Source organism: Cibotium barometz, chromosome 18 (genome assembly GCF_041138505.1).
Source record: "Cibotium barometz isolate CiBa-2024 chromosome 18, ASM4113850v1, whole genome shotgun sequence".
NCBI classification, from domain to species: Eukaryota; Viridiplantae; Streptophyta; class Polypodiopsida; order Cyatheales; family Cibotiaceae; genus Cibotium; species Cibotium barometz.
In genome coordinates, this window is record NC_141063.1 from 49,216,664 (window position 1) to 49,282,016 (window position 65,353).

General features: G+C 42.8%; 1 protein-coding gene across 1 annotated transcript; it reads right to left on the reverse strand.

Annotated features, from left to right (window-relative positions):
* Positions 1-13,601: 13,601 nt before the first annotated feature.
* LOC147629437 (uncharacterized) lies at positions 13,602-56,356 on the reverse strand. Its single transcript, XM_086812714.1, has 5 exons — positions 56,065-56,356; positions 28,010-28,260; positions 27,678-27,889; positions 27,319-27,580; positions 13,602-14,309 (listed from the first exon to the last, which is right to left on the reverse strand). The coding sequence occupies exons 1-5, from the start codon at positions 56,150-56,152 to the stop codon at positions 14,004-14,006; spliced, it is 1,119 nt and encodes a 372-aa protein (XP_086668840.1). The 5' UTR covers positions 56,153-56,356; the 3' UTR covers positions 13,602-14,003.
* Positions 56,357-65,353: the final 8,997 nt, after the last annotated feature.

A 65,353-nucleotide genomic window follows, 5' to 3' on the forward strand; every position in this document is an offset into this window, starting at 1 on the left:
AAAGGATGGCTACCTATTATTTTGAGTTTAAAGAGTATTATTTTGGCTAACCATATCATAAGCTTCTTATATGGCCACACCGATAGATAATGAACAAGAGTTTCTTATAGAAATCAATTTATATTTCCTTCCATTTAATGCTTCAAATCTAACATCAGCTATGATCGTGAAAAGGCTTGGGTTGGTTTGAGAATATAGAATTAGAGCTCGACGAATATATATATGTAGGCTGAATCACCTTAGTTTATATCTTCCATGGAGAAAGTTTGTAATTGTGGGGTTGTCCATATACTTTACTATATTTGGATCCAAAAACTGAGCTCTAAAATAATGTAATATTTTTTAAAAAGAATAGAAATATAATTTAGAAGAGAAATAATTCTAAAGTACGAGAGAGCTTGTCCTTCCTTAAATAATTAAAAATATCATTTGCCTTTTCAAGAGCTAAATCATGCCTCATCATCATGGAATTGAAGAAGTGCCAGACAATGACGCAAAAGAGGCATTACACAAATCTCAGCCTAAAATTTTCAAAGAGAAGGCAAAAATCTAGGCAAAGAAACTCAAGCTTGGCTAGAAGCCATGGATGAGTATTTTGATGTGGCTAGGTATAATAAAACAAGCAAATTATTCCTTGGCTGTTTGAAGATTAAGGGGAGTGCTAGAATGGCATGGAAAAAATTTTGCAATTCAAATCATTATGATCAAAATGAGGAGTTGGTGGTGGGAAGATTTGGAGGAATTCTTGTGCCCGAGGTTTTGTCATCAAGGTTCCAAGATGATAAGATGAATGAGCTTATGGAGATTTTGAAGGAAGAAGTTTAGAGGAATACCATTAAGTCTTTGTTGGACTTCTCAGATTTTTCCCTACAATGGATGAGACCATGCTAATGAACAAATTTGTTCAGAAGCTAAACCACCTTTAGAGATCTCGTGAAAAATGCAAAACCATCATCTATTTTTGAAAGCCATTACAATGGTTGAAGATTTTTCAAAAGCTTTTGCTGGCATTAATGCAAGGAAGAATTCTAAAGGATCCTTGAATAATAAGAGATCTATTGGAATAACGAATGCTTCTCTCCCACCCATGCCAAAGAAGAGTCACGCGACCAGAATCAATTTCAAAATCAAGATATGGGGAGGAATGGGCCAAGATAGAGGTCTTTTTCTAAAACACCAAAAAATGAAAGAGGAGCTTACTCACAACCTCCTTACATGACAAATCAATGTAGACAATTATATAATGAGAAAAAATGTACATCACATGAAGGATTGTCCAAATATGTCCAAGCCAACTCCTTTAGCACAAAATAGTCAGGGATCTTTTTATAAGCCTTGGAAAAATCCTAGAGCAAGAACTCCAACACAATATGTGGCTTCTAGAGCTATTACTTAACCTAAAAAGGGATGTGTTAATGCAAGAGTAGAACACCAAGGATAGAACTAGCAATTTTCAGTGATTCAAGCTCGAGTAGCTACCAAGGTAAAGATTTTAATCTTTTGGTTGATTCTAGTAACACTCATTCATTCATTTTGTTTGGATACCTACGTAAGTTAGTTATAGATCATAAGCAAGGTAAACCAATACAAGTCGAATTGGCTAGTGGGAAAGTTACCTTCACTTGTCAAGAGACATACGCTATTTAATTTTTGTCGGATGGTATCTCATAGAATCCAAATTCAAAATTTTATCTCTGGGAATCTATGATGACATACTCAAATAACATACTCGAAATGGACTATTTGTGACTCAAAATTAGGTATTCATTATCATAAAGGAACAATTTCCTTTTGTGATCTCAATGGAAACAAAGTCTAGGAGATTAGCAAGCATGGATCTCTACAGTTCAATTAGTGAAAGTTACAAAATTATTGAAGGGTCTTCAGAAGAAGCAAACCATATATGTTCTAGAACTTAATCCTGCTTGACAAGGGTTCTAATTCTAAGGAACTTGAGTGGTTGAGTGAATACAATGATGTATTTCCCAAAGAAGCAAACCATATATGTTCTAGAACTTAATCCTGCTTGACAAGGGTTCTAATTCTAAGGAACTTGAGTGGTTGAATGAATACAATGATGTATTTCCCAAAGAAGTATGGAAATACTACCACCTCGTGATGTTGATCATGATATTGAATTGGTTTTGTGAGCCCAACCTATTGCTAAGAGAGCTTATAAAATGGCAGTCCCAGAGGCCATTGAGCTTAAAGAGACATTGAGGCAATTGTTGGAGTTAATGCAAGAAATCTTTAGAGAGAAGATTTGAATGAATTTGTCCTTGTATTCTTTGATGATGTTATGATCTTTTCCAAGAATGTAGCTGAGCATGAAGTTCATGTATGAAAAGTTTTGGATATTCTTAGCAAAAAATATAGACTTTTTGCCCAAGAAAAGCAATGCACCTTCTATACTAACAACATCGAGTATTTAGGTTTCATCTTTTCTAGCAATGGAGTTTCTACAGATCTAGCTAAGGTCCAAACTGTGATAGATTGGCTTGAGTCTAAATCAGTCAGAGAAGTCAGGGGATTCTTTGGCTTAACGAGTTGGTATCGAATCTTTATACCAATAGCTTCACCACTCATTGACTTGTTGAATAAAGATATTCTTTTCAAATGGATACCAATGTGTCAAAGTACATTTAACGAATTAAAAACTACCTTGGTAAAACCAATCCAATTTTAAAGTTACCTGAGTTTGGTAAACCATTTAAAGTTGTTTCTATGCTAGTGGATTTATGATTGGAGGAATTCTTATGCAAATTCCGTAGCTTCCAAATCTCACAAACTTAGACCTTATGATGAACGATTTGGATTTACTCATCGTCGCAACATGATATGCATTAAAGTTGTGGAGACACTATCTTTGGTAATAAGTGATTTACACCAATACCTAACCATAAAAGCGTGATAGGATTTTCACTTGAGATGAGTTTAACATGCATCAAAGAAGGTGGATACAAGAGTTTGATTTTGAAATCAAGTATAGACCACGGAAGGATACAAGATTTCGATTTAGAGGATAGTCTAATGATTTGAGATACTATTGAGCAAAATTCACCAGAACCTTGATGGGAAAAGTATCAAATTAGACAAGAGAAACCACAAAAAAAAATGCCAAATGTCTTATTTGATTTGGATTGGTATCGCTTCTAGCTAAAGATTAGATACATGTTATGAAGTTACTTGAATCATGTTGCATTATTTTCTATGTTATTACTTATGATACAATGTTGTGGTGCACAAATATCCCTTGTGATAGTACCTCTTAGTAGGCAATTATGTTGTCGTGCACAGATATCCCTTGTGATAGTACCTCATAGGCGGTTATATTATCATGTGTTCTCATCATGCCTACTAGGGAGTTCACAAGAAGGTCCTTTGAGTCCTAACCGAACTTGGAAGGATGTAGATCCATGCTCTAGTTTTTATGCCCGTGTAGGGGTTAGTCGAATCCCTAGGTGATATTGAGCCAGTACAGGGGTTTATGGATTTCTTGCGCAATGCCAATGTAGAGAATTGTCTCTGTGTCTTTCTTTTTACCAGGGCGTAGAGGTTACGAGACTCGGTATTTGAAGCACATATACTGGATATACCCTTCCTAGTGATCTAAAACTAGAATTCCATGTGCTACGTGTGGTTGGGATTCCTTGATACCTTAGAAGGATTATCCATAGATGCATCTAATAGGTTTTGTGAAACTGGTTAGCCCAGAGGATTGTTTATGATTTGTGACAATTATGCTTTCATTTGTTTTGAAGTAAATGCTTAATATTATTATTCTTTTAAGAAGTTTGGTGTACTTGTCTTCTTACATGACTACCTAGTGCCAACTAGGGGGCTTGGGAAGTACGATTCCCTTGTACCCAAGAACAACCCAAACCAGAAGGTCTAATACTTAGATTTTATAATTAAGTAGTAAGTAGTTGGCTAACCCATTAGATTGGATGGGGCTTAGTCAGAGAATCTAAGGAAATGGAGATTTATGAGATGAGAGAAAAGGACTCCGCGAATTGACAACCCGTTATTAGAAAATAGGTTCATATGAGATTAGAGTAGTTATCTTCATTAATCAAGGAGTATGGTACCGCAAGTCAAGCCTTGGGGAGCCGCTTGGTGATCTTGCTTAGAGAATTAAATGGGAGTAAAATTTGTAGGAGTTTAAGTGAGTAGAACCTAAAGGAATCCCCTTATAGTATCTCATACGGAGTGATATTGAGTAGCTATTGTTGAGGCAATGTTAGGAGAGGCCCCATCCCTTGTGGATGTCTCTGCTATCAAATTTGCTCTAATTAAGTAGGGGTGGGGATCTCACATTAAATGTTTTGAAAAGAGCCACAAGGCTAGGGAGTGTGGAACATCCTTGACTTTTCCTCCCATTTCTACGACAAAATGGCATCTAGCCCGTTTAGTTAACTCTTGCCCCAACCCTCGAAACAATTAGACTAATGGGACTATAACTCATCACGCCATCACTCTTAGAAGATTAAGAAGAAGAAGAGGTCCATGTTCATCACGCCATCACTCTTAGAAGATTAAGAAGAAGAAGAGGTCCATGTTCATAGCTATAGCTCATCATGCCATCATTCTTAGAAGATTAAGAAGAAGAAGAGGTCCATGTTCATGAAACTATGGAGTCTCGAGGGCCAAATATACAAGATTCTATCATCGAGATTTTGGAAACCCTCAAAGGTGTACATTTTTGCCTTTTGATTGATTCAGGTAGCTCTCATTCATTTATGTCCCCTCAATGTATGAATATGCTTGGTATTAAGGCTAGAGAAACTAAGAAGTCATTAAAGGTAGAAATGCCAAGTGGATGTTTGGAGCTCTCCAAGTCGGATATAATTGAGATTCCATTCATCCTTGATGGCTACCATACCTCTCAAGCTTTCAAGGTTATTCCTTGGGAATCTTTTATGGCATCTTAGGCCCAAATGGTACACTACTTGTGCTCACTGCCCCTTCCAGTCCAGCATGCAGTAGGTTCAGTACCCCATCCAAGCCTTCCATAGTTTCATGCATGAACTATTCATAGTTTATATTATGTAGGAATGACATATGTGGTATTCTTTCTTCGTCCTCCAGATGCCTTCTTTGGCCGGCACACTGCTTCTGCTGCTGTCTCTAGCTCCATTCCCGCAAGTGTTTGCCATAGTAGAATCCTTGAGCGGAGACAGGTTTTTGAATATAAGCTAAGCTGGGCTCTAAGGAGGAGTCATCTACTGTGTTTGTTCTTGTGTGGCCTCATTGACAATGGCTTCTTGTCGTTCTAGTACTTTCTGTTATGATTTAATCTCTTGTGTGAGCTCAACCTCAATCTTTTGTGTTTCCTCAGCCACGTCTGGAAATGATGCCCCTCATCTTTCTTTCCATCTTCTTTTTCCTTCCTTTCTTGATTTCCTTCATTATGGCTTTGTGTTTCCATGAGGACAACTTGCCCTTCTTGCATCTTTGCAGAGCTGTCAGTGCTAGTTGCTCTGGAAGCAGTGCCAATTGCATCTGCTCTGCTGGTTCGGGTTATGGAAGGGTCCTCTTCACCACATGGTTTAGGACTTGTGTCATGAGGAATGGGTTGCATATCTTGGATTAATGGGCTTTGAGGTAGTTCTCCATTTCCCGGTGTATGTAGTATGCCTAGTCCTTCTCCTTCTCTTCATGGACTTTCACAATTCTGTTTAGCAATACCCTGGTGTAGCGGTCCACTGGCTTCACCTGCATGATTAAAGACATTGCCCTGCATGCCTTCTCTCTATGGCCTCATCTCTGATGTTCTCATATTCAGCTCCATTGGAATTATAGGAGCTCTTCTTCAGCATAGCATCCAAGGGCATATTGTCAAAGTCATGGGCATGTACCTTGACTGGTGGTGGGAGCTACAGAGCTTCACGGATTGGATCTTCCGCGATCAAGACCTGCTCTGGTGTGTCATCGGCCTTCGTTATTGTACACCGCTTGGTAGCTTTGTCATATGTTTTGATGTACTCAGCACAAAGCTCCGTGTTGATATTCTTGGGAAGAATCTGTGCCATTCTCCTCCTGAGGCCCACCTTCTCCAGTTTGTCCTTTACTTTTGCCTCTTCTAGGATTTGGAGGCACTCCGGGTTGTGGTACTGCAACGCCACCTTTCCATGTGCTATATGGATCTCCTTGTTGATAATGGCACATCCATCACAAGCCTGATATGTCATCATGACCACGAACTACTTCACCAAATGGACAGAAGCAAGAGCCTCGAAGTGAGTTAATGCACGAACAACAGCAAAATTCTTATATGAGAAAATTATCTCGAGATTCGGCTACCCATTAGAATTAGTTAGTGATCACAGTTCACATTTCATTAATGAGGTGATTCATCATTTACTTGGTGGATTCTTAGAAGTCCATCAAAAATCATCACCTTATTAACCATAGGCTAATGGTTAAGTAGAGAGTACAAACAAAATTTTGTGTACTATCTTTATGAAAACTTTGGAAGCAAGTCGAACGGACCGGGAGCATAACCTGACAGCAGCCTTATGGGCATACTGAACATCATACAAGGTAGCAACGGAATACATTCCCTTCTATCTAGCTTCTTATGGTGTTGAGGTAGTAATGCCTATATACCTAGTTCTGAGCTTAAGGATTGCAGTGCAAGAACGTCTAATGGAGAATGCATTAGCTGAAAGGCTAATCAATTTAGAGAAGCTCGATGCGACGAGACTAATTTCATCACATGGACTCATGGTCGAGAAACTACGCAAAAAGCATTGGTTCGACAAAAACTTAAAACAAAAATAACTAGAAACGGGGGACCTTGTCCTCATGTATGGTATAAGAAGCACCAGGAAAAAGAAACTCAAGTACATAGGCCTAGGGACCTCTGAGTGTCTGAGATCACACCTCACGGGTCGGTTAGAATTGAGACAATTGAAGGCGTACAGATGGAGGGTTACATCAATGGGAGCAAACTCAAAGAATATTTTGCACCACTGACCCAAGAGATGCTCTTGCAAGAACATCTCTTAAAACAACAAAAGCAGCTCGCAAAGGAAAAAATCCAGCAAGCTCAAGAAGAGGCTAAGGCAAGGAAACAATTACTCCAAAAGAGAATGTTGCACGTGAACATGGCCTCATTAACTCTTCTGGATGAAGAGGAACTGAACATTGAGCCAGCATGACTCAGGGTGAAACTCTCTACATCTAAATGCCATTGCATTAATAGATATGGGATCGTCATAACCTGATCTCATATGAGACATGGGTAGCCTTAGATAAACCGCACCTTGAACCCACCAATGCACAAGTACGCAATGTGCACTTAACTACGAAAGCTGAGGGATTTTTAAGTGTTAACATTTCCATAAGAAATAATTCCTTGGTTGGGAAGGTGTTTGTCATGCCTACAGGTTCCATGGAAGAGGAAATGATCCTAGGACGATCCTAGATTTGTGTCAGCAAATGTAATATCCAATGGGAGAAGAGGACAGCACTACTGAACAAGGGAAACAATGTCATGTCCATACCCTTATGGAGCCTGACAAACACAGGGAAACAGGCCATGATTGAGAAGATAGCAACACCAAGCACGGTGACATCAATTCATGAAGCAGAAAAGGCAGCAATTCCACAATCCCTATGCAAAAAATATCCCAAGTCCCTGTACACAGCAATGGGTGCCCAAGTCCCTGTACACAGCAATGGGTGCCCAAGGTTCAACTTAGAAACTAGCCCCACAAGGAGGAGAAGGAGGTACAACAAGAAGGGTTCAAAAGAAAGTCAAAGATCGAAATTGGCCTTCACAAGCAGGTTGGCGGTACTCCAGACAAATCAACACTCCACAAGGCATTCGTAAGCAATGGGTCTGAAAGGATTTGCTAATGTACAAAGGAAGGGTTAGTAAAAGCATGTGGAACCAACTCCCAACCAAAACCAATGTTCAAAATGCACAAACATCGGTGTGGAGGAAGAAGACAACTCAACAAGATGGGTTAAATATTCCCAAAACAATACCAGTAACCACTTCGATCAAGGAGCTAGACAAGGACCTTGAAGGGAGAAAAAAGACATGGATACAACCCCCAATCCACACGGCTTAGTAGTAAAATTGTTCAGCTGGGTGAAGGGAAGAATCAAACACTCCCACACGGAGCTAAAATGCTTGCAACAACACCTACCCAGAAGTGCCAAGGTGTCACCTTGGTTCACATGGCAATAAAAGATAAAGGTATCTATTAGTCATGAAATGGATACAAGGTAAAACTGGGTATCATTCACTCCTTTATATGCATGTGTGAATGTCTGAGCATGAAGAAAAATAGAAGGTATCAATCTTGCACACTCAGGATCCAAAAAAGTTCATGCCATGAATTGGTACAAAAAGGTTCACGGTGTGAACCAATCTTAAACAGTTCACGCCGTGAATTGGTACAAAACAGTTCACACCGTGAATTGGTACAAAACAGTTCACGCTGTGAACTAATCCAAAACAGTTTATACTGTGAACTGGTCCAAAGTGCTTCACACTGTGAAACAGTTACTTTTTCGGACCAATCGTAGGATGATACATGGCATTCTTCATTAAGAAAAAAAGAAAGAAAGAAATGGGATCTCTAAACCTAATTATTTATCTAATCTATGACCCTAACTTTTGACTTAATTTATGGGATCTCTAAACCTAATCAGATGAACTCTATTTTTTAATTTATTATCCCTTCTATAGTCCAAAATCAAACTAGGCCTTCATTTAATCTAAATCTCGCATTTTAACCTAAGGCAGCTAGTCAATTTAATGTACAGCCAACCTTAGACAAAAAATTAAAATTCAATCTTCTATAGATTATGGTAACATAGTTTTACTTAGAATAATTTCTTTCAAGGTTACAACATAGGTTAAATCAATTTAAATGAGTTTCTACACTTTAGACTATCTCTACACAATTCTAGAGCTTGAGGGACACATGTATATTTATAATAAAATATTCTACAACAATTCTAATTCTCTGGAATAATACAATAAGCTATTTAATTCAAAAGAAAATAATTGATCCACTCTATAATCAATTAATCCATATATGAATTTCTCTTAACAAAAGATATGTGCAATTCAACAAATACATTAAATTGAATCTTTGTAAATACTTACAGAGAGTTAAAATTTAAAAATAATAGTATTTATTTGAAAGTAATGGAAAACAAGAAGAAAAGATACAAATTGTACAAATATATGACAATTTAAAAACATAACTCAATTCTTACTTATAGGATGCTTTAATTTGAATTTGACTTACTATAGTAGTGGTGTAGGCTATTCCTCTTTCCTCTTCAAATCCACCCTTGGGAATAGCCAAATATGATGTAGACTAGCAATTATGCACTTACAACATGTACTTATACTATCCAAGTACTTGATTATGATAAGAACTAGGGAAAATACCATAATAAAAGCATCATAAATCCTCTTCTAGCAAACATGGGAATTTTAAAGGAGGGAGGCCCCCCTATTTATACAAAATTTTAGCTTTAACTAACTCCCACATGCTCGTAAAAATATGCAGTTGAATGGCTTTAAATTGGACCATTCCTTTACTTAAATAGTCAATGTTAGCTCATGCATGCATGGTTGACCTATTTTGAGCTTTCCACATTATCTCTTCATGCCTTCATCAAATATTTGAATAAAGTGACCTTTAGTACCTTTTTAACCATTTCAAACACTACAAACGATATCATTCTCTGAGGTGAACCTAGTAATACTCAATTAGTCCAGCCTCTTCTGCAACCCAGTAATAATCAATTAGTCCAGCCTCTAAGGTGTTCTCTATACCTGCAACCGAGTAATAGTCAATTAGTCCAGCCCTCTTAGGTGTTGTCTATATAGCAGATGGTGATGTTTTGAACAAGCATTTCTATATCCCCAAACATGGATCTTTATAATAAAAATATGATACTGGTCATCCCAAATACGGGTCCAACTAGCCCACCCATTGTCCCTGAGTATCTTCGCTTCATGCTCTAGGATTTTGTCATGAAAAACATAGTTTTCTATGGTTACTAAAAGCATGAGTTGCACAATTCTTTTAAGTCCAAACAGGAAGTGGGGGCTACTATAAAAGGCCTTGAATCTTTTTTTTTTGAAATTATTTTGGACATGGAAAACCATAATTTGTTTCACACGGTCGTTAGAAACCCAATATTTCATAGTGATATTTGAGAAGGGCTAGTTAACATTAATATAGGTTAATGAAGAGCATTGTTAGAGAATGAAAATCAAATTAACTCTGCCATGAAAATACTCAATTTTTTTATAGCATAAAAAACCTTAGTTTTTTTAGTAAACTTGGGAGTCTATTTTTGACTTTCTACATGTATAGTGGGTTAGCATGTGTAGTAAAGACAAGAAAATATGGACTCTAGTTACTTTCCTTTAGATTTGTGATGGCGTGAAAAACCAATTTTTGAATTTGGCATGAAAAACTCATTTGGTTTTTCATGGTGACACATTATACATTGGGCTTGCTAATTAAGATGGCCAATTAGAGTTTGTGCTATCAAACTTGAGTTTTGAACTTGCCAAGAATTTACCATGACGTGAAAGCCATCTAGTTTTTCACAACTGCATGTAGTTGATATTTTTTCCTATTTTCTAAAGCCTGTTATGTTGTGTTTCTTAATGATTTACATGATGGATAACAAAATGATGATGCGGTCATGTGAGTTAGGGTCTTCAAAAAAATAGGGTTTTTCCATGTTGGTATTATCTTGTTTTTGGAGTATGCATTGATAGTACTAGGTCGTATGTATTATTCAAAGAAGAGCATATAAGGATAGAGAAGACTTCAAGAAAAAGAAAAAACAAGGATTCAAGTGAAATCTTGTCCCTGCTTTGTTCAAAATGGGTTCTTGTGTTTTCGCTACCTTTTCCTTTTCCTTGGAGTAGGTATTTAAAGGTATTACCTATTTTAGTCCAACCTTTGATTTAGGATTAGTGATAAGTTTGCAAGAAGGTTCTTGTGGTCTTTGTCTTTCTATATTTTTAGGTCCTTGTAGTTCCTTTTTGCTAGCACTCTTCTTTTCTTTAGGTCTTTCTTCCATTGTTAAACATTGACTAGCCAAAATGTGTGGCAAAAGAGAGAGAGAGAGAGAGAGAGAGAGAGAGAGAATGCAACATGCCCGCTACCATTTTAGGTAGGATTGAATACGATTAAGAATGCATGAAAATACCTTAAGTTATCTTGCTTGCATGCAAATCATTTGACTTGGATGAATTTTGTTCTTGGGACCACATATATTCACAAGATGGCAGTATATTACGAACCAAACAAATATAGTTAAGAGAGCCTTTTTGTAGTTCCATAATTCTCGTAAGTCTTATTTCATTCCCTCGATGGTCTCCGCCGCAAAGCCTGTCAAACCATCAAAAGAATTCAAACCTTCTTTGCTTCGCCAAATGTGGCAACTGCAATGGGAAGGTTAAAATAGAAAAGAAAATAAGATATTCTTTTCATTAAGAGGATAGCCATGAGAGTTATGTCTTCTGAGACGAGAGAGAGAGAGAGAGAGAGAGATTTTCAACCATATAAATAAAGTGTCTAAAGCATGTAAAAAGCTATGACTTTGCTTTCAATTGATACACCTAAGTGCACCTATTGTAGTCATCAATAAAAGTCACACAGTAGAGATATCCCCCGATTGATGGTATCTTCATAGGACCACATACAACACTATGTATAAGCTGTAATTTTTAGACAGACCTAACTGATCCATCTTTCGAGAATGATGTCCATTGCATCTTGCCCAAAATACACCCCTCACATACATATTCAAAAGGGGACCTCAAGCTTTGGCAATTCATTTCCGTCATTAGGGATTTTGATAGTGGATTGATGTTTCCCGATGTGGGTGACTTTCCCACATATTCACCACAAGCATAATCTATCATGGTTACGAGATGGATGAACAACACATGGTTATGATTTTGGTATTGTTGATACATATGACCACATGGGAGATGATGATCATGATGGTCGTTCATTGGAAGCATTCCGTGAGTCATGGCGTAAGAAGATTGGATCCTTCGAGGACACGTGTCGATCATGCTTATACATATGCTGCTATCATAGTCATGTTCGCATGAATCTCGATAGCTTCTATGTCTCATCTATGATATCTACTAGCCATCATCCTATTGATTTCCATTCATCTAGATCGATTCATTCATTGTATTATGTATATGATGTCAATGATGATAATGAATCACACACATGATATTGATCCACGTGCACATGATGATACACATGCACATGATAATAGTGATACACTTGTATATGATGTTATTACTACACATGCACATGGTGATGATATTGACACATGCACATAATACACATGATGATAATGTATGTGACATTTATATAAGCTAGATCATACGGACATGATCTCGAGGACAAGCATGGCATCAAGCATGTGAGTGATGATACAGTGGCATCGAGCATTGTGAATGATTATACATTGGCATCACGCATTATGCCTACCTACATTCCTAAAGATCATTGGGTGCATTAGACGTTCATGACGGTTTATTCAAGGATCAAGAAGTAATGCATCCATTGCTACACATGGGATTGATGATACTTCACATAATGGATCATGGGATACCTTTGAGCATACGATAGAGTATGAACATAGGTCGGAGTTTCTTGTGTTAGATGTGTTAGGATACTCTTCTAGAGTTTTCACATGTGGAGGTATTCCTGATTCGATCATTATTCCTAGTTCTCATAGATTTCTTGGCAACACTCGTGTAAATATAGTTCATATATTTGAGCAGCCAAGCATACAAGGGTAGTGATGACTTTGTTGAGGCGAGGCCTCGTGGGAGTGATTATGCAATGGATAATATTCTTATTAGATCATATGATATTGATCTTGACAACTTTGTATTTTAGCTAGGCATCTTCTTAGATTTAGTATTAATGAAGATTGATTTATCATAGAATACAGGTCATATGGAGGCACCCTTGATGGAGATAGACTATGACTATGGGGACGACCTTAGAGACCAATTATGGGCAATACCGTGAATAGGCATGGCTTCTTCTACCATAACAAGGTCCATGTTGGGTGTCTTACCTGAAGAGCATGAGTGTGAATCAGCCCACCCCCTTCTCCCAAGACTGGTTTAAACTCAAACCACTGTGAATGGAACTATCAAAAGCCCAAGGAGTGTATGCACACAATGTTGTTACACGAGTACATGCACAATTATACCATTCGTTACAAACACAAAGTGCTTCACCAAGTTTTTTCATTCAGCTCTTGTTGCAAAATGACCTGCTAAGGAGTTGAATAACAACAGCTTTGGTCAATTGAAACCGTCCACGCCATTTGGGATTTGTAGCCATTTCTATGAATTCACTTTTCTACATATGTTACTTTGCACACAATGAAGCCATGTGCTTCCACAAGGAATAATTCACATCAATGATACCTTACCTCAATGACCAAGACCATAGAACCTCCGAAACATCAAGCATCACAATCAACTGGGCTAAATTTAGGCTTCAACTTGAATTTATAGATAAAAGACAGTTAACCTGGCATTCAAAGGAGGACACTTTTAATAACACTTAAAAAAACTCAATGTGAAAATTACTAGAAAATGAGTGCTGCAAGGAAAAAATTAACTTAGGTCCATGGCCATTGGCGTGACACATTCCAAAAATCTCCAAAGTCAAAATGCCCTACGTGCCAACTTGACTGAACTCCCTAGAGCTTTCTTTAGTCAATCTCCGCCCGCTAAGTGGCATAGTGATTAGAGCATTGAATCACAAGGGAGTGGGGGGAAACCCGCTCATGGCTGTGTAAATAAAAATAGGTAGAAGTACCCATAAATCTCCCACAAACAAGAAATTTGTCTATTTGACTTACAACGATGCAATATAAATACAAGTACAAAGACCCACCTACCTTTAAAGATGAATGTATTTGACCAACCTACAAAGGCCATACAGACGTCCACATCTCTATTCTTCAAGCAATAAAGCCTTCAATATCTGGTCAGGCAAGCCTTCCACTCCAGCCAGAAGGTGGCCTGCCCCAGGAACCTCATGAAAGTGAACCCAAGGAAGGCGTCGATGGACATATCGTTGCAGAATCAATGGCACCAAATAATCTTCTTCACCATGCCAGATATGAACGGAGGCTTCATTATTGGGAAAAGGATTTCCCAAATCACCAGGGTCGAAATCCCATCGCCCGAACATGTTCATCATGTCACGAAGCAAAGATTCATACACTCCCTGCTGAGACACTTCAGCTTCAGCTTGTAGCTGAAAGATCAAAATAACAATTCGTTAGACACAGCACTAACAGGATAGAGTAACTTGATTGATATCAGTAATGATAAATTCCTGTTCTTTGAGGTGACACTAAGTAATCGGAAAGCAAGCCAGAAAGAAGACAGAGAACCCTACAGCTACACATTCTCTCTCTCTCACACCCACACCCACACCCACACCCACAGGTTGTCAGCTGGATTGACATGCATGGCCTTCCCATGGACCGCCTCCCCCCTTTTTTAATATAGCCCATTCTTGGGAGAGATTAGAGATCAACCACATTATCCACTTAAACATGACCCGGCTTCACACGAGTTGGACATGCTTGACCCCACTACAGCTTCCCACGACACTCCATTCTACAGAGAGCAGTTTCTAAGCAAGGCTTCATTGAGGCACCAGAATATCTCCACAAACATGTCCCATGCCACAAGGATCGCCACTGGCCAGCCAAAAATATCATCACACTGCCTTTGGATTGAGTATGGGAGAGCTGAGGGCAGGCACTGATATGCAGGTTATACATAGCTGAGGAGATTAAGATGCAGCAGCATGCTCTAGAGTTCGAATACTTACCAACTTGCCTAAGAAGCCACAGACTCGTCTGTGATGGTCTTGTTCCCCTTTCATGGGTGATGCAGTAAAGAGATTAGAGGTGCTTAAACTTGTACCTACTGGCGCTTCGCCGTCATCCAGAGACCCAAATGACGCAGCACCCCTCACACCTCCAATATAGACTTTTTTGGGCCCCACAAGACGACCATGGCGCCTACCATCAGGGGGCATGTAGGTCATGGACCATACAGCCGAGACCTGCAATTGTCATGTGCAAGACATGTGCATGCTCATTCCAAGAGCTTATCTCTGATAGGCAGCAGGAAAAGACAGGTTTTGGGCATGAGCCAAGCTCAGTGGTGTGCAGGTCCCAGGAGAACCCCAGAATGGAACAGGAGACTGTCGACTGCAGCTATAACGCTAGCCAACACAGTGCTCAGGTCGGGTAGAGTATTCTGCTGGCCAACGGAAGGTCGGCCAGATCTCTTGCACGTCCAAGCTATATGTCCAAGTTCCATGTTCATGTCCAAGTTCCATGCCCAAGCTTCAAGTCCAAGCTCCATATCCAAGTTCCATGTCTAAATATTCCAAGCTCGTACATGAGGTACACAAAAGAGGTGTGTAGATGATGAAGTATATGGCGACCAATAGTAAACTCAATGCCCAATCCAAAGGTAGAAAGCGTTCCCCAACAAGGTCAAAAGAAAGCCGGCCGACATTATCAAATAACAGATGGCGCTGGCAGTTTTGTCTGGTGGCAGATGACGGAGCTGAGTGGCACACAAGCAAGAGGCAGCGCTTGTTATGGCGCAGCCAGGTTCAGGCAGTTCTGTCCAACAATATGGTGGTGTTGGAAGCACACGGCAGCTCGCAGCAACAGTTGGTGGCACAGCTTTTGTAGATGGCAACCAAACAGGGAGCAGCAGGTAGACGATGTCACTAGCAACCGGCTGTAGACAACGTTGGTTGCTGCTGTAGGGGGTTTGGAACAGCAGTACAACGGTGCTGGCTGCAGATGACAGAAAGGCAGTGCACAGTACAGCAACAGGTGGCGGCCAGGTGGCTGGTGACAGCAAGTGCAACAGGCTGGCTGGGCCATGATTCAAATGGTGCTAGTAGACACAGCCAGGCAGGGAAGGGGCGCCGACAGCAGCTATAGGAGCAGCGCTGGCTGCTGTAGAAGCAATGCTGGTACCAGTATTGGCAACGCAGCCAACACAAGGCAACTGTGGGCAGCAGGTGGAAAACAGATGGCACAAACAATCGTTCTTCAAGTGACGAACAGCAGCTGCACGATGGCTGCACAGATGGGCAGCAGAGCAGGTGTTGGTGGTCCTGATGGATTGAAGGCGGGTGGCACACACACCCAAGAGCTGGTGGTATTTGATAGATGAGGATGTCAAGTTCCATCCTTCAATGAAGATGACCACCCTTAAAGATGATGGAGAGCTTCACACCCCCGCTTCATCCATGATGATGTTAATGAAGGTGAGGATAAACTCCAAGCTTCCATGGATGATGAGAAGGGAGGGGTTCATGCTTCTTTTACACCTTGGGGAAGCCTTGCTTTTTACCAAAAGCTTGTCCATGCTTTTGCTTTGCTTTTCCCTTTTTGCCTTTGCTTTTGCTCTTTTAACTTTTATTAATAAAATATTACTCAACTTTTGGTGCTTTGCTTTTCTGGCTTTAAGGCCTTGCTTTTTGGCCTTTGAGCTGCTTTTTGAGAAAGCGTCTTTTAGTTTTTTGGTCCGGATCAGTCTCCTCTTTCCAATGATGCCCTTGGCTTGCGGTCAACCTTGTTTGACTTTTTGCTTTTTCTTGCTTTTTGACCAAGAATAGTGCTTTTCTTAATCAAACCTCATGGACCCTGTGCCCATGTCTGCTTCCACTTGTCAGGGTCCGGGCATGGGTTTCATCATTTGAAATAGAGCTAGGAGGGCCAAATAGTTACACGCAGAAAGGGAGAGAAAACACCTTTGGTGCCTACTGGACAGAAGCTCTGAAGTGCACAAAAGCTATGCTTTTTTTCCCTTGTGCTGTTCATGCAGGCTTGCAAGATATGCGGAGAGTGGTTTGTAGTCCTGGAATTCACCATGAACAACATGTCTATAGCTGGGAACCTCTCTGCAGAGGACCAGCAAGGCATAGATGGGCTCACATGAGATGGGGGCAGCCACAAGGGGCGAACAGCAGAGGGAGAAGCAGGGCTGATATACGCACAGCAGAAGCGGGTTTGCGTGCATGATAGGCAGCCAGCCATGAGGGAGGCTCGCCAAGCCCTAAGGCGGCCATGATAGGCTAGCCAACAGGAGGGCTGAGACAACCAGCCTCGGTGGCCAGCCATGTGAACGACCAGACCAGCTAGAGGAACCAATAGTGCACGGCATTGATCAAAGGTGGCCAGACGCATTTCAGGGGAAGCAAGGGGGCAGCCAAGGTCTTAGACATGGTGCCCATATGCAGTCAGCCCAGAACGGCCTGTCTACAGCGCGGCCAGAACAGCAGCAGGGCTCGTGCATGGCTGAATCACAGCTGGGTAGAGCTTGCGGGCATGCACACAGTGAGCAGCTCGCAGGTGATTGAGAGAAGTAAAAGCGTGGCTGAAAAAAGAGCAAGCAAGCTTTTTTTAGGTCGCCAGCTTTTTGCTATAAAAAAGAGCAAGCAAGCTTTTTGTAGAAAAAGTGGGGCAAGCTTGTTTTTTTTAATAAGAGAAGGCCACTTTAGGAGTTTACAGGGGCAGAACGGCCTGTCTACAGCGCAGCCAGAACAGCAGCAGGGCTTGTGCATGGCTGAATCACAGCTGGGTAGAGAGAGGGCAGAGCTTGCGGGTATGCACAGAGAGAGCAGCTCACAGGTGCTTGAGAGAAGTAAAAGTGTGGCTTAAAAAAAGAGCAAGCAAGCTTTTTTTAGGTCGCCAGCTTTTTGCTATAAAAAAGTGCAAGCCAGCTTTTTGTAGAAAAAGTGGGGCAAGCTTGCTTTTTTTTAATAAGAGAAGGCTACATTGGGAGTTTACAATAAAAGCTTTGCTTTTTTTTTAACACCAAAAGAGGGACAGCTTTTTCCCTGCTTTTTATTCCTATAGTTCTCTTATAAAGGAGCTTGGCCTCATATTTATGGGGACACACAAGTGCTTCTCACTCACATGCGAGGCCGATTTGTACCTGCTGCTCCTTAGTAACTTTTTTCTGGTCACCCCCTTCTCATCTACCCTCTAAGGCTTTTCCTAATCTTTCACTTCTTTCCCGCCCGTAACCCGTCGCCTTTCTGTTAGCACGCATAATTTCATGTGCACCCGATCTATATGGAGTCAGTAGGCAGTAATTCCATGAAGCCATCAGGCCGTAACGATGAGGACTCAGTCGCCGATGATGACTTTGGAAAGTGAAGCCACCAGGATGGCTAGGATTTTACCCGCCACTAGCGGCAAGGCTAGGAGATAGACACGAGCGCGTTATCCAAGATCCCCTAAGGAAGGATAGTGTCGGGGCCAAGGATGAAGAGATCATATCAAGTTTTACAATGAATCCTTCATGTTGTTTGGATAGCCACTAGTTGGCAAGTGTCTATCCAGCATTCTTGTAGGAAATTGGCAAAACCCAAGACAGGGTGCCACCTTAGGCAATCTTGTGGTGATGGTCATAATCCAAGATCGAGATTTTTGGATGGCTTACAGATAGCCGATTGCGGTGACTAGGGAAGCCAAGGAGTGTCAACATAGTTGTATCTTTCATCCTTGACTTTGCATGGATTAGATTGACCCTAAAGTTAAAACCTAAGGTTTGACCTTGGTGTTCAGAGAGGAATTCGATTGCTTCAAGGGTGGGTTGCAGGGGGAAAAGTTGACCATTCCACCTATGACCATGCTTAGCAAGGGTTTTATGTGGGGTGTGCTCTAGTGGTATGGGATGCCAGAGTATCCCATAAAGGATCTTCTGAGATTTCGCGGGTTTCTTGTCTGAGACACTCTATGCTTTGGAACAGTTAACCTTAGGTAATTGTGAGGAGCAATGCTAGACTGTGAGTAACAACAAGATAAGGGACTTCCTTGGTCTGAGCATTGACATATCACTCGTACGGTGACAAGCTTTATGATTCACAACCCACTCTGTCATGATGGCCAAATGATATTGATGCATGATGCACCCTCAGAATTGTAGATAAGAGAGATGAGAAGTTTGGAACTTCTTGAACTTAGACTAAGTGTCTAGACCAATTTACGGTTGGACAATTTGATAGTCTTGGGTGGACGCAATTCAACACGGTTATTTTGATTCCAGGCTTTTGGAGTCATGTGGATTGTGGATTTTCCACATGTTCGATGGAGAGGCACCTATGGACATGTTAGAGGTGAAATATTGTAACATGTGGAAGCTTCGGAGAAGATCGGTGACTTCAATGCTCAGAAAATTAGCACACTTTTCACGCCGGAATTAACGCACAAAACTGAATGAAGATGTGCAGAAAATAGAGAGAGAGAGAGAGAGAGAGAGAGGACACAGTATTGGGTCCCAAATACCCTTTGTAGGGCCCCCACCACGGCTGGTGTATTTGCTTTTTATTAGAATGATGTGAATCTAAAAAGAAAATACAGAAATCTTGACCTTTCTTGGCTGAGAAATCTCTGCCCTTGACCTGCAGTCCTTCACCCCTTTGCTTTAGCAACTCCTTGGCTTGTCTAGCCCTTGTTTGCCTTGGCTCTTGGTGAAATATGAGATAACGAGAGTGATGCTGAGTCAACCGAGGACGCTTCTGATGAGGACATCAAGGATGTTGAGGATTGAGTGCCCAGACTCCGAATTGAGGACTCTAGGCTATCATGCTCCTCTAGTTTGTCATGCATGATTGCATCTATCAGCATGCTTTACTTCATGTATTTCAGACTTTAGTTTTCTTTTTTTGTATCAGCTCAAGATTCAAACTTTTTGTGATCACTTTGAGTGCTCATTGGACTATGTCACTCTTGCCTGCAAACTGCTTTATATATTATTTCTTGAGTTTTGAGCAGTAGCCATTATTGATGATGGAATCCAAATCTTGATTCTTGATGTTACCAGTTTATTTATGCCAATTCGTCAGTTGCCCACTTTAACTAGGTCACCCAGATTCTTTCGTTTTAACTTGTAAATACGTTTTAATGTGTAAATGATGCATGTTTACTATTGTTTTGCAGGGAAGGCAACATATTTTTTACATATTATAAACTTATATATAAATTTTGGGGCCTGTACTCCCCCCTTTATATGAAACGTTTTTAAAACGTCTGGAATTTGAAAGAATCGTTTATGAAACGTGTTTCATGAAACGCCTGGCAACTATGGGTCACACTATGCATACATCATTTTGGTCTCTTAGACCCTTTGGCTCTTTTGAAGAGGTTAATATAACTCTCTCTCTCTCTCTCTCTCTCTCTCTCTCTCTCAGTTTTCTTTTAGTTTTACTTTCAATACCATGATGATGTATTCCATGGACATGTTGTAACATTTTGGTCTCATATGTCATTTTGGCCTTTTGCAAACGTTAATACAACTTTCTTTCTTCCAGCCACTCAATGGTGGGACATCCTCCACAGCTCCTTCGGTCCAAACCCGCGTCACTCAGAGACGCACTATATCCACATCTACTACCAGAGGAGTGACATCAGCCCGAGCGAGAGAGCTACGATCCAGGAGACACCCTCGCCCATTTGGCCCTCACCCCCCAAGTCTCCACCGAACACAGATTGATGAGATCTTGAGGAGACATAGCAGAGAGGACAGACCCCAGATTGATCTAGCACAGATTGGGAGATATCTTGCCCGTAACCTGATGTATGACATCCTACACCCAGTCATTGGCACCCGTTGGAGCTAGATGCTTTATTGAATGTATTTACCCCCCTCCCTCCCACCCATCCCACAGTATTTAACCAAAGCCTTGTATGAGATTTACCTCCACATTATGGAGTACTTTGTACTTTTTTTCCTTTTGTATCCATTTGATGTCCATTGAGACATGATGATGATGTACACAGGTTTTGTCTCATAGGCCGTTTTTTGACCTAAAGAAGATGTTAATAAAATCTCTCTCTCTCTCTCTCTCTCTCTCTCTCTCTCTCTCATATTCCAATAGTGAAAACCAAGAGCAACATATGCCCTAGCAATTTAACACTTTTCAGCAGCAATTTCAGCTTGTTTTCCTTTACATTTGTCTGCCCAAGATGGTGATTTTTTACCAAACAATCAACTGCACCACTCTTGTTAAAATTGAAGCTTCTTGGCCCAAGCACCATATCTTAAGGGTATGCTTTATAGGGGTGCAGGAGACACCTTTGTTGGGTTTTATGCTGTGTATGCACCCAGAGGAGTGCTAGTGATCATCAGTAGATTACTGGGGCACTTTTTACTTCAGTTAGTGGAGGTTTTTTCCCCCAGTTTAGCTCAGTTTCACTTATATGCAGTTTATAAGTGTTTTGGTCCACCCGGCACATTTATGGCCGGACATGTGAACACTTATCTTTAGGGTCACTATTATGTGGCTATTGTACTTCACTTTTTATCAATCAAGCATACTGAAGTCGTGTTCTCTCTGTGTGTTGGTTTTCCACGCCTGCTTGAGCTTGTGTAAACCCTAACCCTAACCCTTCATTGCCTTCAATTGGTATCAGAGCATTGAAGCTTGCTCTGCCCTACCCGTACACTGCCAGTGTTGCATTGAAGCTCTGCCCTGCTCTGCCCGTTATCTTTGATATCGCAGAGCTCCGTACAGTGTACCTGCACCAGTCCGTACACACCTGCGCAGGGCAGTACTGCTCCGTACATCTCTGCTTCAGTACAAGACTGCGCCGCCTTCAGCTACACCTCTGCGCCTGCTGCCCGTACATCCAGTCTGCGCCGCCTGCAAATCGTCACTTTCAGTTCTGTACCTGGTCGCCTTCAGTCGGGTACTGCAACAGGCGTCGCCTACAACTACTGTACCTGCCCGTACAGTCAAGCGCCGCCTTCAAGAGTTCTGTACCTGGTCGCCTTCAGTCGGGTACTGCAAAACAACAGGCGTCGCCTACAACTACTGTACCTGCCCGTACAGTAAGCGCCGCCTTCAAGAGTTCTGTACCTGGTCGCCTCAACGCTGCAGCAACCTGTACAGCTTCCGTACCTGTCAGAGCCGACCACAGTACTGTGTAGTACAAGTCGACTGTACCTGCACACCTGCAAAAGTACCACAAGCTACTCAGACAATCTGTGGTAAGCATCAAAAATTCAGTTTTTGGGCAATATTATTTTTTCTGTGAAAATATACAGGCACAACAGGCAGACTTTCTAGCAAAGAAGTCTACAGGTTTTTTGCACAGTTTGGGTGCAGCAAATTTGGGCATTTTTGGGGCATTTTGGCATTGTGTACGCCATTTGCTGCTCTACTCAGTCATTGGTGCATTGACCTGCACATTCAGAGGATTGAGAGTGCAGGCATATTTGGGTGAACTGTATTCAGTGGAGTACAGTTATTATCAGGGTTTCTGCTATTGGGTTTTTTGGTAAACAGGTACAACATTGTGCGTAAGCATAATGGCAAATCAACAGCAAAGTGATGTATTCACATATTTGTCTAAGGAAGACAAATTGGATGGCACGAACTACTCCTTGTGGAGTTTTATGCTGAAAAATGTGCTTGTGGCAAAAGGTCTTTGGGATTTTGTTAGTGGTGATGAACCACGTCCAGGTCCATTGGCTCCAGAGACTCCTCCCCAAGGGGGTGCTCGTGGACGAGAACAACAGGTACAGGCTCCAGGACAGCCATTGCCTGTTCAAAGAACAAATGCTCAAAAGACATGGGATGCCAGGGATGCACAAGCTTTGTCACTCATTGCATTGTCAGTACAGAGGTCCATTATACCTCATATTCGTTCAGCTGGCTCTTCACAGAATGCATGGGTGACTTTGGAGCAGATGTATGCTACTCGTAATGAGGCTAGGATCTCATTTTTTAAAAGAGAGCTGGAAAATCAGAAAATGAATGAAGGAGATGATATGTCTAGCCACTTAAACAAGCTGCAGGATTTGAGAGAACAACTCATCAATGTGGATGAGATTATTCCTGAGACACAGCTTGTGTCCACCATCTTGCACTCTTTGCCAAGATCTTACTTGGCTTTTCATACCTCTTTGAACCTCAGCATGAGGAATGCTGTTGAACCCCTCAAATATTAGGAACTTGTTGCTCTCTTACTACAAGAGGAGCAAATGAGGAAGAATATGAATATGAACACAAATGCTGAACAAGCATTTACTACAGGTCAAAAGGGGAAAGGAAAAACTCAGCCAAAGAGTGCAAATCAAAATTCAGGTGATGGTGGTTCTTCACAGGATACCAAGAAAAGTGATGGACAGCCCAAGAAGAAGGGCAAATGTCATTACTGTAAGAAGCCAGGTCACTACATCACGGAATGTAGGAAGAGGATTGCCAAAGAGAAGGCAAAGGAAGCTGGGATGTCTGTTAATGATGCTTCTAAAGCTCCTCCAGAGACTGCTTCTTTTGTTGAGGACAGGGATTACTGTTTTTATACATGCAGCTATGATGCCTCTTGGTCTTCACAGGCACTCGGTTTGACAGAGCATGCATGTACTTGGTATTTTGATAGTGGTGCCTCAAAGCATATCACATCTCATAGGGATTTGTTTAGTCATGTTGGCCCTGCCCCTGTTGGCAAAACTGTTCAGTGTGCCAACAATGCTTCATATCCAGTTCGTGGCATTGGGGAGATTCAGCTCACAGCCATTGATGGCTCCATTCTCCGCCTTACAGATGCCTTATATGTACCAGGGATAAAGAAGAATTTGTTGTCCATTTCTTCTTTAGCACATTGTGGTATGCAAGTCCACTTTGATGATGATAAATGCATGGTCAGAGACAAAGCTAATGCCTTGACCTTGATGCTTACTGGTACATTATGTTATGGACTTTATCAGTTGGATGCATTTCAGCCAGTGGATCAGTCTGCTTATCATGCATTCACTCTTACTCCAACTATGGTTGATGCGGAGTTATGGCATGCTCGCATGGGGCATGTAAATTTTGGTAGTCTTATGCTTATGCAGCGACATAACATGTTTACAGATCTACCTCTCATGGAGAAGCCTCCAGATCACATTTGTGAAGGATGTATTTTGGGAAAAATGCACAGGTTTTCCTTCCCACGTGATCAGGCTCTAAGAGCAACTGCAAAGTTGCAACTTATACACAGTGATCTTTGTGGTCCCATGCAAACGAAGTCATTAGGTGGTTGCTTCTATTTTGCAACATTTATTGATGACTTCTCTCGTATATGCTGGGTCTATCCTTTGACACAGAAATCACAGGTATATGATGCATTTTTGGCCTTTGTAGCACTTGCTGAGACAGAGTCAGGATGCAAGGTGAAGACTAAGTTCTGACCGAGGGGGGGAATATATGTCACATATGCTGAATTCCTTTCTTGGGAGTAGAGGTATAAAACATCAATATACTACTCCTTACACTCCACAGCAGAATGGGGTTGCAGAAAGGAAGAATCGGTCACTCATGGAGATGGCCAGATGTATGCTAAAGGCAAAAAGGCTACCACATATCTTTTGGGTGGAAGCAGTCATGTGTGCTTGTCATATTTTGAATTGATGTCCCACAAAGGCATTGGTATAGCCCTTTGCAACTAGACGGGCTTTGTACCTGTCAATGGATCCATCTGCATGTCTTTTCAACTTATAGACCCATTTAGTACCAATTGCTTTCTTGCCTTTGGGCAGATCAACCAAATCCCATGTTTGATTCTTTTTAATAGAATCAAACTCATCCTGCATGGCTTTGTTCCAATGCACATTATCTCGTGCATCCACAAATGAATAGAAAAAGGGCATTGATTATGAGGAGACATTTGCTCCTACATCCCGTATGTCGACACTTAGGTGTGTCATTGCATTGGCTGCACATCGTGGTTGGGTTGTTCACCAGTTGGACATAAAGACTTGCATTTCTACATGGGGACCTCGAGGAGGAAGTTTATGTATTTCAGCCCATGGGATTTGCAGAACATGGTCATGAGGGGAAAGTTTGCAGGCTGAAAAAGGCCTTGTATGGTTTGAAACAAGCTCCACGAGCTTGGTATGCAAAAATAGATGCTTTTCTACTCACTCAGGGATTTGTGAACAGTCCATCAGAAGCCACTCTGTATGTAAAGAAAGAAGAGACAGATCTGCTGGTCATCAGTCTTTATGTGGATGATCTCTTGCTCATGGGATCAAATGATGACAAAATTGCAGCTTTTAAGGAGATACTGCAACAGACATTTGACACGTCTGACTTGGGCCTTGTACATTACTATTTGGGCATACAGTTTGTGCAGGATAACAGAGGCATTGGGTTGTTGCAATCACGCTATGTTGCTAAACTTCTGGAGAAGTTTAAATTTCAGGATTGCAAGCCTATTAGTACTCCTATGGAGCCTGGGATGAAACTGTCACTACAAGATGACAGTGTTTCCTTTGATGCCACTACATATGCTCAGGTTGTTGGGTGCCTCATTTACTTGTGTAATACAAGGCCAGATATTCAGTATGCAGTCTCTCAGTTGAGCAGATTCATGCACAGCCCACGGTTGTCACATTGGCAAGCTGTGAAGCGTGTATTCCGTTATTTGCAGGGTACCTTGTCTCTTGGATTGCTTTATCCTGAGGGGGGTGACATGCAGTTACACGCTTACAGTGATTCAGATTGGGCTGGTGATTTTGATACCAGACATTCCACTAGTGGAAATTGTTTCTTCCTTGGCTCTTCATGCATTTCTTGGCTAAGCAAGAAACAGACCACAGTGGCCACTTCGTCTTGTGAGGCAGAGTACAGAGCAGCCTACACTACTACTGTTGAGTGTGTTTGGCTGCGTCGTCTCATGACTGATATGGATATTTCAATGGAGGAGCCTACACCTATCTATACTGATAGTCAGAGTGCCATTGCTGTGGCCAGGAATCCTGTGTTTCATGCTCGCACGAAACACATTGAGATTCACTATCATTTTGTTCGGGAGAGACTCCAGGCAGGAGATATCAGTCTGATCTACTGTCCTACAGATCAGAATGTGGCAGACATCTTCACCAAGGCATTACCACGTCCGAAATTTGAAGCATTCCGCAGTGCTTTGAATTTGTTTCCTTTTGGTGGATGATGTACAGTGATCACATATCACTCCAAGGGGGTTTGTTGGGTTTTATGCTATGTATGCACCCAGAGGAGTGCTAGTGATCATCAGTAGATTACTGGGGCACTTTTTACTTCAGTTAGTGGAGGTTTTTTCCCCCAGTTTAGCTCAGTTTCACTTATATGCAGTTTATAAGTGTTTTGGTCCACCCGGCACATTTATGGCCGGACATGTGAATACTTATCTTTAGGGTCACTATTATGTGGCTATTGTACTTCACTTTTTATCAATCAAGCATACTGAAGTCGTGTTCTCTCTGTGTGTTGGTTTTCCACGCCTGCTTGAGCTTGTGTAAACCCTAACCCTAACCCTTCATTGCCTTCACTTTTCAGAATGCCCATCTTAGGCTACTATTCGCTTACATCTTCCTCACGTCCTTAATGGATGTGTTGACATCCACACTTTTCTTTAACAAGAGGGGAAGAGTCAAGACTCTTTCCATCGCTATGTTTATCATGAGGGTGTTGCATCAGCAAGAAGTACTGACGGACCAGACATCCACACAGTATTTTTCTTTCATTCACTCTTTTACACAGTCAAATGCTTGCATGATTGGGTCTCATAGGCCATAATTGGCAGACAGCTGAGCATTTGTTGTCCCCTCTACTTTTAAAGTGAATTTTCCATCACCCTTCCCATGTAGATATTTTTTTCCACGATTCCCTTCAAAATAGACCACCAAAATTGCAAACCATCAAAACGGGCATGCATTGCGAATGTGCATGCACCCCTTTTTCAGTGGCTGCACGTATCATGGGCATAGGTGCATCAAAACGTGTTTTGTACTGTACAAAATGTTTTCGAAATGTTTCCTGAACAAAACACGTTTTTTTTCATGCTCAAGCTTTTGGCTATAGAATAAAAATTTACCTTTGTTCATTTTATTTTTGTGACTCATTTATCTTTTCACTCTATAAGATTGAAAACCAGCTTTGCTCACTTGCTAGTTGTGTTAGAATTGTAATGGTGATTGCTCTATCTTGCAACAACGAAGCATAATTAATAAATGGTTTGCTATTTATGGCCTATTTTTGACACATCTCCTATCTGTTGTAAGGATAGAAAAGGGCACGTTTTTGCATGTCCCAAGGTTAGAATTGACTTTTTACTCCCCCACCTGTACAAAACTTTTACAGAACATTGTTTAAAAGTTTGAAATATATGAAATGTCTTTGAAACGCATTTACAAATCTCCTGGCAAATATGATCGTAGGTGTGCCTGCATGAGTGAAAGAGGAATACCTGAGATGGAGTTCTTTGTAGTTTGCCAATAATTTCTCTGTCCGATGCACTGAGAAAATCAAGCTTCGCCTCTATAACAGTTGATTTGGGGAACAATTTCTGTGTATTCCACCAATATGTAAGCCAAGGTGCATAATGTACAATGCTGATGGCTACTTGGTCCTGCATAGGCTGCAGGCGGAAGGCCTTAATCGCTTCTGAAATCGGAATACCAGACCACCAATAATTTGTGACAGGAGCCAACATTGCCATGCCAGCCAACCTACATCGCAAAGACAACTCAGTGTGTTCCCGTTAGCAGCCATTTTGCCAACAAATCTAGAGAGCATCTTCAACTACCTGGTTCACTGTATACCTACCTATGAGGAATATACTTTAAGCATGCCCATGCAGAATACCCTCCGATAGACGTTGCTATGACATAGAATTTGGGCCCAAGTTCCAAAATGTCAGCCAGTTCTTGTATGTCAAAAGCTTCACTTTTAACTGTTCTACCGGGATTAGGGTCACTTTGTCCATATCCTGCTCTATCAAACCCAACAAAGTAGACACCAAGCTCCTCAACAAGGCTCTGCAACATCAATAAACAGATACTTACAGACTTTAAGAAGCGCCAACTGATTGCAATACACAGAATGCTACCATGCCAAACCTAAAGAATACACACTAGGCCAGATGAGAACTCATTCACCTTGGATGCAGGAAGAATATCACGGCGTGATCGCCCAAATCCATGTACAGTAACAATCTTGTAAGTTGCTCTCTCTTTCGGTACCCCCCCTTCTTCATAAGCCAAGTATCGCCCATCATGTAGCCGAATGCGTGGTGCAGTTACTGGTGGTCCAAGAAATGTGCCACAAGGTGTGGGGGGTGGAGGCTGAAGCGCTTTGTAAAACCCTGCTAGGGAGATTGTAGCTGCTAGCAGGAAAAATTTTCCAATCCCTATTTCAAAAAAAAAAACATCATAAAATCTTAGTTTGACCTTTGAGAAAATGGAAAAAATGAAGCAACTTCTAGAGAGCTTTAAAGCATGCCTTTGTGACATGCACACAACACCTTCCTCATGACTTCAGCTAACTCAATGTCCAACACTGGCCAGTTCGGAGAGGGGGAGGATGCCCCAAACCTCCTCATTTGTCGTTTATTTTCTCTCTAGCCCCACCAGTCCACTTTGAGCATCAGACCAAAAAACCAGCCAGAAATCAACAAGAAGCATAGAGGATCTTTAAGGATTCCAAAGGGAATGCAGGAAAAGGAGGAAACAGGGAGTGGCGTGGTGGTGTCAGGACCAGTGCAAGTGTTTGTAGCTGATGAATCTTCGAGAGTTTAAGTATCTGTTTGCTGTCTAAAAGGACTCAGAGCATCAAAAACTTATTTTCAAATAATTGCATTCACAAACTGCCTCAATGACACGTGCACCCTACACTAGGGTACACAATGACACACTTGCATGATCATCAGTGCAACAATTGTACACAAGTAATACCTTTTCTAGGAATATTTGTCGTATGCCGTGACCCCATTGTGAGCCCTCAGTCAAAGGAGGTCAGTCTCCAAGCCATAGAGGTCAATCTCCGAGCCATAGAGGTCAGTCTGGAGTCAATCCTCTTAACCCACTTGGAGAATTCATCAGATAGAGCATGTAGCAGTCAGCCATATCATGCAGTGTCATTAGCAAGTTTGTAGAGCATTGTAGGTTTGCCTATGGGTCAGCCCATGGTGTCATCAGCCTGTCCAAGGGCTGTTCACAGCCCTGGACAGCAAACAAGGCCAGCCAACAAGCATTTGGGGCCACTAGGCTCAGTCGGCCAGCACTCACAGCAGGCAGATAGCATATGTCAACATGTGCAGCAGTTGGCCAGCACAGCAGGCAGCAGGTCGGGTAAAAGGAGTTCAGTCGGCCAGCATCAAATGTGATGCCCAACAGTTTATGTTAACGCTAGCATTTAATGCTAGTTTGGGCATTATTTGTCCAATATGAACTGGCCGACCAGCAGTCTAAAGCCATATAAAAGCAGGCACATCAAATCCTCATTTATCATTCAGTTTTCAGCAGTTCAAGCAGCAGTAAGCCATCCTATCATCCTCATGCAATCATTGAAGCTCCTCTTCAGCATTCTGCCAGCATATGTGCAGTCCTACAGCTATCTGGAGTTGCATGAGTGGCCCAAAGAGTCTTCTGCAGTGCCTTGGATTGGTGGATACTCAGCCAATGTACAGCCTTCCTCATCCTTGCGTTGGGCAGTCATATCGCTTGTTTTCAAGCATTGTAAGGCAGTTCTCCAAAGAATTAATATAAGCAAATACTCTTGCTTGCAAGGGGTGGCCCTTCAATGAGTTAATTGGGACCCAATTCCTTTGTCGTCTACTTCACTTCTATTCTCTTCTCTCTCTCTCTACTCTGTGAATTGGATGCTAAAGATCTCACCACATAAAGGTATAAAGAAGGCACAGTTGTGCGTTACCACGATCAACCTCAGTGCATGTAACATTGGTATCAGAGCATCAGGTTGGTGGCCCGACTAAAAAAGTGAGAGCATCCGGTGGATGGTAACATTGTGGTCCGGAAAAAACACCAAGGCCTCCACCATGTCGGGAGAGACATCGCATCAAGAAGAAAGCCAGCAAGAAGATGGAGGCACAAAGCTTCCAAAGCGACACACCAAAAGAAAGTATGCTTCTACCAAGCACAAAAGGGCTCTTGAGAATAATGATGGAGCAAATAAATTCATTAAAGATGCAGCTTGCCGTAGAAAAAGAGAAGCCCAAAGAGGGCCTCTCAAATCTGGCACAAATGTTCTTCGGTCTTGAGAAACAAAGAAGAAAAGACAACGAAAGACGTGAAGAAGCAAGAAGAAAAGCTGAAGAAGAAAAGAATAAAGCAGAACAAAGACATGCGGAGGAACAAAAGGACAAGGAAGCCACACGCAAGTATGAGGAAGACCAACGCCATCGAGAAGCCCCGCTGACCGGCAAAGACTCAACTAGGAGGCTCTGCAAATCCAGCATCAGCAAACGATGGCAGAGATTCTAGCATCCCTCCCCAAGAGGGCTCCAAATACCTCGTCCTCCACCACCCCTACCACCACCGTCATACGAACCTCTCCAAATTTTAGTAAGTATGATGGTAAGTGTGATCATGATGTTGTTACTCAGTTCATTCATCAATTTGAAGCACATTTTCCATTAGCTAAAATTACATATCCACAAGACAGAGTCCATGTGGCAGCACCCCAACTCACTCAGGAGGTTGTTACTTGGTGGCAGCATGGGTCTCGACTTCACACAGATCGCCTCATCACAGGCCAATTCCAATTTGATTGGGCTACTTCCGTGGCTGACCTCAAAGCCCGTTTTCTTCCACCACAGTATATGACCAATCTTGAGGACGAGTTTTACAAGCTCACTCAGGGTGGTTCCCTGTTTTGACCTATTCCAACAAGGTCATTACCATGGCCCAGCAGTTGGGCATATCGGAAGAAGATAAGCTAAAGCAATTCATTAGAGGTTTAGACACAAACATTAGGTACCTAGTTAGGAATTTTGAGCCTCAGACTTATGCATGCATGGGCACTAATCTTTGCTCAAAATCAAGAACTGATGCTAAACGGAGGTAGGCCCAAGCGGGTACAATCTAATCCTAAGCCCCAACAGCAATCATCTACATAGGGTAAGGGGGCTCAGAACAGCAAAGACCAAAAGGATCACAAGAAAAATTCTCACGGTCAATCGGGTAATAAGAAAGATTCCATGCCCAAGAAGACTCCAAAGGAAAAAGCTAAGGAGAGCATCACTAGAAGTTACCTCCAACTGATGAACAGACATGGTACAGGACAGTTCTGCCACACTGTGGGACACGGGAAGAAAGATTGCACTAAGTTTCAAGTTGAAAAGTCTGCAAACGCATCCGCGTCCACAATAGCGATTGCAGCATCCCCATCCACACCTCCACCATCAACCTCTAACGCCATTCACCTATTGTTCACTTTGAATTTGGTGACACCGGTGGTATTTGATGATAAGAAAGAGGGTGAGACCGAGGAATAGACAAAGGCTCTCATATGTGCCTATGACACTACAAGGGGACAGCACTTCTTTGTCGTCTTCAACATGGACAGTTCTAAGGATGCCTTCTCTCCACAGTTGGCAAACAAAATGAGTTCTATCTTGATTCCTTATCATTTAGATGTGGACAGGTTTACACCTGGTCTACGTACACACATCTCTCACAAAGCTCAGCAGTTTGAGTTTCAAATTCAAAGGGTAACATTCCATCAGGAATTCATTGCACCCATTCCTGATTGGAGGCAAGACACTTTTACTATCGTTGAAGGTTTTCTCGAGCCCATCATCATTCGCGAGGATCGGAGCATTCCTGGAATACCACTCATTTCCCATATTCAAGCCCGATGAGCCATAAGAAAAGGAGCAGAGTGTGCATTGCTATATGTCCGCTCTCAGTCTAATGTAGTTCAAACAGCACCCATAGTGGAGCAGAGAATGGCTGGTCTTTTGTCTCAATACAGCAACATTATGCTACGAGATGACCTCCCACCCAATCTCCCACAAAGTAGACCTAAGAACCATCAAATAGAGTTGATTCTTGGTTCAGAGCCTCCCAGCAAGTTCCCCTACTGCCTTTCTAAGGCATTGGAGAGCGAGCTAGAACAACAATTATCCTAGCTACTCCGGTCTAGATTTAACCGACCTTCCTTCTCTCCATTTTCCACTCCCATCCTGTTTGTCCAAAAGAAGGGTAAGACCGCACGCTTATGTGTGGGTTACAAGGCGCTAAATAAGCTAACAATTGAGAATAGATTCCCCATGCCCAGAATAGAGTACATCCTAGAACGACTCAATGCTGCAAAGATTTTTTCCAAGATAGATCTTAAGAGTGGCTACCATCAAGTTCGGATCATTGAGGCCGACATTCCAACCGCCTTTCTAAGGCATTGGAGAGCAAGCTAGAACAATAGTTATCCCAACTACTCCGGTTTGCGTTTAACCGACCTTCCTTCTCTCCATTTTTCACTCCCATCCTATTTGTCCAAAAGAAGGATAAGACCGCACGCTTATGTGTGGGTTACAAGGCGCTAAATAAGCTAACAGTTGAGAATAGATTCCCCATGCCCAGAATAGAATACATCCTAGAACGACTCAATGGTGCAAAGATTTTCTCCAAGATAAATATTAAGAGTGGCTACCATCAGGTTCGGATCATTGAGACCGACATTCCAAAAAACGCCTTCAAGACCGAGTACAACCACTACGAATTTGTGGTGATGCCTTTTGGACTCACCAATGCACTGGCAACGTTCAACAAGATAATGTCTCACGTTTTTCGGGATCTCATTGGCAAATGCGTCTTCTTCTTCTAGATGACATCCTTATCTTCTCAGAACTGTAGAGCAACATGAGCGAGATGTGGCAAAGGTTTAGCAACTCTTGCAGGACGATGAGTTTTTTATCAAGTGTAGGAAATACATTACTTGGGATACATCATTAGTTAATCAAGTATTAGCTCGCCCCTGAAAAGGTACAAGCCATTCTTAATTGGGATATTCCCAAGACACCCAAGGAAATCCGCTCATTGGTGCGTCTTTGCCAGGCGTATAGCACGCATATGGATAAGTTTTTTGACCTTGCAATTGTAACGGAAGGGCAATTGTAATACGGAAATCTTATCTATCATCAATATTGATCAAACACATAAACATGCCAAAGAAGAGAGAAGGAAACAGTTATGCACAGTACACCACACTAGGAGCCAGAAGATGGGCTGACCCCCCCCTCCCTTTATGGTTAGATTACCAAAAAGAAGTCTACTTCAAATACAACCTTGCGATTGCCAAGGGATTCTCCACTGGCATGCACCGGAATCTTGGAGTACAATATAAAAACAGTAACAAATCATATGCTAAATTCAGTGTTTTCCTCAACGAAACTAGAGAGCTTTCCGGCTTAAAGCACATGTAAAACAGCATGGACAGCCCACAGCATTCCCACATCAACCCGAGACAGCCCCGTATGGTTGTTTCCAACCCTCTGCCGAGCCCACAGAGCAAAACGACCAGCCTCCAGAGGGCTGAACCAGCAATCGACCAGCCTCAAGAGTGTTGTACCAACAGTCGACCAACGTGTCTCAAGAGGAGTCGGCCAGCAGAAAATTGCATGCCTAAAGCAATCGGCCAGCAGAAAGAATCTACCCTTCAAGTCAACCAGCCCTCTGCTCCTAAAGGATGAGTCAGCCACCAGATTTCCACATCTAGAACAGTCAACCAGCACTCAAAGAGATTCAGATCTTGTTGACCAGCAGTAATCAGCTCCAAAACAAGTCGGCCAGCTACGCCATCCACCTGGAAAGCATGCAACCACGACTTGCTCTCCTCAAATAATAGGGTTTTCGCGCCAAAAATACCACGCGTGTGCTTTTTAGGTCTAGAAAGGGACGCCTACAAGCAAATAGCCCATAATATGTCCAATGCCCGTCCTTTGGCCGCCACGTGTATTAAAATAGTCATGCCCAGTGTGTACAACTCATAAGTTTGCCCGGTCACTTATAAGTGAGTGTGGACCTACATCAATAAATCTTAGCATGTGAAAACATAAAGCTATAAACTGAGTTTTCATGAGCACTTACCACCTATTAAACACATGTAGACCACATGTCAGTCGAAAACAAGTGTGCACATGCTCGTCCACAGGGTGCCCGGGGGTCCTTGGCCCCATGGACAACACAAGCAGTAATCTCAAGCATTGTCCAAGCAAACAAAACAAGTCATCCAAATATAAAATTAAGGTCATGCACACACGAGTGCAACTAAACCGGAAGAAACACCCATTTGTTCAATTGTATCAATCAGGTGTTCACAAATCCAAAATCCTTCTGCAATCTTCCCAACACATAGATAAGTACAAGTGAACACCAAGATAGCTTGTCTCGGGAAAACACACCATGTCAAGCTCCACAAGCCATACATGTACTGTCATGTCAAGCTCCATATGCCACACATGTACAGTATAAACGTAACTCCTCGAGAAGCGCAGGAGTGGGTGTGCATCACTTGACCATGGGCACAATTAAACATTTCGGCATTTAATCACAACCATTAAACAATCCACAAAGCTGAAATAAAAGTTGCACATATAACACCGCATAGAGGCCGCAATGGGCCGAAACCCCCCCCCCCCCCCCCCCCCCCCCCCCCCCGCGCACGCCTTCCCTTGGAGTATTTCATTATCCAAGGAGAAATATAACATGTATAAGCTATAAAGGCCTTACTCTCCCCATGGGAGATGCCGGATTATCCATATACAACCATAAACCTGTCTTTCATCCAATATGGGTCCTTCCATAGGCGCACAAACATGTATAACAGCCCACATGGCTCTTCCAAATGTCCATAAACTTGTATGACAACCCATATGGCTCTTCCACGAGAACATAAACCAGCCCATATGGCCCATTCATGAGCTTATAAACCTATAAACCGGCACATGTGGCTCATCCATGAGCGCATAAACCAATATAACAGCCTATATGTCGCATCCATGAGCGCCAAAACCTATAAACAGTCTGTATATTTCATAAAACCAAAAATTTCAACAAGCTTTAGGACTATTTTTATGAAAAATAGCCATCCGGGGTGTGCAAGATGGTGTAAAGTAGTGAAAATCATCTTCCCCAAGCTGGATACGGCTATGGTGGGCTTAGAAATGAAGAGAAATGGTGAAAAATCAGAGTTTTCAACCTCCAAAAACCTACTTGAAGCTCAAACTCGCCCAAGAGATAACCCTCTCATGTTCAAATAAGCAATAAAATGCTACAATGCCATGTGTAGAGCTGAATTGACAAGTGTCGGGACAATTGTCTCACTTTTATCCTCTTATCTGCCACATGTCCCAAATCTAAAGGCCAAAAATTCCACAATCTTCAGCTCTAAAAATATCCCAAATGATAGCTAATTTCACAATGGCGCTTTGGCAATCCTCGATCTCTATCGAATTCCGGAGGTAATGACGCAAACAAAAATTCCATCGGAGATTGCCAAAAATAGCAACTTTCCCTAAAATTCAAGAGATGATCTCTTTGTGTTCCACCACATGACAAATACATGTAAGCACCATGTAGAAAGCTATTTCATTGCTCGATCTCTCCCAAATCCTCAAGAGTTCGCCATACATACTTTCCACTTGACACTTGAGTTGCAAAGTCCATTTCTGTATCCAAGAAACTGTCTCGAGTGCTTGGACCATGCTACAAACACTTGGTCCTCTATACTGGACAATCCCCCATTCCCAAAGCTTGTACATTCTTGATCTTTTGGGCATCTAAAGCCCATCCACACACATGAATTCTGGAGATGTCCAAAATGGTGACAATAAAACAAAAGCAATGAGAAATTTTGTGACAGCAACACCTCTCATGGACTTTCTCAAGGGCATGAAGACTCGTCGCTAGAGAGTGACCGTCACGGACAATGCTTACAGGCATTCTAGGCAATGAAGAAAGTCACCTCTGAGTCACTAGTTTCGAAGTTGGCATTTTGGGATATTCCTTTCGAGGTGATCACCGATGCCAGTAACCTAGCCATTGGAGCTTTTCTTCAGCAAGATGGTAGACCCATGCCTTATTATAGCCACAAGTTGAATAATGCCGAGAAGAATTATTCAGTTTATGACAAAGAGCTTTTGAGGGTGATGACAGGAAGAAGCACTTCCTTTACAGGAGAGATTTCACAATCAAAACAAACCACCAGGCACTTAAATGGTTGCAAACCATGCCCACTGCCCAATGGAGTGGCAAGTAGTCCAGATGGAGTAAATTATTCCAACAATTTGGGAGAATGTTTGAATATATCCCTAGTAAGAACAACCTCGTTGTCGATGCTCTCAGTCAAAAAGGCACAATCCAAACATTACAAGAGTCCACTGTGCTAGAAATTCAAGGCAAACACTTCGGCAACATGAAGACACGGTATACAAATTTGAATGAATTCGAGACTCAATATCAGTTGGCACTCAGTTCAAAACCAAGCCACTACAATATAAAGGATGGTTGGTTGTTTTTTAAGAACCATCTCTGTGTACTCAAAGAAAAGCACCAAGTCCTTCTCCATGATTCTCTTGCTGGAGGTCATAGAGGTATTAACACTACCCTAGAGAAGTTAGAGAGATCATTCTATTGACCCAAAATGCCACGGGATGTCTACCAACATGTCCAATCATGTCAGACATGTGAGGCACAAGAAGCTGAGCATTGCCTTTGGATGAACGAGGCAAGGTGGTGATAAAACCCATACTGATACTTTCCCATCTCTCATTGGGAACTGGCAACGGTTGAAGTAACCCTTGAGGAAGTTGTCGAGAGTCTTTCATTATCTGACATGAATGACAAGCTTTGACAAATTTGATAACATCTTGCTGCATTTGAGGCCAGAAGTATGTAGCAGACAAAAGCCGATATGTCTTGTTGATACCAGGGTGAGCAGCATAAGGGACTTCATGATGCTCTTGAATAAGAATCTTCCGCAATGAAGTATTGTGAGGCACACAAATGCGATCAGAAAAGAACAGCAACTCATCCATGATAATGAAGGCTGCAAACATGTTCATTTCTGCAGGACTCAGATTAGAAGATTTGAGAGCACGGAACGCATCTCCAAAATCTCTATCCGTCAAATATTCATTTTTGAAACAAGCAGGGATTTCCATTTGCACATCTGTGATGGCAAAATTAATGGCTCGAGGCATGCGGCTTAAAGCATCTGCAACCACATTCTGAAGACCAGGAACATATTGAATAATCATGTGAAAATTAGCCAAGAATTCAACCCATCTGCCTTGTCGAGAGTTCATAACAGGCTGAGTGAAAATGTACGTCAGAGATTGATGATCGGTACGTACAACTGAATCTGCTCCAAGAAGATAATGTCTCCAAGTTCGATAAGCATGCACGATTGCCAAAAACTCCTTATCATACACAGGATACCGGCTTTGAATGGCTGAAAACTTCCTGCTGTTAAAAGCAATGACACGATCATTCTGCATCAAAACTCCACCAGAAGCACGATCTGAGGCATCTGTCATTACATCAAAGGGCTGAGTGGGATCTGCAATGGCCAAGACCGGGGTTGTCGTCAAGGCATGCTTGGGATCATTGAAGGATTGCTCAGCTTCCGAAGACCACTGAAGTTTGTCCAACTTTGTCAATTCTATCAAAGGGGCAGCAATCTCTGAAAATCTATGCACCTTGTTGTGATAAAAGTTAGCAAGTCCTAGGAAAGATCGAACATCTGAAATGGTGAGAGGCAAAGGCCAATCCACAATCACCTGAATCTTCTTAGGATCTACTGCAATCCCATTAGCAGAAATGATGTGACCAAGATATTCCACATGGTTCTTGAAAAATTCGCTCTTCTTTTTGTTGATGTACAGCACATTGGTGCGTAGTACTTCAAAGACAATCTGTAAATGTTCTTTGTGATCGACCATAGATCGGCTAAAAACTAGAATATCATCGAGATAAACGATCACAAACTTGTCCAAGTACGGTCCAAAAATTTCATTCATCAGGGTCATGAAAGTGGCTGGGGCATTGGTTAACCCAAAAGGTATGACCAAGAATTCATAATGGCCATATTTTGTCCGACAGGCTGTCTTGTATTCATCACCATTACGGATGATAGCCGGACTTCAAATCAATCTTGGAAAACACCTTAGCACCAAGCAGTTGATCGAACAACTCATCGATGCGAGGCAAAGGGAATTTGTTCTTGATTGTCAGCTTGTTGAGAGCACAGTAATCAATGCAAAGCCGCATTGATCCATCCTTCTTTTTGACAAGCAAAACCGGGGCTCCGAAGGGACTTTTGCTGGGACGGATGTGACCTTTGTCCAGCAATTCCTGTAATTGCTTTTGTATCTCCTGAGATTCAGAGTAAGAAACACGGTATGGAGCTTGGGTTGGAGGAGGTTGACCTGGGATAAGATCAATCGGGTGATCCACAAGACGACGAGGAGGCAATGTCGTCGGAAGATCATTCGGAAACAAATCCTGAAAAGGCCTGAAGAAGGGTTGCTCCAAGTGAAAGTTTCACATACGAAACAGGCAGGCTGGCTTCAACCTTTGCCTATTAAGTCCAGATAGATAGCTGTAGGATTGCACATATGCTAGCTCAATGGGAAGAGGAGCTTCTTGAATAGCCTAGAGTTGAGTTGGAATACTGAACTACTCTTTGTATCCTGCTGAATACCTGAATGTTTGATGTGGGACCATAGTTACCAAGAGTTTCAGAAACGCCTGATTTGAAACGGGTTTCAAAAAGGTTTCAGAAGTTTTATATTTTTTGAAACGTCCAAAAAAAGTTTCATACAAAAAATGCAAAAATATATAGATTTTTCAATATAGAATATACATAAAAATATGTATTTAGGCCATGGCCAAGGCTCAAGCGTCCTTGTTGAGATGGTCAACTAGTCACTACCAAGCAAAACAGGAATGTCAAAAAAAAGTTTCATACAAAAAATGCAAAAAATATAAGTTTAGAATATACATGAAAATATGTATTTAGGCCATGGCCAAGGCTGAAGCGTCCTTCTCAAGATGGTCGATCAATCATCCGGCAGGCAGGAAAGGACGTGCGTGTGTAAGTCGAGTAGCAAGCAACAAGAAAAAAATGCACTTTGGAAAATGCGTATGTAAATTAGCATGTAAGGTTTTTGGGCCTTAAAATTTTTAGGTCAATAAAAAACGAGTTTCATATTCTGAAACGTTTCGTAAAAGTTTCAGTCAATTTCATATGATTTGAAACGGGTTTCGTTGCTACTATGTGTGGGACTAAGGCCATGCTTTTATATGATCTCCTACTATTGGTCAGCTGCTGCAAATGATCAGTCGGCTGCTTGTAAGACCCTGTCAGCTACTGAAATGCCCACGACGACTGGCATAATGCCCAGTCAGTTGCTTGTAGGGCTGGTCGGGTGCTAGCCGACTGGAGGCCTAGCCGACTCAATCACCTATGTAAGGTTAGGGGTTTCGCTACCCCTTGCAAGGCTAGCCCATGTTGGGCTGCCTTGGGGCTGGCCCCTTCTATGCAATGTCCTAAACATGCCTACACATGCAGCCATGGCTATGGCAGACACCTACATGCTCCTATATGATGATTTCTCCAAGTGGGTTAAGAGGACTGACAATTGACTGACCTCTAAGGCTCAGAGACTAACCCACGTAGCTCGTGTCTGACTATCCCTGGACTGAGGTCTCACAATGGGGTCACGGCGTATGACAAATATTCCTAAAAAAGGTGCTACTTCTGTACTAATGCTACACTAATGATCATGCCAGTGTGTCACTGTGTACCCCAGTGCAAGGTGACACGTGACAAAGGTTGGCCTACCTCAGTGGGTTCAACAACTCTTTAGAGATTATGGTCTCATTGATGCATAGCTCTATAACCAGACCCCTACCAACACCCCTGGACCTTGCCGTTCATCTCAAGCTTCCACATGTCAACACACAATGAATTATGCCCTCATGAGTTCTCTCCAGGAGATCGTTGAGCCTCAGAGTCCAGAGGAGGCTCTTTCACAACCGCAGTGGCGGCAAGCCATGGACGCAAAGATGTCCTCTATTGAGAGGAATCACACTTGGTCTTTGGTGCCACAACCTTTAGATTGTCGTGTGGTTGGTGTCAAATGGATTTTCAAAGTCAAGTTTCATGCAGATGGTACTTTGGATAAGTACAAAGCCCGCCTTGTTGCTCGAGGGTATGCTCAGAAGGCGGGTGAAGACTTTGATGAGACATTTGCTCCTACAGCCAGGTATACCACCGTCAGGATTGCTTTGGCTCTAGTTGCACACTTCAGATGGCCCGTGTTCTAGATGGATGTCAAATCCACTTTTCTGAATGGAGATTTAGAGGAGGAAGTTTATGTCGAGCAGCCTCCTAGTTTTGTGATTCAGGGACAGAATATCCATGTGTATCTTTTGCAGAAGGCTCTTTATGGTCTCAAATAGGCACCCTGTCCCTGGTATTAGAAGATCGATGCCTTCTTGTTATCTCTTGGCTTTGAGAGGGCATATGCTGATAGCAATCTGTATGTGCTTCTTTCTGATGGAACTATTTGTGTCATTGTTTTGTATGTTGATGACCTCATCCTTTCTAGCTCAGATAATACTGAGTTGGTCACACAGGTTAAATCCAAGCTTGCATCGACATTTGAGATTACTATTCTTGGTCTTCTTTGTTATTTTCTTGGGCTGGAGGTTTGGCAGAAAGATGATTGTACGTTCGTTTCTCAGTAGAAGTATGTGAAGAAGCTGCTCTCACTTTATGGGTTGTCAGATTGTACCTCTCTCTCTTGTCCCATGGATCCCAATGCCAAGTTATCCAAGGAGGATAATACACCCTTGATGGATTCCATAGAATACTGGCAGATTGTTGGCTCATTGCTTTACCTAGCCAACATTTGTCCAGAATCCAGATACCTCCTATGCTATGAGTGTTCTCAACTAGTTCTCATCAGCCGCTCGAAGGTCTCATTGGTAGGCAGTCTTGAGCGTTCTTCGTTACCTTCGAGGTACTTCAGATTATGGCATCACCTATTCCAGTGGTGTTGATTTGGTTGGTTTCACAGATTCTGATCGGGCAAGCTGCATTGATACTCAGAGGTCTACATCTGGATATTGCTTCATGCTTGGTACTGGATTGGTTTCTTGGAAGTCTCAAAAGCAGTTTCTTGGAAGTCTCAAAAGCAGAGGACTGTTTCTGCTTCTTCCACCGAGGTTGAGTGTAAAACCTACCTTCTCTCTTCCACTGAGACACTTTGGATTCATCAAATTCTGGAGCATTTGTGTTATGCTGACACTTACCCGGTTACCATCTTCTTGGATTCTCAGAGTGCCATTGCTCTAGCTGAGAATCCTGCAATACGGGGACGATCCAAGCATATTGAGATGCATTATCGTTTTGTACGTAACTGGATAGAGTTGGGACTTCTTCGGCTAGCCTACTGTCCTACCAAGGACAATGTGGCTGATCTCTTCACCAAACCACTTCCGAGAGCTACTTTGGAGGTGTTACTTCAACGTGCTGATATTTGACCGCCCCTCTAGCACTAAAGAGGAGGTGTTGGAATATATATATCATCTCCAACGGGTCTACATACACCTTTTCATGCTTAAACTAGTCATTTAATGAGACCCTGCATTAGCATATTTTAGCAGATATTATTTAGGATTTTTCTACCATTTTTAGGCATTTTATAGCATTTTTATGCTACTGGACAGCTGGCCGACCAGCTCTCAAGAGGGATATATAAGGGTGCTCACCCTTCCCCTCAGTTTTCATCTCATTCTTGCATATCTATTGGAGGTCATTGGCTATAGAGACAATCTCTTATGCTTGTAAGCACCTATGGGCTTCCCTCGTGCTCATTTTCAGCAATAATCAACTGTTTCCAGCCTTCTATAATTTGTGCTTTGGGCCTACAACCTGTGTTTGCTCTTTCTTTCATAAGTATTATCCAAAGAAGACTACCACTCCACAGACAACCACCCCAACCTCCACGGCTTCCGTTGTGAGCCCATCTCCCACACAGACCCTAGGAACTGTCCCTAGTTTTTCGGTTGGTGCAATCGTTAACTGGAAGCTCGAAGATAAGCAAAAGAACGCCCAAGACTAGGAGTATGAGCGCAATGAATTTCTCAAGACCTTTGGCTACATAGGTAGCCAGGGAGTCGTCTTTTTGTTTGACAATGGAAGCACAAGGGATGTGGTCACGAAACAGGCCGCTCGGCGAGCCTGTTTCTTGCTGACTTCGATAGACAAGAAGGTTAAGGGATTTAGCACAAGATTGACGACAAGCATCAAGTTTGAAGTTCAATGTGCTAAATTAGTGGTTCGGGGCATATAGAGTTTGTGTGAGATTTTATGGTTGCCCCTCTTGTAAGAGCAGACATATTTCTAGGAATTCAATGGTTTCACGAGTTCTAGCCAGACAAAGAATTGGGACATGCACACGTTTCAGATTATCCGGAATGTGTCCAAAGCCCCAGTGACCATTAAATGTGAGCCAGGAATCCCGAACTTTCTTCTCATAAGCCACTTGCAGGCTAAACGAGAAATCAGGAAAGGCGCACAATGTGCGATGATTTATATCTGGACTACCCAAACAGTGGCCCGTGCTTCCGGGAAGTACCAGACTCTCCATGAAAAGTTTCATAAGATTTTTCTTCGAACAATCTCTCTCCCCAGCGCCCCCCGTCTAGACCAGAGGACCACAAGATAGACCTCCTTCCACGTTGAAATCCCCCGAGCAAGATTCCATCCCACCTATCCAGGGCAACGGAATTGGAGCTCGACCAACAACTCCAAGAACTATTGTAATCTAGCTTCATACGCCCAAGTGTGTCGCCATTTGCAGCACCCATCTTGTTTGTCAAGAAGAAAGATGGGTCTTTCCGATTGTGTGTCGATTATCGTGCACTCAATAAGCTGACTATCAAGAGTAAGTTCCCGATGCCTCGAATAGATCACATTCTCGAGAGGGTGAATAGACCAAGGTGTTCTCGAAACTGGATTTGAAGAGTGGATACCACTAGGTTGATTATTAAGGGAGACATCCCCAAGACAACCTTTTGTACGGAACGAGCTCACTATGAATTCGCGGTCATGCCTTTTGGCTTGACGAACTGTCACCAATTGACCGACCATTTGGTCCATCTCCAGTTTGTGTGTCTCGTTCACTCGAGGCTAGGCCGGTGTCTCATGTGAAGAGGCCAGTATTTTTGCTTGACATGGACGGGAGCCAGACTAGTGCCACCCGTGTGTTAGCAGGAAGGTGTCGTATGGACGGGAGCCATACTGGTGCCACCCGTCTATGACCTGGACTGTGTTCGACCCATGGGATTGTTACGCCATGGAAGAGCCAGTATTTGTGCCGTGTCCTGCCTATGGGACTATCACCCCATAGGTAGGCTCGTGCCTGGAACTGTGTCTTACCTATGGGACTGTCACTCCATAGGAAGACCAAGATTTATGTTTTACGTCGTGCCATTTTTGTGCCCGACAGATATTATGTACTTGTTCCATGAACGAGAGATATGTCCATGATACTATTTGCACATGCACTCATGTTCTGCATGTTTGAAACTGTTTTCGCATGACTTGTATTTTTGTGTTTGCCTGCTTGACGTGTCACTTACTAAGCGGGGACACCTGCCACTGAGTCGTGAAGTTTGCTTTGTCTTCTGACAAGTTTTGTTGCATGTGAACAGGTGGTAAGTATATTGCACATGTTGGTTTGATATCTTATTTCTAACCTTTTGTTTTATAAGGTTGTATGTTCACATACACTTAAAAGTGGGCACCCACTTAGGGGCCAAGGTGGGGAGCCACACTTGACTTGTGTGTGTGTGGGGGGGTCGGTGCATGGTCACCTACCCACACCACAATGGAACTGGCCGCCCACATGCAAACATGGGGAGCCAGCCAACTCTAGTCGTGCAACTCCCTCTCCAACACCTTAAAAATAGTGGCGACTACCCTTCGTGAAGAGAGCAAATTGGCGATCGTTTCTACCATCTCTCAAGCGGCTTGCATCACTTCAGGCTGCGCTTCTACTCCATCTCAGGCTGCTACGTATCTGTATAACCTGGCGGCGACTGTACAAGAACTGCTGCGCTGCTTTTTCATACAGCCGACTGTATGCTGCGCAGACTACCTATTCTGCAGGCAGCTGTGTATACTTCTCCAGCCAGGCGACCACATAGGCTGTGTGCGCACCTCCAGAACAGGCAACCAAACAGACTGCACTGCCCACCACAGCAGGCGGCTGTGTGCGCGCCTCCAGTCAGGCAGCCAACCAACCACAGCAGGCGGCTGTGTATTCATTCTCCAGCTGTTGTGTTCCTATAGCTAGGCGGCCGGCGGCTGTACTCTGCAAACAAGCGGCCACATCTCCACCTTCTGCAAGTTGCTCATCCTCCCATAGGCGGCTACACCTTCTCTTCCTCCACAGTAGGCGGCCGTGTCTTGTCCTGCACAGCAGATGGTTATCTTCTTTGCAGGCGGCGTCTCTTCAGAGTGGCGGTTACTACTCCTCTTCCTTCCCCACAAGAAGGTGGCTGTGCTCTGCACAGCGGGTGGTTGTTTCCCTTTGTAGGCGGTTGTGCCTCCTTTCCATAGGCGGCGTCTTCCTTCTTCAAGTGGCTACATCTGCACACAGACAGACACATCCGGGTATTGGTCTTCCAACTACAAGCTACAAGTAAATGAATTTCAGATTTAAGTAGAGTACTTTGTGATAAATCTGATAAGGGACTCCCGACTCCCTCTACGGCCAACACCCGTTCGGTGCCGGGTAGTCCAAGCTCTTGGAGAACCACGGTCCAAAGGTGCTGAGATCGGGAGAGCCAGGTGTTAGTACGGGAGCACCTGTTTGTGCGTGGTCCTGGAACACCACTGGGGCGCTCTCCGCGGAGTCCAGTGAAGGCACAGGACCGTAGAGACTGGACCACTCAAGTGGTCGCTCTACTTCGAACATCTACTTCGAGCCTTTTTGTTTGGTACTATATTCATTTGTACATGGACATCATATGGTTCTTTGAACCCATGGAGCATTGTATTTGTTAAATACTCCCAATAAATATATCATATATTGAGGGGGGGGTCGGCCCGTTCCGGCCCCAGTGCTTGTGTCCATCTTTTTCATTCCATTTCATTTCAATTTCAAGTTGTTATTAAGTTGTCCATTTCTAATTGTGATATTAAGTTGTGCTATTACGCGTGTGGGTGTCCAACGGAGTCTATTCCCACTTGACGGGATCGGTTTCATTGGTATCAGAGCACGGTTGTTTCCCCCTTCTTGGTGGGGAAACGAACCTGTGTTTTGGAGACCCCGCTTCTAGCACACTTAACACAATGGATAGCCAAGGCAACCCTTTGGAAGTGCCTAATTCGAGGGGTCCATCTAGTGCCTCTCGTGGTTCTAATGCTCTGCGAGGAAGGCACAAGCCCCTTGAAAGGATTAATGATAGTGAATCAAAGGGTCAACTGTCTCGAGGAAAGACAGTCATGCTAGAAGAAGAGCCTGATGCAATGAGGACTGAATTGGAGCATATGAGAAAGCTTTTGCAGGCACAAGAGCAAGAGTTAAAATTTTTGCATGAAGATCCCCATGTGCAAAGTGCCATTGAAGCTAGGAAAGCTGATGCAATGGTAGATGTAACTTTTGAGTCCATGGCACGGGAAGTGGGCAAGAAGCCAAGGGAGTTGGCACTTGCCTACCTCCTCCGCAAAAGGTGACATCAAAGAGGGGGACGACGGAGAGCTGAAATTCAGAAATCCACCTCGCCTGAAGCATGGAGATCTTGCATCTCAAAGGTTGAGGTCTTTTATGCAAAAGGAAGAGGTGACAGTCACCTCTCGACATGCATCTTCTCCACAAGACACAAAGCCTGACAGGTATATGTATGCTAGTGCTCATGGAGGGCATGAAAGTCACATGCATTCAAGACATGTATCCCATGGTAGGGATGACAGATCTGCAACTAGAAGAGCTTTGCCCACTGAATTGTCTCATGGAGAGACATTGCCTTATGCAGGAAAGTCACATGTATCTGACTCTCAAGTTCGTGGAGCACATGCCACTGTGCCTCATGAAACTTCTATGATGGCCCATGGAGCCCATGCAGATAGGACTGCCCCGTTGGATAAGGGGAAAAGAAAAAGAGAAGACCATGAGCCTCATGCCAGAAAGCTCAAGGAATTTAAAGCAGGTGACAAATCTGTTAAGTTTGATGTTTTTCATGGAGAGCATGATGCTTCCAAAGTGTTAACATTTGTGGCACGATTTGATATTGCTTTTAGTCTAAAGTACGCCATGCTAGCATGTTTTTGAAAGGGACCGCTGCTCATTGGTGGATCACTGAAAAGATCACCAAGGACCCCATTTGCACCTGGAAGGAATTTAAGGATAGATTCTATGCTCAGTTTTTGCCACCAAATGCAGAGCAAACTCTCACCCAAAAGTGGGACAGACTTGAGCAAAGAGATAATGAAAGCGTGCAACAGTATGTCAACAAGTTCTGGAAAGTGTTGCTGGAAGTAACTCCTTTTATGCAAATCACTGAGGATGAAAGAAAGAGTAAGTTTCGCTCTGGACTGCAACCAGCATATCATTCGGGCATTGAATTGCACCCGAAACATACTTTGCAACAACTCACGGCTTCTGCTCTTGCTACGGAGCAATTGGTGCTCAAAATTAAGCAGGATCAAGGCGGTTCAAAGGGGAAAGACAAGGCTGTCCCAAATCTGCAAAAAGGTGGACAGCCACTTAAAAAGAACTTCCAGGAGACCCACAAGGGAGGTAGAGCTGAAAATACCTCATCTAAAGATCAGGGCCCAAAGAAGAACAAATTCGGCTTGACCCCGGAGCAAAGAGAGCAATATGCCAAGGAGGGAAAATGTTTTTCTTGTGGTAGCAAAGAGCACATGTTTAGACAATGCCCTGACCGCAAACCTAAGCACGAGGACAAGCAGACCAAGGCTAATGTACATGCAGTTCCTGATGTGCAACGAAATACAAGTCATGATGCAAAAGAGCGAATGGTATGCAAGGCTTGGGGACAAATCAAGGATAAGGCGGTTGCATAGTCATCAAACATGAATAAGGCGGGCTGATCCTTGATTTGTCCCCAAGCCTTGCATACCATTCGCTCTTTTGCATCATGACTTGTATTTCCTTGCACATCAGGAACTGCATGTACATTAGCCTTGGTCTGCTTGTCCTCGTGCTTAGGTTTGCGGTCAGGGCACTGTCTAAACATGTGCTGTTTGCTACCACAAGAAAAACATTTTCCCTCCTTGGCATATTGCTCTCTTTGTTCCTCGGTCAAGCCGAATTTGTTCTTCTTTAAGCCCTGATCTTTAGATGAGGTATTTTCAACTCTACCTCCCTTGTGGGTCTCTCGGAAGTTCTTTTTAGGTGGTTGTTCACCTTTTTGCAGATTTGGGACAGCCTTGTCTTTCCCCTTTGAACCGCCTTGATCCTGCTTAATTTTGAGCACCAATTGCTCCGTAGCAAGAGCAAAAGCTGTGAGCTGTTGCAAAGTATATTTCGGGTGCAATTCAATGCCCGAACAATATGCTGGTTGCAGTCCAGAGCGAAACTTCCTCTTTCTTTCATTCTCAATGATTTGCATAAAAGGAGTTACTTCCAGCAACACTTTCCAGAACTTGTTGACATACTGTTGCACGCTTTCATTATCTCTTTGCTCAAGTCTGTCCCACTTTTGGGTGAGAGTTTGCTCTGCATTTGGTGGCAAAAATTGAGCATAGAATCTATCCTTAAATTCCTTCCAGGTGCAAATGGGGTCCTTGGTGATCTTTTCAGTGATCCACCAATGAGCAGCGGTCCCTTTCAAAAACATAGCATGGCGTACTTTAGACTTCTCAGTGAAGTCCTCATCGCTAAAAGCAATATCAAATTGTGCCACAAATGTTAACACTTTGGAAGCATCATGCTCTACATGAAAAACATCAAACTTAACAGATTTGTCACCTGCTTTAAATTCCTTGAGCTTTCTGGCATGAGGCTCATGGTCTTCTCTTTTTCTTTTCCCCTTATCCAACGGGGCAGTCCTATCTGCATGGGCTCCATGGGCCATCATAGAAGTTTCATGAGGCACGGTGGCATGTGCTCCACGAACTTGAGAGTCAGATACATGTGACTTTCCTGCATAAGGCAATGTCTCTCCATGAGACAATTCAGTGGGCAAAGCTCTTCTAGTTGCAGACCTGTCATCCCTACCAGAGGATACATGTCTTGAATGCATGTGACTTTCATGCCCTCCATGAGCACTAGCATACATATACCTGTCAGGCTTTGTGTCTTGTGGAGAAGATGCATGTCGAGAGGTGACTGTCACCTCTTCCTTTTGCATAAAAGACCTCAACCTTTGAGATGCAAGATCTCCATGCTTCAGGCGAGGTGGATTTCTGAATTTCAGCTCTCCGTCGTCCCCCTCTTTGATGTCACCTTTGCGGAGGAGGTAGGCAAGTGCCAACTCCCTTGGCTTCTTGCCCACTTCCCGTGCCATGGACTCAAAAGTTACATCTACCATTGCGTCAGCTTTCCTAGCTTCAATGGCACTTTGCACATGGGGATCTTCATGCAAAAATTTTAACTCTTGCTCTTGTGCCTGCAAAAGCTTTCTCATATGCTCCAATTCAGCCCTCATTGCATCAGGCTCTTCTTCTAGCATGACTGTCTTTCCTCGAGACAGTTGACCCTTTGATTCACTATCATTAACCCTTTCAAGGGGCTTGTGCCTTCCTCGCAAGCATCAGAACCACGAGAGGCACTAGATGGACCCCTCGAATTAGGCACTTCCAAAGGGTTGCCTTGGCTATCCATTGTGTTAAGTGTGCTAGAAGCGGGGTCTCCAAAACACAGGTTCGTTTTCCCACCAAGAAGGGGGAAACAACCGTGCTCTGATACCAATGAAACCGATCCCGTCAAGTGGGAATAGACTCTGTTGGACACCCACACGCGTAATAGCACAACTTAATATCACAATTAGAAATGGACAACTTAATAACAACTTGAAATTGAAATGAAATGGAATGAAAAAGATGGACACAAGCACTGGGGCCGGAACGGGCCGACCCCCCCCTCAATATATGATATATTTATTGGGAGTATTTAACAAATACAATGCTCCATGGGTTCAAAGAACCATATGATGTCCATGTACAAATGAATATAGTACCAAACAAAAAGGCTCGAAGTAGATGTTCGAAGTAGAGCGACCACTTGAGTGGTCCAGTCTCTACGGTCGCCAGTCTCTACGGTCCTGTGCCTTCACTGGACTCCGCGGAGAGCGCCCCACTGGTGTTCCAGGACCACGCACAAACAGGTGCTCCCGTACTAACACCTGGCTCTCCCGATCTCAGCACCTTTGGACCGTGGTTCTCCAAGAGCTTGGACTACCCGGCACCGAACGGGTGTTGGCCATAGAGGGAGTCGGGAGTCCCTTATCAGATTTATCACAAAGTACTCTACTTAAATCTGAAATTCACTTACTTGTAGCTTGCAGATGGAAGACCAATACCCGGATGTGTCTGTGTGTGTGCAGATGTAGCATAGTCACAGGGAACGGAGGGGACGGCAGCTTGGAACGCGGGGACGCCGATTCGGGACGGACCAGCAACGGGGACGGACGGACGTCCCCCATGGCACGTTTCTCACAGGGGACGGCGACGGGGACGGCGCAGGGACGGGGACGCCAGTGAGGGACGGACCTGTGAGGGGACGACAGAGAGACGCCTGCCGTTTTTGGCCGTTGCGCTTCCCATTTCCAGCCGTTTATGGCTGTTGGCTCTTTGAGGCTTGTTTGGCCCTCTCTCTCTCTCTTGCCCTTGAGGCTTAAGTTTGAGGCTTGGGCCTTGGGCCTTGGGCCTTGGCCCTTGAGGCTTGGCCCTTGCCTCTCTCTCTCTCTCACTTGCCCTTGCCTCTCTCTTGCCTATCTAATATCTATATATCTACAAGGCTACAAACATGGAGTTTAGCGTAAACGGCCCTTCGGGCCGGGGGGGAGTCATCTCCCCCCCCGGACCCCCTGCAGAGAGGGGCTCACGCCCCCCTCCGCACCTTCCCCCAAGTAGGCTGGTGTGAAACTGCGCGCCGCAACGGACTCAAAATTTACAGCCCATATGCAGTAGGTGTATAATAACTCACCGCATATGCATGTAGCCTGGTTGGCAGTGTGCCAACCTTCTCCAGAATCGTCTCATGCTATCTGGCCACAATCGGCCACCATCCGGTGTTTAAACCGGGACCTATCAGGTGACCCGTGCTACTCATAAATGCCTTCTCCTCATATAGGGGGGACTCACAAAGTAGAGTTAGCCGGTGCCTGCGTAGTTACCTGAGGGTGGAAAAACTTTTAAAAAAAAGTATTTTTTGAGTGCCGTTCCCTCCCCCGTCCCCGTTCCCTACTTATGGCCGTCCCCCGTCCCGTCCCCGTCCCCCGTTACCGTCCCCCGTTCCTTGTGACAATGAGATGTAGCCACTTGAAGAAGGAAGACACCGCCTATGGAAAGGAGGCACAACCGCCTACAAAGGGAAACAACCACCCGCTATGCAGAACACAGCCACCTTCTTGTGGGGAGTAACCGCCACTCTGAAGAGATGCCACCTGCAAAGGAGATGACCATCTGCTGTGCAGGACAAGACACGGCCGCCTACTGTGGAGGAAGAGAAGGTGTAGCCGCCTATGGAGAGGATGAGCAGCCTGCAGAAGGTGGAGATGTGGCTGCTTGTTTTTGCACAGTAGAGCCGCCCGCCGCCTAGCTGTAGGAACACAACAGCTGGAGAATGAATACACAGCCGCCTGCTGTGGTTGGCAGTACAGCCTGTATGGTTGCTTGACTGGAGGCGCACACACAGCCGCCTGCTGTGGTGGGCAGCGCAGTCTGTTTGGCTGCTTGTTCTGGAGGCGCACACACAGCCTATGTGGTCGCCTGGCTGGAGAAGTATACACAGCTGCCTGCAGAATAGGCAGCCTGCGCAGCATACAGTCGACTGTATGAAAAAGCAGCGCAGCAGTTCTTGTACAGTCGCCGCTTGGTTATACAATACGTAGCAGCCTGAGATGGAGCAGAAGCGCAGCCTGAAGTGATGCAGCCGCCTGAGAGATGGTGGAAACGATTGCCGGTTTGCTCTCTTCACGAAGGGTGGTCGCCACTATTTTTAAGGTGTTGGAGAGGGAGTTGCACGACTAGAGTTGGCTGGCTCCCCATGTTTGCATGTGGGCGGCCAGTTCCATGGTGGTGTGGATAGGTGACCATGCACCCACCCCCACACACACACACAAGTCAAGTGTGGCTCCCCACCTTGGCCCCTAAGTGGGTGCCCACTTTTAAGTGTATGTGAACATACAACCTTATAAAACAAAAGGTTAGAAATAAGATATCAAACCAACATGTGCAATATACTTACACCTATTCACATGCAACAAAACTCGTCAGAAGACAAAGCAAACTTCACGACTCACTGGCAGGCGTCCTTGCTCAGTAAGTGACACGTCAAGCAGGCAAACACAAAAATACAAGTCATGCGAAAACAGTTTCAAACATGCAGAACATGAGTGCATGTGCAAATAGTATCATGGGCATATCTCTCGTTCATGGAACAAGTACATAATATCTGTCGGGCACAAAAATGGCACGACGTAAAACATAAATCCTAGTCTTCCTATGGTGTGACAGTCCCATAGGTAGACACAGTTCCAGGCACGAGCCTCCCTATGGAGTGACAGTCCCATAGGCAAGACACGGCACAAATACTGGCTCTTCCATGGCGTGACAATCCCATGGGTCGAACACAGTCCCATCATACACGGGTGGCACCAGTCTGGCTCCCGTCCATGTCAAGCAAAAATACTAGCCTCTTCACATGAGACACCGGCCTGGTCTCAAGTGAACGAGACACAAAAACTGGAGATGGACCAAATGGTCGGTCAATTGGTGACACGAACACCCCAATCACATTCAACCGTATGATGATGCGAATTGTCATGGACTGAATTGGAAAGTGTGTGTTCATATTTTTGGACGACATACTGGTATTTTCAGCTATGGTTGAGCAGCATGACATTGATGTGAAGAAAGTCTTGAAGTTGCTTGAAAGCAACGAGCTCTATGTCAATGAGAAGAAGTCGGAATTTTATCTATTGGAGGTTCACTACCTTGGATACATAATCAGTGCTCAAGGCATCTGACTTGATCCAGCCAAGGTGGCCGAGATTGTCAAGTGGGAGATACCACATATGACATCAGATCCTTTGTGGACATATGCCAAGCATATTCCACCCAGGTAGACAGATTCTCTGATCTCTCCGACGAATCTCACCGATCTGCTTTAAGGGTGTCAAGACTAGAAGGCAACGGATCCGAATGACTCCATGAGCGTTAGAGGTATTCAAGAACCTCAAAGTGGCTTTGTTTAAAGCACCTTGTCTAGCACTTGCCTCGTGGGAGTAACATCGCGATTGGAGTTGTATTACAACAAAATGGCCATCTAGTAGCTTACATGTCTCGTAAGTTATTGCCCACATAAAAGAATTACTCGGTCTACAATCGAGAACTCCTAGCAATAATTCAGGCCCTAAAACATTGGAAACATTTCGTTTATGACTAAGAAATTGAGGTTCACACTAACCGTCACGCATTACGCTACAATGCCAAGTGCACAGTGGAGTGACTGACAACACCGTTGGAGCCAGATATTTCAGCAATTTGGTGGTATGATTGAGTACCTTCCAGGAAAGGCCAACCCAATGGCCGATGCTTTGAGTAGATAGAGAACACGGACATTGATTCAGACCACTAGACTTGACCTTGTTGGTACAAGACTAGATGACACGAAGCACACGTACGCGAATTCCGAGGAATTCAGGACACAATAGGAGCAAGCATTGGATGCCATAGGACCATGCCATTTTTTGATACGCGATGGTTGGCTTTTCTACAAAGACCGACTTTGTGTCATAAAGTCATTCAAGGCAGCTCTTCTCCATCTCCCTCCACCAACGACCACCTATAGACGTGGTCCTGTAATCTTAATGTATATAACTCACTTTTTTCCTAGTAATGGAAGGGTAGCTTTATTGGGGAGAGCAAAAACAATGGGAAATGAGAGAAATGTAAAAATTGATTCATCATACAGATCCCTTGCAGCACTATAGTATCTCTCAGAATTCAATTCAAGAAAAGTTATATGGTGCTTGTTGCATGCGCGGAAGCCTTGCTATAATGATCCACAGCCCTAAGCCTGATTAAGAACATTGATGGTGATTAACACATGATCAAGACTGAGGAGAGAGAAGAAGAGAGAGATTGGTTGTCAAGGTTTTCTTTATTTATATGTTACAAAAAGGTTGCATGAATGCTTCTACATGATTTAGGCCTTTGGTCAACCCTATAGGGGTAACCCTGGCCTCTTCTACATGACTTATATTGAGGCTAATGATGAAAGAATCACTAAAAATGACTTGATGAATGATGAATTATTTCTAGTGTTTATATATGCTTCTGGAGTGCTGGTCGGTCAGTTATACTGCTGGTCTCGTTGGCCAATTGTACTACTGTCGTCTAGTTTCGTGCGACAAATAATCTGGCTTAGTGCTATTAAATGTTGCACTTTGCTTCTACCTTGTCCACACTTGCTGCCCTGCACTATGGTACCCAGCCACCTACTGTCTAATTCACCTACGGGTTGCCGACCGTGGGTTGAAACTTGAAAGCCCCTGATGGTTGCCAACAGGTTCCCTAGACCTCCAAACTGCTCTTGATGCTGGTTCATGATGTTGATGCAAACAGCAATGGTGCTTCTGGTGATGATGATGACACTGTTGTCTTCCATCTTGTCTAATTGATGCTAACTGCTGACTAATCAAGGATTAAGACTGTTCATGCACAAGATTAGCCATGGCACGGACGTACGCATGGCATTCCCTTTTGCTAAACTTGATGACGGGGTGGACACCCTGTCATCCTTCCTCCCTGGACTGCGACCGACTGACTTTAAATTGCTACTGACTTTGACTTCTACTTAACTGACTTTGACTAATCTTTTTGTCTAAACACCTTCACTTCTAATCTCCACTTCCAAGTCTTGCTAAAGAACTGAGCATCTGTTCAACTGATGTCCCCATGCTTGCTTTCCCTTACCCTTAACACAACATCAAGTCGCTTGCCAAAACTGATCACGCACGTTGCTAGGTCTTTGGACTGATCTGAGAGCTTAATGATGTATTGATTATGCGTACATACCCTCATGAAACGCTTCCTCTGGCTCTACCTGTTGCAAACCACTCCATCTGCTACCCTATTGCATTCTTTCTGCTAGAAACTATGCACCTTTCTTGAGACGTTGCTTAGTGGGCAGAGCCTGAATGCTCTGATACCAATCTTGAAGCCTTGCTGTACTGATCCACAGCCCTAAGCTTGATTAAGAACATTGATGCTGATTAACACATGATCAAGATAGAAGAGAGAGATTGGGTGTCAGGGTTTTCTTTATTTATATGGTGCAAAAAGGTTGCATGAGTGCTTGTACATGGGTTAGGCCTTTGGTCAACCCCATTCGGGTGACACTGGCCCCTTCTACATGACCCATACTAAGGCTAATGATGAAAGAATGACTGAAAATGACTTGATGAATGATGTACATACCCAGATGAATCCAGGAACATGCCCAAATTTCTGATGTTTATATATGCTTCTGTAGTGCTGGTCGGCCAGTTGTACTGCTGTCGGCCAGCTTTTGGGTCATAATCTGACTTTGTGATATTAAATGTTGCACTTTGCTTCTGCCTTGTCCACACATGCTGCCCTGCACTGTGGTACCCAACCACCTGCTGTCTAGTTCACCTAGGGGCTGCCCACTGTGGGCTGAAAGCCCCTGATTACTGCCGACAGGTCCCCTAGACCTCCAAACTGCTCTTGATGCTGGTTGATGTTGTTGATGTTAGATGATGATGATGCAAACACCACTGGTGCTTCTGTTGATGATGATGACATGGCTGTCCCACATGCCATCTAACTTATGCTAATTGCGGATTAATCAAGGATTAAGACTGTTCATGTACAGGATTAGCCATGGCACGGGCGTGCACGTGACAATGCACTATGGATTCTCAGCCATCTCTCCTTGCCAATAACCTTTGTGCAAAGTCTAATGTGCCCACATCAGCATTAGCCTTAGCTTTCTACAAGCAGATCATTTGCTTCATAATTATGTGCACTGTACTTTCTCAATTTTATGGTACCCAGACCCAATCCCAAGGAGGGATTGAATGACCTAAACAATGAGCAAACCTGCCTTATATAGCCCCTTGACTACCCTATGGACTGGCCAACCTGCTGTTGGCCAAATCCTGGACAAATATTCCACAAATTGCTGCAGCCGACAGAGATATCCTCGTGCATAAACTGGCCAACAGCCTCTTGTGCCCCTCCACAAGGTACTCCTGCTTATATTAACAGTATATGTTCCAAAATCTGGTTCTGATCTCGTTCTTTATCTTGTTGCCCCTTCAGGATCAGTCCTGGGATTAGCCTGCACATGACATGGTGTAAAGCAACCACTATAGTAGCCACCACCCTTGCCTCGTATGAGATCCGTTTGGTTTCACTCAGGGAACGCTGCTATGGGTGTGTACAGGATCTAAAACTGTCCTCTGTAGAAAAAGCTGACCGCTCAGTGCTAAGCTGGGTAAAATGCAATGAAAAATATGAGCCTAACCACCAACCTCACCACCTCTGAAGCACAGCTAACTTTGTGCTGCTGATGTCCTGAGAACAAACCTGAACGGGCATTGATTTCCCACTGATAAATGGTACAATGGTGTGAAGCATGTATGCCGAAATTGGCACGGTCCTCAGGTGGAGATAGTTAATTGCTAAGATGACTAAAATGCAAGAAAAAACTACAGAATGCGCCACAAGCAATGTTCACAGAAAACCTGCAATCTATACACAATGGACTTGCACCATTCCCATTGTTATATGCACAATGTTTTCCTAAAATCGAGACATTTTAGTTAAATTCCAGCTTTTAAATCTGCAACTGTTTTCAGTGAACACTGCCCCTGCCCCCAACGACACCACTACTGAGAAAAAAGCAAATTTTCACACACGCCTGAAGCCAGCAAAGAAAGAATGAAATCAAGTATACCTCCGCTGCAGCAGCCACAGCAGCATCCTTTCTTGCTGGTGGCTTTGCGAGTGTGGGATCGGGCTGAGGCTGCAGAAACTCGGGCCATTGATGCTTTGTTTTCTTCTTATTTCTTCAACTCAGCCTCTCACCAAGCCAATGAGGAGCAGGCTTTTCGGACTCTCATCCAATCTGGAGACAAAGAAGAAAAAGATTGCTAGCCTGGCGGAAAGCAAGCTAAAGTAAGCCCTCCATTGTTTTTAGAATGCAAGCCACAAAGTTGTGAATGGTACCTACCTACACAACAATAATAAGTTTCCAAAAGTCCTAAGCCCACTTGGTTAGGGTGTTTAGGTTTTTTCTCGCACACGAGGTGTGAGGTTCACACCAATGCTTACAAAAACCGGCTTTTAGTGTATTTTTCATGCCTGAATTTTAAAAATCTTGGCTATCCAGAGAAAAATGGAGAAATTTTAATGTTTTTAGTTATTAAACTCTAGCATTCATTGGATTTTGGTTCAGCTGATCACACTCTAACCTTGCTCTTCTTCTCACTCGCTAGTAAAAAAGTTTTTCGTAGTAGCCACATCCTTGTAAATTGTTTCGAAGTGCACTTGCACTTCAAATTTCCTCTTAAAATTAGCTACCATACAAAAGGGCAATCTAGATTCTGGTGTATTTTTACCCATCAAAATTAAAGAAAACTAGGTATAATTTTTGTAACCCTTATTTATTTAAAGGGGTAAATTTTCGTACATCTTACCTTTAAAACCGGCATTTAGTGTACATTTTCCCAGTGGAAATCGATTGAAGTGAGAAATTGTCTTTAAGGGGCTCTCGTGCCATAGCAAAATCACTACATGATCAAAAAGTTGCAAAGTTTGACGTAATTACAATTGCAGCACACTTGGAAGTGTTTGTTCAAATATGTGATACATGTTGTTGACTAATGACATATTATGTATATATGTATTGGTATACCAAGACATACATACATTGACCTAATATGTATGTTGTTGACTAATGACCTAATATGTATGTATATATGTCTTGGTATACCAAGACATACATACACCTTTAACATTTTATATCACTCTTGAGAGCATATGTTGTCATGTGAGTTGGTTAATCATAAAGTTTTATGCCCATTATTCTTTTGATCTAATTTACACATAAATCCTAGTGGTCTTGATTCAGGGTGGTTGTTTTGAAGATTCTTAAGCCTTCACATAAATCTTACATTTACTTGGCACCACGAGAACACTTGGTTGTAACAATCAAGGTGGAAATATAAAACACCACATGAGTAAATAATGATTGAATGGCAATAACGCAAAATGCATCACACAAGGTTATATCGACAAATTGATTAAGCATGGGTAGTTATGAATGAGTGGTCTAGGCATAGTATATTAAGGTGCACCATGCTTCCTAAAAAGAAACACTTTTAGATTAAGTGCTCATCGAATGAATCATCAAAAGAGATAAAAAGCTTACATGTAGAACAGTCTCTTTTCACTCTTGTTGTATATACTCATTTGTGCATATATACATTTTTTTTAAGTAGCCCAAAATGACACAAGTATCTCTTTTCACGCTTGTTAAACCCTTTTGGGGTTAACACATTTTGTATATAGTTGTTTGTATGTATATACATTTGTTTTTATAGCCACAAATGACACAAGAATCTCCATTTAGGTAATTGTGGAATCAATTTCTCAAGCATATGAACTAATCAACCATTCAACATAAAGCAATTGCAACATCTTCCCCCCCATGTATGTGGCCTATCTCCACATATGAGTATTTTTATACTTTTTGTTCCAATAATAGGCTATAGCCTCCAAATATATAAAAAGTGTGCTTTACTTCGCATGACACATTCCAATGATAAGCTATATCCTCCAAATATACAAAAAGTGTGCTTTGCTGTGTACGACACATTCCAATGATAGGCTATAGCCTCAAAATATACAAAAAGTGTGCTTCACACGACACTCTCTTTTACCCAAAAATGGGATTTTATCAATCTCAATTACTTGAGGCTAGGGTAAAAGCTTTTCACGCTTTATATAATATCAAAGTTTAAATATTTTCCAAGGCCTATGCTTTCAAGTCTAAGCTTGAAAAAAAAAGAGGTGTGCACAAGCTTGCACACATTTAGAAAGCTTGTCCAAGATTGTGATATGTGTAAATGGGCATGCCATAATAAACCCAAATAGATGCTTGACTAGCAGATCCTATGTTAAGGAATATAACGCCAAAGAGTCCTATACATTAACCTATGAACTCTAAGATCTTATCAAAGCGGTCCATAGAGAACTATCCCTCTCATAACATCTAGTTAAATAAGGATCATTGTTGCAAGGGCAATGTTCTCTGCCAATTGCTCATCTTGGTGGCTACAAGGTGTCGTGATCCACTGCCATGAGTACCACCTATATCTTCAATCAATAGTGGTTAAAAAGTAGATGCTCTCAAAGTGTCGGGCCAAGGTAACTCGATTTACATAACAAGCCAAGGAAAGAAGGTGCTTGAAGTCAAAGGCTCTCATGTTGTCCTTTGAAGATAAACATAAGGACTCTTGATAGATAAGATCTCACCATCTATTACTCGATCAGAAAGAGAAAACCGACAAATACTGTAAGTTTCAGCTTTAGGTTGTGCACCATATGATAAAATCATGTCTAATATCGTAAGCGCATATCTAAACAACGTTGCTCAACTATGGTGACAGCTATGAGATCCCTACCTCTCTATCTATGGTGGCAAAAAAATTACACTAAGGGTAGAGCAACTCACTCAGGGCCTCATATCGTAGTGTTCTAATGCTTGGCTCTTTCGTTAGCTCCTCTTAATCTCACTACAACAATCCTTACACGGGAAAGGTGAATGATTCATCTAGGTGTTTTCCCTTCAAAATTCTCACAAGCATGTCACATCGAGCAGCTCCTCATGCTCAACAAGATATCACGAATCCTCAATTATAAAGATAAATCTTATATCCCTATTTATGATTACCAATCTAAACTTACTCGTTTGTAGGTTTTTCTCATTCTAACAACACAAGTTTGTTTCATTTTTTTATAAAGTACTCGTAATTCAGGTCCACCTGACCACCCACTTTCTAGTGTTTGATCTTTTTTCTACTTAAACTAGATCTATAGGCTCAATTGAGCCCCGTTTAATCCCATGAATCTAGCATTATGTCCTATGCTAGAGCTACAAAGCTGGTGCGAACTCACGCACTACTCCTTGACTAGACCTACACAGACGGTGTGAACTCACGCACCTACTCCTTGACTACACCTACACAGACGGTGTGAACTCACGCATCTATAATTGAAAGTTTTTACTTTACTCTCACACACGCCACTTAAGATAAGTTCATACATGCACTCCTTTGAAAAGCAGTCCTTTAATTAAAGAAAAACATACAATTCTTCTTATCCATGCATATATCATACGTCCATTTCACATATCACAACAAGTAACACATCAGTGTCACATCATCATCATAAATATCCTCACACCATGGACATGATCCTTAGACTAGGAAAAGCAGTCCTTTCATAAAAGAAAAACATACAATTCTTCTTATACATGCACATATCATATGTTCATTTTCCATATCATCAATGTCACATCATCATAAATATCCTCACACCATGGACATGATTCTTAGATTAGGATGATATATGATTAGCATGAACACTCCTAGACCATTGTGATGATGACCAGAGGAGCCCTACGTGTCTCACATCCACCTCAACACAAGTGCCAAATGATCCTAGGAATCGCTTCTACTATTTGTCACATATCCTAGAAGCACAAACATTCTAAGTAGGACTGGCATCAGGAGCCAAGTATGTCTAGTACCAGCACACATACTTAGCCACCATCGAGCACTACCGTGGTTGTTTGACTTCGAAACTGCTTCATGTCCATAACACCAATTATACTAGGAGCACACGTGATCGAATCCAATTAATTATGTTTCATATAGCAGTGAATAATTGAGAGTGAATCTATATAATGTTTACCACTTGTTGTTATTATTTTTATAAGTGAAACCAAAGTAATTGTAATCTAACACTGTGGATTGAGAGTGAATCTATATAATGTTTACCACTTGTTGTTATTATTTTTATGAGTGAATCCAAAGTAATTGTAATCTAACACTGTGGATTGTCTTTGAGTATAGATCATAAGTTTGGGACAACAAAGGTGGACATTAGACGGAATTATCTAGCCGTGCACATGTGTGCAAAATAATTAATTATGTATGGTTTAGCCCATTATGTTGGGCAAGGTTTATGGAATGGATCTAGAGTTAAACATGAAATCAAACACATGAAAGATGAATTCTAGCATCCATTACACATGAAATTAGCATTTCCAAGCATCATAGCCAAAGATGAACAAGAGAGAGAATCCATATGTGTATGTAGCAAAGAGAAAGATACACAATGTCCTGAGTGTGTTAACCTCTCACCAAGAGGATGGCTTGAAAGCTAGCCATGAGCCTTGACCATAGATGGCCATCTCCATAGTAGGAGCCAAAGGTACAATGGAATGTCCAAGATTAGTAAAATGACAAAAGGTCCTATCCATGTGCCCAAGGCCCTATTTATAGTGTTTTACCCATGGGCCCATTTACATGTATGCTATAGGTTCATGATCACCAACCATCCCTTCCCAAAGATTTTGTCCTCAAAATCATACAAGATATTTACACTTCAAGTATGGCCGCAATTTGAATCTTTGAGACGTAAAAAGGTTCCCCAAAAATGCTCTTGAAGTACATTTGGAAGAAGAAACCCAAATGTAGTGAAACCCGCAAACTCCTTCTCCAATGCAATCATGTGAGACTGTTATGGCAGCCTTGTTGTCGGTGAAGATCCTTGAAAATACTTCATGAAATCTCCATAAAATGGGCTGTAATTTATGCATAACCTCAACCAAATGAGTCCCACATCTTTGCCTTGTATCATAATGATCTTCCAAGTGTGTTGGAGTAGAATGATGGCCCCAACAATGGATCCAATCCAAGCTGTCTAGAAATTATAGCAAATATGTCCAGAAATTACAGCATATGTAATCCTCATGTAATGCCCATTATCCACATGCTGAACATGCCACTTGGTATCTCAATCCCAAACTATATTGAGTGGAAAACCATGTATCTTGAATACAAGCTGTCTAGAAATTATAGCAAATATGTCCAGAAATTACAGCATATGTAATCCTCATGTAATGCCCATTATCCACATGCTAAACATGCCACTTGGTATCTCAATCCCAAACTATATTGAGTGGAAAACCATGTATCTTGAATACATGCTCCATAAATTGCTTGGCAATGTGAGAGGCTCCATATATAGTCTTGGAAACAATGAAATGGCTGATTTGGTGAGTCTATCCACCACCACAAAGACTCGATCCCATCCATGCTTTGTCTTTGGTAGACCCATGAGGAAGTCCATAGAAATGTGAGTCCATTTTCCATCCGGAATAGGCAAAAGATGGAGTAAACCACTTGGAAATTGGTGACTATCCTTATTCCTTTGGCATGACACACATTTCAAAACAAACTTCTTTACATCTCTCCACTGCCTTTCCAATAAAAGCTTTTGCTCACTTTGTCAAATGTCTTGAGTACACCAAGATGACCGAAAGTGGTGAAGAATGCATCTCGTGAAGCACCTTGGGAATGTAAGATGAGGTAGGAACCAAATACACTTTATCCTTGTGCCATAAGAGACCATTCTGAAGCTTATAATGAGGAAATTCTTCACCATCTCCTTGCTATAATTTTATGTAAGTATGACAAGATACTCCTCTTGAATCCCTTTGATCCATTCACTATACACTTCCATAATTGATGTCATAGTGTAAACCCACATTCTAGACAATGCATCCGCTACTACATTGTCTTTCCCCGGAGTGTAGGGCAAACTCTTTGGCACTTGGAAAATGTCATCATAATCCTTGAGAAGAGCTGCCATTTGTTTGTCTATGTGCTGTCCATTACCATCCATCCCCTCTTGAGTGACATGCAACACATAGTCATGCCAAACTCCTTGAGTTCCATCTTGAGCCGCTTTGGATTGATTAAAGAAAGCCCTTTTGGTGCATTTCCAGCCAATACCACTTGTTGTCCATCATGTGAAAAGCTCATAACACCTTGTTAGAGGTTCATGTGGAAATCACCAAGAGAAGCTAACCAAACACATCCCATAATCACATCAATGGGCCCCATGTCCAAGACCACTAACAAATCACCTTCCCAAGCTAACCAAACACATCCCATAATCACATCAATGGGCCCCATGTCCAAGACCACTAACAAATCACCTTCCCAAGTGTATGAAGATAAAATCACTCTTGTTGAAGGGCAAACCAAACTAGCTTTCTCATTGTCTCCATTTGCCACTTGCACTTGAAAGGTTATGGGTAGCTCCTTTGGAGATAGTTTGAGAGAGTTGATGGATTTAGAGTTGATGGAGCTATGAGTACTCCCGAAATCCACCAAAATGTGTACAACTCTCCCATCAATGTACCCATCAATCTCAACTTATTTGGGCTCTTGCAACCCGCCAAAAGCTCTTGTGAAATGGAACATACATGAGCTGCATCTTTTTGTATAGTTTGCACTTTTGGGCATATCATCACCCACAATGCATGCATGATTCCTTCCAGCGGGGTCAAAAGGAAACTTATCCTCTTCTTTAACAAAAGAATGATCCTCCAAATCCTCCCCATGTGTCTCTTCATTGCAATCTTGAAACTCTTCCATGTCATGAGATGGTTTGGAGTCATCATCCTCATCCATGATAATCATAGTAGCCACCACTTTCTTTGACTTGCAAATATGCCCAGGTGACCACTTCTCTTTGCATTTGAAACAAAGGCCCTTTGCTCCTCAATTCCTCAATCTTAGGATCATCCATCCTTTGAGTTCTCTTGAAGGGTTGAGGAGACTTCTTGATGAACCCACTGCTCTTCTTTAGCATCATTTATGAACTTCATTCATGGTATGCCCACTTCCAAAAGATGATGAAAGTTTGTGAGTGTAAATGGATGTGGTAGAAGACATACCCTTCCCAAAATTAGAAGAAGCATTGAATGGCTTATGAGTGGTTGCATTGGGCTGAAATGTCCTATACTTTGGCTCATATAGCTCCGCCAACCTCATAGCCTCCTTTGATAGTGGTAGGTCTTTGTGTCGAAACATCCGCCTTGATGTATGAATCTAGACCATGCACAAACTTCTTCAATCTCATGCCTTCATTGAGCCCATCCACGAATATAAAGAGCTTCATAAACTTCTTGATGTACTCTCTAACCGATATACCCTTTTGTGTGAGTTCATACCATTGCTCATGGTATCGATCAAGAACCAAAGGCGAAACAAATGACATATTCATTTCCCTCTTCAATTCTTCCCAAGTGTGTGGCATAGTACCTTCCTTGATCATATGTCTCCACCATTGATGTGCATAATCTTCCAAATGTAAGGATGCAAACTGCACTTTATCCCTTTCACTCTCTGGGTAGAGCTGAAAGTATGTATTCAACTTGTTCATCCACTCCTCCAACTCATTTGGGGCTGATCCATTACCCTTGAACTTGGAGAGAGAGATCTTGTCTTTTATATCCTTAGATGCAGTAGATGATGCATTCTATCTCATGATGGTGTGAATGCTTGTACTTTCGCATTTGCACATATGACCCAAAGAATTGTGCAAAATCTTTGTACTCCCTCTTGACAAAGTGTGGCATTTCCATCCACCTATCATGAGCTTCTCTTTGCTTCTCGATGAATGGCATATGTTCCCAATCATGTACATCCACATCATCCACATCATACACCTCTTCTTCAATCGTGGAGTATTGATTTGATTTGGGCTGCTGCTGCTGCGAAGGTACTCTTCTAGTATCCCCAACATTAGACTCCACATGTTTGAATGTAGGTACTCTTCTAAGATCCCCAACATTGGACTCCACATGTTTGAATGTAGGTGTATGTTGCCTTTCATTCATTTGAGAAGAACCCGCTTGAAATGAACTAGGCTTTGTCTCCCTCATCATAGAAGGTCTTCAAGCATCCACCATGAACCCAAAAGAAACATTCTTGGTTGAATGCTCATGTGTCAACTTAGGAGAAGCCTCTTGCATCATTGGTTGTTTCCTTCGGCCTTCAAAAGCTGTCTCAAAATGTTGCTTGTCTTCATGTTGACCACCATGACCACTATCATATGGATGTTGACTCATTGGTCGAATGACATTCTCTTCCAAAGCTTCCATCCTTGTAGCCATAGTGTCAAGTTTATCATTGACCTCCATCTTTGTAGCCATAGAATCTATCTTTGCATTGATTTCCATTAGCATTTGTAGGAGGGCGTCATTGGAGACGGAATGTGAGGATTGTGGGGTATACTTGGGGACACTCCCAACATTCATTTCTTCCTCCACTTCTCTTGAAGCTTGCCCAAAAGTTTCCTCTGGCACATCCAAAATGCCATGCTCCATTGCTTCCTCCCCTTCTACTTCCTCGGAGACCAATGCATTGCGCCTCGATAGTCCCTTGGGTTTCGGTGCCATAAAATCCCTATTTTTGGAAAAATGGCGATAGATTGGGGTAGGGTTGTCGGATTAAAGAGATATATAGCTTGATAGAGAGCTAATGAGATACTCTAAACCCCTATGCAATGACCCAAAGGAATTGAAGTGTGCTACTACTCTCTGTTTTAGGGTTCTCAGGGATATGGGCTGAAATAGTATTTTGGCTATATCTTGAGCTAGAAATATCGGAATTTAAAAATTTCTTGCTCAAATCGAAGCCCTTCATGAGTTCTACAAGCCTTGTGATTAGATCTATGAGACCATAAACTCCTTGTGACAAAATTAGGATTTATCAGTCCTGGTAAAACCCTGATTTTTGCCCTAAAGGAATATCGGATTTCGAAGGTTAAGGGCTTGTTGGGTAGGTCTAAGGAAGTAGTAAGGGCTTGTGTAATCACCTTTAATTCAGTCCTAAAGGATTTTGACTGAATTAGGTTTTTGACAATTCTACAGAATCTTGCCCAAGTGACTTTCTTAGTGACCAATGGCTTCCCGCTTGCCCCAATTCACTTGTTCAAGCATCCAACACTCCATTGACATCCAAAAGCTCATAGTATGTGCTCACCAATGCCCATAACTCCAACCATGCATAGGATTTTGGAAAAATTTTGGCATGGTCTCCTTTGTATTAGGAGCCAAATCTCAATCAAAATCATGTGAGTCAATCTCTACACCATCTCAT

Excerpts from the sequence above, each read along its gene's own strand:
- LOC147629437 (XM_086812714.1), bottom strand. The coding sequence starts at position 56,152 with ATGGCCCGAGTTTCTGCAGCCTCAGCCCGATCCCACACTCGCAAAGCC. Across the intron at positions 27,890-28,009 it reads ATATTCTTCCTGCATCCAAG|AGCCTTGTTGAGGAGCTTGG; the intron begins GTGAATGAGTTC and ends TTGATGTTGCAG. Across the intron at positions 27,581-27,677 it reads TTAAAGTATATTCCTCATAG|GTTGGCTGGCATGGCAATGT; the intron begins GTAGGTATACAG and ends TTTGCGATGTAG.